Source organism: Mesoplodon bidens, assembly GCF_964165515.1.
Source record: "Mesoplodon bidens genome assembly, chromosome: 1".
NCBI lineage: Eukaryota > Metazoa > Chordata > Mammalia > Artiodactyla > Ziphiidae > Mesoplodon > Mesoplodon bidens.
Genome location: NC_138176.1, coordinates 13,732,623 through 13,804,711, shown reverse-complemented (window position 1 = coordinate 13,804,711; position 72,089 = coordinate 13,732,623). Strand labels below are relative to the sequence as shown.

The following is a 72,089-nucleotide window of genomic DNA, read 5'->3' as shown; positions in this document are numbered from 1 at the left end:
AGGATGGGAGCTCTCCTGGGTGATTTGGACTGTCTCAGACTCAGAGAACATCAAGTCCAGCCTCAAGCCACAGTGGCCATGGGCAGTGGGCTGCAAGCTTTGTGATGGAGTGTGGCAAGGTCCGACACTCGGAGAGAGGGTCTGTTTAGAAAATGTGAGTGGTTCACCTCCCGTCCAAGAGTTCACTTACTCATTCACTCAGCAAATATTTACTGAGACCCTACTCTGTGCCAAGCGCTGCCCTGGTTGCTGGTATGCAACGGTGAGCAAGACCAACATAGTCCCTCATCTCAGGCAGTTTATAGTCTAGCAGGAAAGACAGAGAAAAAGCAAATAAGCAAAAGCCAGTAAGTAAAAAATTACTCTTTCTCTGGCCAAGAGCTAGGAAAGAAACAAAGAAGAAGTTGAAATAGAGAATAATCAAATTGGGGAATAACACACTTTAAGTAGGGGGTAGATAAAGCCCCCTCTCTGATGGTTCTTTAAGTTAAGAAGGATGAAAAGAAATAGGACTTGGAGAAGAGAAAGGGGGAAAGGATCTTCCTAGAATTGGAAAGGGAAGACACAAATCTGTGAAAAGGACAAGTGTCTGGCATGTTGGATACAATGAGTGAAGCCCAGTGGGGTGGAGGGCAGTGAGTGAGGGGCCAGAGTGGGCAGGTGGACGTGGGCCAGATCACATGGTCCTCCTTCCATGTTGCGTAAGGTCTGCTTACCCAGCACATGGGTCTAAGAGACAAGTCAGCTCCTTCCTCCTGTTCTTGCCAGGTGACTTGGGCCACCATCAGAGGACCAATGTCCTGTTTAGACTTAGAGGGGCTCAATGGCCAGTCCTTTCCAGGCTGTGCTGCAGGAGCCTCATGCCCGGGACATGCTGACTTGTAGGCTGATGGAGACAGCCTCCTGAGTGGTCCTGTCAGCCCATTCCCAGACCAAGGGCACCCCATAGCCTTCTAGAAATGTAGTCTGGGAGGTGCTATTTAGGAAAGGTGGGTAGGTAGGCTAAGCCCCATAGTCAGCAGTCCCCCCAGCTCCTAAGTGCTCATCGTCAATTTCTCCTTATGGGAACTGAGTCATCCTAAAGCATTCAATCATCTCAGGCCATTCAAATAGCCTTGCTCTTCATAAAACCCAAAGGAGGCCCAGCCCAACTGCCGATCCATCTGGCCAGCTGAGGATTAGATAATTCTGAGAATGCAGATCTGTGAACAGAGGGAAATCAAAGGGTCTTCTGGCTCACAGGGCAGATGGAGAAAGCAATGCTTTTCCAGTCACACTCAGCCCCTCCTGTTCCCTGGGCCTGTGGCTAAAATCCAACAGTCAAACGATGGTGGATGAAAGGCCCAAAAGCTAAAAGTTCTTGACGAGAACTTTATAAACGCTTAATGGCAGCTTTGACTTTTCTACTATGTTTTTTCATTATATATATAAATAAATATCTATATCTATATCTATATCTATATCTATATCTATATCTATATCTATATATATCTATCATGCCATGAAATAAAGTGTAGAAGTTTTTAAACCACCTGTAATTTCACTACTTCAACATAAATATTTTCTTCTTTATATAGTTACTTCTAGTCTTTGACCTTAAACTATTTTACATAGTTGTAGTCGTATAGGTACATACTTGTGTTTTTAAATTTTATATTGTACCATAAACACTTTTCCATATTCCTTCCACCCTTTGTAGCTTACATTTTAATAACTACATTATTATATCACCAAGTAAATGGACTATAATTTATCTAAGCAATACCTTTCTTTTGGAGATTTATGTGATTTTAGTATTTTGCAATCATGGATAACCATGCGGTTGATATTTTCATGCATATAACTTTTTTATTTCAAATTTTGTTGGAAATATATTATTAATTTAAAAAATACATTTGTTCATGTATATATTACCATATCTTCTTTTCAACTGTCCATTATTTTTCCTAAAGGTACTCCCAAATGAAAGCAATTTAGTGTGAAGCTGCCTTTTGGTGAAACATTGTCTCTCATAATGACTTGTGATACTAAAGATTCAGATGTTGCTTTGGTCAACTTCCCATTCAGACTCATCCAGGATGTCCTGTGCTTTGTCTTCGTGGAAGAGAATTCGGGGCAGAGGTCTTCTCTAGTCTCAGTTCTTGCAACAACTTTTCCCCGGTTAGATCTAGATATACAGCTTCAGATAATGAAGAAGTTCCCCTCCCTTGGGAGAGGGGAGAGGACAAAGGGGCCTGTCCTTAGATAACAGTGGCCCATCACCAGGAAAGGAGCTCTAAGCCAGAGAAAAGTGATGTTCCATGCAAGTCAGAAGTCCCTCCAGCAAGGATGGTGTAGCCTTCCCTGAGAACATATTACACTCATTCTTTCTTAATCTGCTGAGTTAGAGGCATTCTCCCTTTAGTGTGATTCTGACACTGCTGAGCAAACTTCCCAACTTTTAAATCTGTGTTTAACTAATCCTTAGCACTTGCAAACAAGGGCACCAAAAATAGAAGTATTCTCTTAATGGGGTTGCTTAGGGAAGAATTTTCTCTGAAGATTTTTTTTTTTTTCTTGTGAAGGAAAGTGTTAAAAAAGGAGGTGGGAAGGAGGTTAATGGGCAGAAAGTTTCCCTTTGACAATTCTGTTAAGATTACCTAATCCTATTTTTAGCTCTCCTAAACAGATGGGGCAAGAAGTTACAGCTGTGGCATCTTTGATATATCCAAAGAGGGACATTTCTGAGACTGATTTTTATCAATCTATCCATAATTATCAATGGAGAATTCATGTTACTATAAAATTAAAAATGCCAAAGAATTCACTTCTTTACTGTCAAATTGAGATTTGATGGAAGAAACAGCCAGGCAATTAATTATATTTAGGAACCATGCATCTTGGCTTTGAAGTTAAATGTATTTCCCTGTGGCTTTATATCAAGAGCAGCTTTTATTAAATTCAATTACTTTTCCCTCTGGTCCGCTCCATAAAGGTGCACTCGTAGAGAAGGATGGCTCTTAACGGAATTATTTCCACTGGAAAAGATGATGATCAAGTGGGGTTGGTCACTAAAAAAAGTTGGTCCTTTATAAGCAAGATAACAGATGATAGGCTGTGTTCCTAGTGGTCTTCAAGTTCAACTGCTTTCTCATTAGCCAACAAAACAAAGAAAGAAAAGAAGAAACGGGAGGGTCTCCTTATTTTCCATTTTGCTTCTTTCTTGCCCATATCACCACCTAACGCCTTACCCTTTCGCAGAAGAGATCAACTCAACTCATCTATGAACCCGTGGACCATAAGATTCCTCTCAAGACGCTCCCAGCATTAGAACATTGTTGGGCTTGGAATGAGCCAAGAACACACAGTCTGGAAAGATCAGTGGAATGCAAGTCATCAATTCTAGACCCACCTCTGTCTCTAGCCACATAAGACTTAATCATTTTTGTTCCAGGAACATTATTTTCTTCGTCTGACCAGTAGGCACAGTGACTCTTACCCTCCCCATTCCATATGATCATTAGGAGGATCAAGCGAGATGGGTGAGATAACAAGTGATAGTTGCAAAGCTTTAGCACCATTGTTAATAATAATTTATGAACTAGCAAATTTTTGTTTCAATGCCATTTAAAATAAACTGTGGCTTTGTTGAGTAATTTTCTTGTCCAAGTGTGCTCAGTTGTATCTTACTATATCTAAAGAATGATATTTCTCTCCCTAAGCCACACAAGCAAAAATGTTTTAAAAACCTGACATATTATCTGCTTAGAAAGTGACCGCAAAAGTTGACTGCATCATTGACGAGTCAGGTGGCAGCTCCCAAGGAAGGCATTTTCTAACCAAAAGAATAATGCATTTCTGTAATAAAATGACCAATTTTACAAGTCCCAGGCATTGCTTTAAAAATGGTTATATTAGGATCAAAAGCTTCAGGGCCACCTGGGACCAATAAGTGGTCTGTTTCCTTCAGAAACATCATCTACTTTAGCCCCAATCCTATGGTTCTGGCTCAGTGAAATTAAGAAGCATGAAAAACACAAGGTAAGCCCAAAGAGCTCCTAGAAGAATTATGTAGGTAAAATTCCATATTATGGGTAGGGAATTTTCCTCCAAGTTTGTCACAGAAAGGAGCCCAGGTTATAGCTACAATCAGCGTGCCTTCTACCAGCAACACACGTCTAAAGCTGGATTCAAACGCTCAACAGCAAAATCTACAGGTGGCGTGGCTAAATGCCACTGAACTTGGTTGTTCATTCATGCTGTCCTCCCTCATTTTTCATTGCTGATACTGTTGGGGACATGAGTTCCAAGCAGTGTCCGTTTCATCAGGTGTATCATTACCAGCACTTAGGGAAAACCTCCTTAACGACAAAAGATAATTAAACTGCCACATCAGGACATCATGTGGATGGAACACATCTCCTGGCACTTTCTTTGGGTACACTGGGCTTGGCTGTTCTGTTGGCTTTAAAAGAAATGAAAAACTTAGACGTCCAATGTGTTGACATCACAGCACCGTGATTAAATCTCTGAGAAGTTGTATGCGCCGTTTAGTCAATGGGATCAAGGTGGGGCATTGGAGATGGTTCTGAGCTTAATGTGCTTGGAACATAGTATGATCACCATGGAAGGGTAAGCAGTAACCCAGGTGGTGTATCCTCATTATCAAACTATTGTGTTGATTGTCTACCATAGGCAATGAGTTTATCTAGGGTCCTGGGGAAAGACACAAGAAAGCTGCTGGCTTGCAAGCTGCATTAGGCAAAGACCATGTCAGTCTCGTTAACTTATTTATCCATAGCGAGAAACATAGGGCCCCAAATATACTGTTTTCAATGAATGCTTTATAAACTGAAGAATGAACAAACGACTAGTATTTAAGGTATTAGGGGTAGGCCTCCAATAAGATGATGGAGTAAGTACAGATGTCTAACCACACTCTCCCAAATCCAATCATCAAAAAATACGAAAAGAAGTAAACTTACTTCTGGAAGCTAAGAAGGGTGCCATTTCCTTACCAAACATTTCGAGGTCCCTTTCACATAGATAATTTTGTCTTTGCAAGAAGCCTCTGTAAATGTGCTCATTCAGTATGTAACCTTTCGAGATTGGCTTTTTTCACTCAGTATAATTATCTGGATATTTCTTCAGGTTGTTGTGTATATCGATAATCCATTCCTTTTATTGCTGACCAGTGGTCCATTGTATGGATACACCAGCATTTTTTAACCATTCACCTGTTAAAGGACATCACGGTTGTTTTCAGTTTGGGAAATGACAAATAAAGCTGCTATAAACATTCATGTACAGGTTTTTATGCAAACATACACTTTTATTTCTCTTATTTTTTTATCCTAGAACCAAAGACTTGAGATTACCTTATGGAACCAGCTTGGGCACATGCCTTCTTTAGAACCAGTCACTGTGGGGAGAGTAGAAGGAGAAGGAAATAAGTGCTGATTGGCTTCACCTGCCTCAGGAGCTACACCTTGGGGTAGGAGGCTGGGGTCAGCTTCCCTAGAATCACAGGAAACTCCAAACAGCATATGGATGGTCAGGAAGACGGCAACATGGAGAACTGACCACAGTAACATCACTCAGTGTGGATTCTGTCCTGTGAGCAGCTCACTCTCCCGGTGTGAAGGTCTAACCTCAACTTCAGCCTTTGCTCCAAATTTCTGCACATGAAACTTGAGAGCACGTGGAGACCAGTCCCCTCTTGTTCTCCTTCTCCTCCTTCCCACGGCTACCTTCCTCATCACACACTAAGCTGTCCTTGATCCTCGGTTCCTGTCCCATAACCTGTGTTCAATGGTCCATCAGGGTGAGCCTGCTCCCACCCCGTCTCCTTCTGCTTCCCACCCCAGACACTATCCTTTCACCTCTGCATGACTGCATACTCCATCGTCTGCAGGGGCAGACTGTTCCAGAGGGCTGCCAGCCTCTGCCTGGTGGATCTCAAGGTAAATTTCCTTAGCGAGGAAGGAGCAAGAAGGAATGGGAAAAACCAGACCATGACCAACAGAAACTCTACTAAGAGCCCTGCCCCAGGCTTCTTGGGGACAACAGCCCATCCTCACCTTTTACTCTGACTCAGCCTCCATTCCTCCTGACTCCCATCAGCAGGGTCCCTTCCATACCAGCAGCTGACATTTACCAAGACTACTTCTCATGACTTTTTCTAGGTGTATCACGTATATTTGATTCTCACAACGACCAATTGCTCCACTTTAAAGATGAGGAAACTGAAGCTCTGAGAAACTCAGTGACTGCTCAAGGCCACACAGCTAGGAAGCATCAGAGTCAGGATTCAAATCCAGGCCGTCCAGCTCCAGAGCACATGTTCTTAACCACTATGCTGGCTTCTCCATCATTCGGAGTTACCATGGCTCATCAATTTCACTTAAATTTTGGGGAGCTGGGGGTTTCCCTGGTGGCGCAGTGGTTGAGAGTCCGCCTGCCGATTCAGGGAGCACGGGTTCATGCCCCGGTCTGGGAAGATCCCACATGCTGCGGAGCAGCCGGGCCCGTGAGCCATGGCCGCTGAGCCTGCGCATCCGGAGCCTGTGCTATGCAACGGGAGAGGCCACAGCAGTGAGAGGCCCGCGTACCACAAAAAAAAAAAAAAAAAAAAAAAATTTTGGGAGCTAACCAACTCAACAACTTCCCTCAGTAATGCAATTAATGATGAAAGAAGATAACAAAAGCCAGCAGTCATGGAGCACGTACTTTGTGCTATAGGCTCTTCACTAAGCACGTTGACTATAAGGCTGCTCGTGTCACACAGAAATACTGTGGGGAAATGAGGCTTAGAGAATGTAAGTAACAAGTTCAAGGTCATTCAACTAGTTAGTAGGGAAGCCTGGGCTTGAGCCCAGGTCTTTTGATGATGCCAGACCCCATAACCTTGGCCACTGGCCTGTGGAGGGGCTGCACTTCGGTCTCTTGGTCAGGCTTAGGTCCAGGGGCATCACAGTTTCTCTCTCAGGAGGACTTTCATTACCCACAACCCCAGGAGTTCATGACACCAAAGCAGGGCCCTGGTTGCTCAACCCTTCCCCAAACGGACACACCAAGTGACCGATTTATTTGAAGTCCAGTGTTTTAGATGGCACCACCAAACAGACTGGATTAATTCTGAGCTAAGCTCCTTAAGAGCAGGGCTCATGTTTATTTTATTCATTAGTTTATGCTCAATTATTAGCACAGTGCCTAGCATATAATAGCAGCTCAATAAATACTCAACAAATGAATAAATTACCATTATTTTAGCCAAAGGGTTAGCATCCTCTTTTTTAAAAAACAAAAAACTTCTTCCCAGGTTATGCAGTAGGTGTATACCTTGCTGAAAATACATGTCACAGACCAAAGCAGGAGAGTATGGAATCATAATCCATTTAGCTCAGTGATTAGACCTTAATGTGGCTAAACTCCACTGATGGGGACTTGGTGTTTAGCAACGCTAACGCTACCTTGATGCTTTTCCAAATGATGAAACCACTGAGAAAAATAAAATAGGAGGAAAGCCAAGGAGAAAGAGGTGCATACAGGAGAACCCATAGGAGCAGAAAATTCAGGTCAGAAGTTCAGGAGGAAAGAAAAGTAAAGACTAATACCAATAAAATAGAAAACACAGAGTAATCCCAGGCAAGGGGGTATCCGGAAGAAGCTCACAATGCTGGGGCCAAAGCAAAGATTACAGAGAAACTCTGGAAAAGCAAAAGGTCAGAAGAAAAGCAAAAGTCAAATAAATAATGAAACCTGCATGAATAAAACCTGCACTGGGGCCCTGATAAATGTAACTTGTCACATACAAAGGAAAGGTTAGCAAAGCAGGGTGCTAAGGAGATAGCAGAGGTAACTGGGGAAGAGTTTTGCTTTTAGGATTTGATTTGCTTACTCATTTTTAAAAGGAAGGTGAGCATAGATGTTCAAAGACATCAATTTCCCAGGAGTGGCTGGCTCCTGTTTGCATTCCCACAAATAAAAATAAAGGAAACTTGCTACATTCCTGGCCTATTTTACTGTGGTTTTTAAGACAGAGCAAAAGATGGGCTTTCACTGAGTATTGATGGCTTAGAAGGTCCCATCAAACACTTTGATATTTGCCTTTGAAATATTCTTACCTGTTCTCTGATGGATGTGTGGCTGTCAGGGTTGTCTCTGTGGTCCAGAAATGAGTTCCGTGAAGCCCATACAGGGGCCTGGCTAATGTGCATTGATATCAAGTTATCTCTAAGCAGGAATTTGCCCAAGGTCACGTGGAGGGTTCATTGCAAGATGTGGCCCATCTTGCCCCCCACCAAGCAGGCTGGCACAATCAAACCTCATGTCTTCACTGCCTTTGATGAGCCTTTGGGGTTACTTTGCTTCATTGATAAGCAACCAACAACACTGTATCGTAGCGCCATCTGAAAAAAGTGTCTGTCGTTTTAAGGGGTATTTTTCAAAGGAAGGCATTCCCTAGGAAGGTGTGGGGTTAAGTCAAAGCCCACTGTCCACTCAAACCACACCTTTCCCCTCTTCCCACTGGGATCACCCTGATAAGATCTGGCCATAAGAAGACCAAGAATGACTTTGAGTAACAAATGCAGTTACCAAGGGCAACCTGGGGAGAAAGGTGTGGGTGTGAGCTCCTTCTCTCCAAATGGCTGTCTCTATGAGTCTCCACCAATCGCCTTCACCCCAGCCGAAGCACTGAATGAAAAGATTCGTCAAACTCTTTTTCTGCCCTGAGCCTTCACACGTGCTGTTCCGTCTGCCCTTCCCCCATCACTGGGCTCAGTCTTCCGTGTTAGGACCCACAAACAGGTCACCACCCCAGGGAAGCCCTTTCAGATTCCTGGTCTTAAGCAGATTCCCTGACTTTACAGACTCACAGAGGTCCATTCTTTCCTTCCCAGACGTACTACTACTTGTAATCACGAGCTGGGTTATCTGATTGTGTGTTCAGTGCCAGCCCCAGCGTCCCCTGGACTGGAAGCTCCATGAGAACAAGGACTTTGCACTCATCTCTACCACTGGATCCTCAGAGCCCAGCAGCATGCCTGGAGCATGTAGTGGGCCCATCGCACGTAGTGGGTCTCCAGACATTTGCTCCACAAATGCTTGCACAATCCTAGAAATGACACTACTCACAGAAGTATCCGTGACTCTGTGAAGCATTCATAAAGCTGACAAAGCAAAGCAGCTTTCAATTAAGAAAATTGTAAGGTTAAAATATAGAAAACTACACATTCACGCTAAAGAACAAATTCATCAAGGATTTACTATCAAGGATCTATAAAAACATCTTACGCAACTATTTTGTACTTGTTTATAAAGTACTTGTAATAATACCCAGCTCACACAGCCACCAAGGGGCAGAACTGGTTTTGAACCCAGTAGTGTGGCTCGAAGACCCACTAATCTAAGATAGAGTAATCCTAATTAAAACATTCAATCTGGATTTAACCTAGAATTGTGGTACACCTGTATTTTGAGGATGGGAGAGAGGGTGGGAGGAGAATGAAAGTAAGTATAAGATAAAATTGACCTCATCCTGCACAAGAGAAAAGTAAGCGAAAATGCCTAGAAATCATGATCTGATGGAGTGCACTATACATTTAATAGAAATGGAGATACATGGCAGAAGAAAGAAATAGAGGGGCCTCTAGCTAAAGTAGGATTCGACAGTGGGCAAGGAGAGCATGGAACTATTATTTTTAACTTTTTCCCTTTTAGCAATTTTTGATATTTTAACATTTTGCATTTATTACTTTGACAAAAATGCATTTGAGGGAAGAAAAAAAAAAAAAACGTGCACCAGCAATAAAAGACATGTTGAGCGACCTGGTTCTTAGTTTGCTGAGAATAAAACAAAGAATAATTTTGTTATTATGTGCTGTGTTTGTTTACTTATTTGTTTGTTTATCTATTTATTTAAAGGAATTGGCTCAAGAGATTGTAGAGGCAGACAAGCCCTCCAGTCTGCTGTTGGCAAGCTGGAGACCCAGGAGTGCTGGAGGTGTAGCCCAAGTCCAAGTCTGAAGACCTGGGAACAAGGGGAGCTGATGGTGTAAATTCTAATCTGTGGGCAGGACCAATGTCCCGGCTCAGATAGTCAGGCAGGTGAAGTTCCCTCTTACTCAGCACTTTTGCTCTATTCAGGCCTTCAGTGAAGTGGCTGATGTCCACCCACCTTAGGGAAGGGGCACTCTGCTTTACTAAGTCTACCCCTACAAATGTTTATCTCATCCAGAAACGCCCTCACCAACAGACACAGAATAATGTTTGAACAAATATCTGGGTCTCCCATGGCCCAGTGAAACTGACACATAAAATTAACCATCACACATGCCGTTAAGAGGTTACATCTACTTTATACACAGATTGCTGTAGTTGAACTACTATACAGATTTCCAATATTCCCAATTTCATCTGCACTTTCACTAAAACTGCTCAGTAACATATTTATTTTTAAAAATCTTTTAAAAAGTCATAAAAATAAAAGAACATTAGAGATTGTTACAGTTCCGTTGCTCCCCTCCCCTGCCCCACTCTCCCTGGTCCCTTTCAAAAGGCTGTGGCCTCATAGATTCATGAAAAAATATGTTGCATTGTTTTGCATATTCTTTTTAATAATCATGAATATTCTTTTCAATAGTCATAAACAGTACCATACTACACAGGCCATTCTGCAGCAGGCATTTTGCACTTAACGTGATTTTTTTTGAGCTCTATCCAATTGACTATTGCTCTAGGGAAAATATAAAAGTATGCTGCCAGGGAATTCTCCTAAATTTTCATATTTCATTCACATTCCCCCTCTCAACAGAGATTATTTCATACCTCCTTTTTTCTTTTTTTTAAAATCTCCCTCCCCCTCTCTATTTCTGTACTTCCCTTGGGTCATCTCATCCAGTCCCAGAACTTTAAATACCACATTTCTTTTGCTGGTGTCCATTGGTCATCCTCCAACTTTGACCTCTCACCTCTCCCTAGAACTCCCCATTCACACAGCCACTGTTTATTTAACTGCAACATCTGGATTTCCTAAGGGCATCTGAAACATCTCCTGATGAAAAGGGGTGGGGGGAGCTCTTGAATTTCCCCTCAAGCCTGATCCTAACTGTGTCTCCTTCATTTCAGGGAAAGGCCCACACCCGCCCAACATGCTTTAACCAGTTTTAGGAGTTATCCCTGTTCCTCCCTTTCCTTCACTTGGTCTGGTTGAACCAAACCTCTGAGAGGATATGGCAGGAAAAAGGACATGGAAGGCAGCTGACATCTATGTCAGGCAGCACCGACTCAAGGCCCAGGTAGGAAACAAAACAGGAGAAGCGTCTGGTTTAGCACATAATGCAAAGGTGATTGGGAGCTGACCCTCATCCTCTGTCAGGGGTGGGGTGGGGTGAGGGCTGTGATGACTGGGAGACTACAAGCTTATTTTAGATGGTGCAGTTTTGCCGGGCACAGCTGGGGATTGAGACCCTCAGCCCAAGCTGGCTGGATCTTTTAAGAGTAGTTGAAAAGCTGGATTTTGTCTTAGTAACTAATTCAAACCATTTTTATGTATTGCATAGGCCCTAATTGGGCCCATACGTCACCACCGGGCAATCCTGTGTGTGTGTGTGTGTGTGTGTGTGTGTGTGTGTGTGTGAGAGAGAGAGAGAGAGAGAGTTGGCGGAGGGGCGGTACTTGAAATGCACAGGTATGAGCTCATCATCCTAGGTTCATAGTACACCACTACACCATACGCTAGTTATTGTTCCATGCATGACCCCCTTTTTCATATTTTTCAATTACACTGTTTATTTATTCTTTATTCCCTACTCCTACTGCCCACCCCTACCATATGGAATCACTCCAATTGACTCGAAACTTTTGTTTGTATGTGTTCTTGTAAAATGAATACTGTTTTGCATGTATTTTTAATGTACATAAGTAGTGCTGTTATATAGATCTTACTCTGTTTCTTGATTTTGTCAGGACTAGGTTTCCAAGTTGACCCATGTTGCATTGTAGATATCTATTCTGTTACTTCCAGTTGCTGCATGGCATCTGTGCTTTGCCTCTCCTCCTCTCCACCCCCCACCTCCCACCATGCCCACTCTTCCCAGCTGCTTCCAAGTCCCACTATGAGAAACAATGCTGCAGTGAACGTCCTCATACCAGTCCTGTAGAAACCTGTATGAGCATCTGCTTGGGACATACCTTGAAAGGCAGAATTGCTGAGTCATAAGGCACTCATGCTTACTGTGCACGGCACTGCCTTCTGGTCTCACAGGTGGGGTAGGAAGATGCAGAGATTCCTACATCCTCACCAACACTTGGCATCGTCCAACTTTCTTCTTCCCAGCCTAATGGAAAGTGATACTTCATGGCTCTGAGTCCAATGAGTACTTCCAGAATTAACACAATCATTTTTCTTGGGGACCTCAACAGACTTTAAAAACTCTTTGTGTTCATCCTCAGACCTGAAAGGTAGATGATTCTCCCCATTTGATAGTTGACTCACTTCACACCAAAAGGCAAAGCCAAAATCTTATTATACCTCTTAAATTGTGAATTCCACCTACTGGCAAGGTGGGATGGGTGAGAACTGCCTTTCTAGCCATTGTATTCCTCCATCTATTCAGCTCAGTATTCCAATCACTAGAATGTACTTTCTACTATGATGTTTTGTCAAATTCAAAGAAAAATGAGTTACATAAGTATTGAGTTGGACAAAAAGTGCCTCCGGTTTTTAAGTAAAAATAAAAAGAGATGTTTTTCATTTTTACCAAGAACTTTATTTAACAACGTATTCACACTTTTGTTCCACTACCTTCTGCCATTTTCAGGCAACTTCATAATTCCATCTTCCCAAAACTTTTTATCTTTTTGAGCAAAGAACTGTTCCAGGTGCCTTCTACAGTCTTCCAGGGAATTGAATTTTTTTCCATTAAGAGAATGTTGTAAAGACCGAAATAAATGGAAATCCGAAGGTGCAATGTCTGGTGAATACGGCAGATGAATTAGAACTTCCCAGCCAAGCTGTAACAGTTTTTGCCTGGTCATCAAAGAAACATGTGGTCTTGCGTTATCCTGATGGAAGATTATGTGTTTTCTGTTGACTAATTCTGGAGGCTTTTCATTGAGTGCCACTTTCAGTTGGTCTAATTGGGAGCAGTACTTGTTGGAATTAATCGTTTCGTTTTCTGGAAGGAGCTCATAATCGATGACTCCCTTCCAGTCCCACCATGTACACAACATCACCTTCTTTGGATGAAGACTGGCCTTTGGTGTGGTTGCTGGTGGTTCATTTCACTTGCCCCATGATCTCTTCCATTCCACATTACTGCACAGTATCCACTTTTCATTGCCTGTCACAATTTGTTTTAAAAACGGAATGTTTTCATTACGTTTCAGTAGAGAATCACATGCGGAAATACGGTCAAGAAGGTTTTTTTCACTTAACTTATGTGGAACCCAAACACCAAAGTGATTAACATAACCAAGCTGGTGCAAATGATTTTCAGCGCTTGATTTGGATATTTTAAGTATGTTGGCTATCTCACGTGTGGTATAACGTTGATTGTTCTCAATTATTGTTTTGATTTGGTCGCTATCGACTTCAACTGCTCTACCTGACCATGGAGCATTGTCCAGCGAGAAAACTCCAGCACGAAACTTCGCAAACCAGTTTTGACACGTTTGACCAGTCACAGCACCTTCTCCATACACTTCACAAATCTTTTTTTGCGTTTCAGTTGCAAAACGCAGTTGCAACATTTTCAGTTCCGTTTTTACCTTTCTTGAAATAATAAAGCATAATATGCCAAAAATGTTGATTTTTTCTTCCATCTTCAATTTTAAAAAATGGCTACACAAAACTTCACCAATTTTGATGTCTTTTTTTTAATGCACGCTGATATGACAGCTGTCACATACAATCTAACAAAATTGTTTCGAATGAAGTTAAAGACAACTAAGTGCTACTCTAGAGCCATCTTACGGAAAAAACCGAACAAACCTTTTGGCCAACCCAATAGAAATCCAAAGCATAGTCTGTAAAGTGAACTTTTTCAAGTGACTTAAAAAAAAAAGTCACAGTCCCAATTTGAGGTGAAATACACCCTGGACACAGAGAGGTTACTCTAATAAGAGCATATTATGATTATCTGGTCCAGAGTCTTTACTGATGTTGCCTTGTCATTACAGAAGTTGTTTTTTTCCTTTTTTTCAGTATGGCATAATATAATCCCCCAATACCTAGAACTTAAAAAATGTTTTCCCTAAAGCAGCAGGGGTGATTATCATGAATGATCAGTAAATTTGTCAGCATTAACACACCAAAGTAACTTGCATCAATCTACATGAGACTTGTCAGAAGGCTGGAAGGGCTTTGCTGACACACAGGCTGTCAGCTCTGGAGCAGGGCTGCTTGGGTGTGTGCTGTGTTTTGTTTTTCATTCTGCCATTGCAAGAATATTATGGGTAATTTAATATTTTCTAAAATATTGAAAATCCTTTTAATTGAATAAATTTGCTGAAAAGCTTTATAGATTTAAATGGTCTTATGAGTCATTTACTAGGAAAGATTGATTTCTTTAAGAGGATCCAGCTGTAACTCGCCTGGAGCATTGTACAAATTCTTTAGGGGAACTGACGACTTTTTTCTTGTCAGTCTAGTTGAAAATGATGCTCAATAGTTCTATTTATCAGTGGGGAAAACTTGTTTAAACACATTCAGAATGCTGCTCCTGTTTTTACTGAAGCTAATCCTTCTGTTTCCCTTATTAAGAACATTTAAATATAAACACAATCAAATTTGTTCTCTGTGAGCTGTTAAAACCCAAGTGTAATAAAAAGAGGACCAAAATAGCTCTGCCGTAATTCACATTAGAAACGCAACACCGTTTACTTATTTATAGGACACAATGATAACACCCAAAGAGATTAAAAAAAAAAAAGAGTGAGGAAGAACCCCATCCACAATAAACCTAATGAAATTGCATTTCATAATCCTAGACTGCAGATTTCTCAGGACAAAGACCAAGTGTTAGCCTTCTTTATAGACTCAGCTCCTGGAAATGAACCTGGCTCCTTGTAGGTACCTATTGAAATTGCAGCGACCACAATAAATAACCCCCGCTTCTTCCCTGCCTGAGATACACAGAGGAGTCAGACAACTGGAGACAAAAAAAATCAGCTTTATTCAAGATAAAGCGAAATTAGAGGGCACGGCGGCATTGTGAATACAGAGTGGGCTTCCGAATCCTTCACCCTGAATTAGATGGAGTTGGCCCCCCAGTCATAGGCAGCTCTGGCCAACTGGAAGTCCCCCTACAGATGTGAGTCCGTGAGCTCACTGCGTGACCGAACGCCCCAGAAGGCAGGCAGCCTGCGGCCAAGCTACCTCAGAGCCAAGGACGCGCACCTCCCTTCCCAAACCTGTCAATCAGGTAAGCCACGCCCCCTCTTGGCAGGGGGACAGGGTCGGAGAGAAGCTGGAAGCTTCCAAAGGCTTTTTCCTTTTGGAAGCAGAGTGGGAATTGTTGCCTTTCTATAGAGACATACACCCGTGGAGGTGAATGCTTAGTAAAATAGAGGGAATGTGGTGTTAAAATGATACCGGCTTCACTAGGGCTAGAATTCTCAGCTCTATTCTTATTGTGGTAACCAGAATATGTGTTAGCAAATACCCCTCCAAATTTAAAATTCACCTCATTCCTTAGATCCATGTTTTAAATCTGCCTTCTATTTAAATTATGTAATTGTCAAAGGAATTACTTGGTCATACTTTTCTTTCTACCTTTTCATTTTACTTCTGCTCTGTTTCATGACTTAGTATACCCTTTCTGTAACCTGTTGCTGGGGAAACTCAGTAATTCTAAGCATAGGCAGCTATTTGAATCAGGACAGGGCTCCTTAATGACCTTAACAGACTAGAAAGAAAACTCCTTGTTATAGTGCTTTCTGTTTTGGGTTTTAGAATTTCCGGATGTGTGACAATTTTAAACAAACGATCACTCTGATTTGGGATTTCGGGCTCAGATCAAAGTCACCGTCGTCAAACACTTAGGGAGAGGTGATGAAACCAGGCAGGGCTCTGTGGTGTAGAATGCAGACACGCAGGCATGGGCGTCCAAGGGTGTTTGCAGAGTCGCTCCCCTGAGCTTCCCATCAATAAGGAAGACACCTGGGTGTCGATGCTCTGCAGGTGTCTCCCACACACTGGGGTCTTTGATTTTCACAGGGTTCCTTTTGTATCATCTTAGCCCTGGGTTCAGATCAGGGTTGACTGCTCAAAACTGAGCTTCTCAAATTACAAAAAACAGTAAGACCTCCTCTCGATGTTTAAAAGTCACTTTGTAAAAAACAGAGGGGAAGAATGTAAAACTCCAGACGTGGACTTTTAAGGCTGGGGGAGACTTTGGAGATCATCAAATCTACCAGCCCTCCAACCCACTTCCTCTTTTTATCAAATGGGGAAACAGAAGAAATCAAGTTTAGGAACTTGAACAAAATTGCAAAGCTCATCAGGTGGCCAGGTCAGGGCTAGAACTCAGTTTTTCGGATCCTCCATCCATCTTTTTTTTTTTTTTTTTTTTTGCTGTACGCGGGCCTCTCACTGCTGTGGCCTCTCCCGTTGCGGAGCACAGGCTCCGCGGCCATGGCTCGCGGGCCCTGCCGCTGCGCGGCATGTGGGATCTTCCGGGATAGGGGCACGAACCCGTGTCCCCTGCATCGGCAGGCGGACTCTCAACCACTGCGCCACCAGGGAAGCCCCTCATCCATCTTTATTCATCTCTGCTTCTCAACTGTTGGAAACTTTAAGGAAGAATATCCAAGAGTCAAGAGAAGAAGGCAGTGTGACTCCTACCTCGTTACCTGTAGCTGTGTTTACTGCTCATTTGCTGAAGTATTTCACCAAGGTCAGCAATAAGTTGTAGATTGCACGTTCTGGCCCAAAGCATGACTGTCTCTTGGTCCCCGTAATTTTCCAGCCTTCATTTCTCTTCACAATACACTTTATACTATAGTCACTGTACTAAGGGTCCAACCCCACCGGCCAGATCACAGCTCAAATCTGGGAAATCCAGGTAAGAACTGATCCATGAGTTGGCTTCCTTGCTTGAACGGACCCAGAACGTAAATCATTAAATTAGCCTTGAATGTTTAAGATTTATTTGTTTTGGGTGTTGTTTCAGGGAGGAAGAGGCAAAGGCACCCCTTCCAGACACACACACACACACACACACCCAGCGCGAGCAGTCAACCTAACGGGCACCCATGTTTGGAATCTGTGTCTGCAAAGGTGTGGAGGCTGTCCCAATCGGGTCTTCCTGGTTTCTGAAAAGGCCATCAGCAATTTCCATCACAGCTAAGAACCGGACACCTGGGGCAGCCACAGGACCAGCCTGGGGGGAAAGGAGGGCAGGAAAGGCCAAAGATGCTGACAAGAAATTCATGACAGCCCCAGAGGGGGAAAAAGGGAAAAGCCACCCAAAGAGGCCCAGGAAGGAAGACTTGGCCAGGTGGCACCACTTCAGTTTAATTAGACAAAGGCAGGAGGAAGGGGAGAGGCCTGAAAGATGAGACACCTGGGGAGCCAAGGGGGTCGGGGGCAAAGGTTGAGAAAAACAAGCCACCTGGGACCCTGATAGAAACACTCTCCACTGGGATGAGGTGTAAAGGAGGCAGGTCAAGGAGCCTGGCAGAAACCAGAGTGCAGAAATGGAGGCCCCGCGGAGAGGCGGGGCTGCCCATTAGGCAGAACAGGCCAAAGGAACTAGGAGTGGCAGGGACGTTACCAAGAGAATGTCCTCACCTGGTAATAATAAGGGATAAATGTCAAATCAGGAGGATGGCACAAAGAAGCCTAACCTAAAAAAGTATTTTTTCTTCTTCTTTTTTTGCTATAACTGTTTACGAACAGTATGATTTTTTTTTAATTGAAGTATAGTTGATTTACAGTGTTGTGTTAATTTCTACTGTATAGCAAAATGACCTAGTTTTATATATGTATATATATACACATTCTTTTTTATACTTTTTTCCATTCTGGTTTATCACAGGGTATACTGAATACAGTTCCCTGTGCTCTACAGTAGGACTTGCTGTTTACCCATTCTCTATATATACTAGTTTGCATCTGCTGACCCCAACCTCCCACTCCACCCCTCCCCTACCTGTCCTCCCCCTTGGCAACCACTAGTCTGTTCTCTGTGAGTCTGCTTCTCCAACAGTATGATTTTATGAGTCAAATTAGATTTTTTTCTCTCCATTTATTTCATTTAAACATTTCAAACTTTCTTAGAAGAGTTGAAAGAAAAATAGTTTACACCCATATATCCTTCATCTAGATTTACAAATTGTCAACATTTTGTTAACATTTGCTTTAGCTTTCTAGCTGCAACCTTTCCCCCGAGCCATTTGAAAATAAGTTGCAAACACCAAAATGCTTCATTTCTAAATATTTTAACATGCATTTCCTAATAATAAGGCCATAACCATCACATACCTGGGAAAATTAAAATTAATTTTATTTAATAATATATAGTTCATATTTAATTTTCTCAATTGTCCCCCAAATATCTTTTTTTGGCCTCTTGTTCCTAATCCAGAATCTAATATTCGGGCAATAATATTGTCCAATACATTTGGTTATATCTTAGGAGACTATTTTAATTTGTAGCAACCTTTTTTTTTGTTGTCTATTGTTTTTCATGACATTGAGGTTTTATAAGATAACTGACTAGAATAAACTAGGTTCTGGATTTGTCTGATTGCTTTCTCATGATTAGATTCAAATTATCTTTGGCAAGAATACTATGCAGGAGATATTGTCTCTCCTAGAAGGAAAACATACCTTAGAGGTTTCATCTTACCTACAGGACAGAAGAGGTTCTAGTCAGAGTAGCATTAAACCTGTTCTTTTCTTTACAATTTACACTGATGTCATGGTTTCTCCAAAAAAGTTTTCAATAAATACCTTGGTCATAAGCAGATCATTAAAATAGTCATCAAAAAGCCAGTTATGAATTGAACACTGATTTTGATGCTAAGATTCTAGGCAAAGAAATCAATGTGGTAAAGAAAGTCAATTCTAGAACTTCACTGTCCAACTCCTATAGAAAATTAAAAAAGAAATTCCTGGGCTGAATTCTACCAGAAACGTATCATAAGAAACATGATTGGGAGGGAGACGCAAAAGGGAGGGGATATGGAAACATATGTATATGTATAACTGATTAAATTTGTTATAAAGCAAAAAATTTAAAAATAAATAAATAAATAAATTAAAAAAAACAAAAAAAAAAAACAACAAAAAAAACAAAAACAAAAACAAAAGAAACATGATGGGCAGCACCTTCCACTGTGGTTCTCCAGCAGAAGCAGCATCAACCTTCATGGAGAGCCTGGGTCATGGGGATTCTGTTCTCTAACGGGAAGGGCCCCACGTGTTCTGGATGCCAGATGTGTGAGTGGGAAAGCTGGCGGTTTTGCAAATGGAGGAGCCTGGCTTGTCTTCTTGACCAGATGGTGAACCACTCACCTCAGCAGGGCAGTGGTTTACCTGAGGCTCTGATACAGACCCCCAAATCATATAAGGGTGGCTGAAGTCTAAAATCAGGCTAAAAGTCAAATATTCCTAAATTAATCAAAAGATGTATCTTATTTAATTCTGAAAATGGCCCAAGGATACGATGAAAGACTAAAACAAACCAAAAGGGATTTATGAAAAACTAATTTGTCTCCTCTGCAAACCCAGCAAGCATATCCTTCAGAAATAACCACCATCTCAATATTCTTCCAGCAATGTTCCTACAAATGCATACATACCCATACGTATTTTAAAATGCAAATTACTAGAGCACTCTATCTGTATTTTTCTGTTGCCTTTTTCTACCCCCTTAACAAAGTAATTGGGTATTTTGGCATACCAGCTTATGCATGGATCTTGTACTTTTTACTTGCTGCATACTATTCCATTAGACAACATAAAGTGTTTGACTAATGACCAATTTCTAGTTTTTTTTTTTTGTTGTTGTTGTTGTTGTACGCGGGTCTCTCACTGCTGTGGCCTCTCCCGTTGCGGAGCACAGGCTCCAGACGCACAGGCTCAGCGGCCCTGGCTCACAGGCCCAGCCGCTCCGCGGCATATGGGATCTTCCCGGACCGGGGGGGCACAAACCCGTGTCCCCTGCATCGGCAGGCAGACTCTCAACCACTGTGCCACCAGGGAAGCCCCAATTTCTAGTATTTTGTTACTATCAACAGCGTTGCAGTCAACATCCCGACAAATACATGTTTGTATACACTTTCCAGAATATTTGTGAGATACATTCCTGGAATAAAATTGCTGGATCAAAAGGGATGCACATTTAAGATATTCATAGATATTATAAAACTGCCCTCCAAAGAGCTTGCTTCAAGTTACACCCCAAATGACCTAGTATCCGTGTCCCCTTTTCCTGGCAAGCCTGTGCTTTAACACAGCTGAGCAACCTGATAGGTAAAACATGGCACCTTCTTTGTCTATTCTAAGTTGCAGATGCTCATAAGGCTATTTGGATTTTTCTTCTGTCTGCCTTCTGAGTGTTTTCCTAGTGGTCTTTTCCTTATGGGTATATGAGGGCTTTTATATTACAGAGAAATCAGACCTTGTCTGTCATTTGTGCTGCTCTCTATTCCCCCTTTGGCCATTTTGCCTTTTGATTTTGTTTATTGGATTTTTTGGTGGTGTTCAGATGTCTTAAAAGTTGTCTGTAGTCAAATGTATCTATCTTTTCCTTTATAGCTTTAGGTTTTGTTACTTGAATAGAGAGGTCTTCTCTGCTGTAAACCAAACAAAACAAAACCCCCACATTGTTTTGATACATCTCGTATTTTACGTTTAAAATTTTAATCCATATAGAATTAATTTCGGTATAAAGAGTGAGGTGTGGATTTGAACTTGTATATTTTTCCAAATGGAATTCAGTTGCCTTAAGTCTATTTATTGACTGACCCACCTCTTTCCCATTGCTTTGATGTTTGTTTTTTGTCTTTTGAAGGTAATTACTCTCAATTAAAAAGCTAAATCAGACTCATTAGATCCTGGGTATGAAAAGTTTTCAGTTAGTTTATTTGATTTAGAAGCTACTGGCAAAAAACATCCTTTTAAATACAATTCTAAATCCATTCAGCAGTTGGTACTTATTTTTCTCCAAACCAAAAACTCACGTGTCATAAGTGTTGATGAAGGTTTCTTAAATACAACTTACTTTCATTCATCTTTCATTTCTCAATGATACGGCTGCAACCCAAGTGGTGAATGAAAATGAGTTCTCTGCAATGCAGAAAAGGATAACACAGACAATCTGCATCATTACCTTTAATTATCCAAGAAGTATCCCTATACTTGAGATAATTCCGTGGTTTTTTTGTTTGTTCCAATCTTGCTTGAAACACCTCTCAGGTTTCAACTACATTAAAAAAAAAAAATTAAACTCATGGGTTAACAAAGAGAGTCATGGAAAAATTGCGTATGAACTCATCATTGGTTCTTCATGCTACCAGATACATCTACCATTACCTCATAGTCTAGGATCAGTATTTGTCAGATGACATGAAGCTCTACCCTCACAAGAAAGTAACGCTCGAGTGCAATCAGTTGGTGCTGCTATGATTAACTTGAGAGTACTTAACTGGTTACTTCAACTTGAATAGGCCTTAAAAGATTAAAAAATGCTCCTTAAAAAATGGGGGCGGGGCACGGACTTCATGAGCCCTTGGTAGATATCACTGATGGATCAGGGCCCTATTTCCATTTGTCCATCTTGCTCAACTCTATTATTAGCATTTAGAACAGTGCTTTGCACATAGCAGGTATTCAGTTTGTTGAGTTGAAGGATGGAAAGAAGGATGGATCAATGGGTGGCTGGGAGAGTCCAGATGAGGCTTCACCAACTTCCCTGACACGGCAGCTGTTGATTGAGCAATTAAGCACTCAAGATGGTATCTATTTACCGCGCTGCACTGAGGTGTTATTCTGGACTCATTTTTCCTGACTATTCAACGCAAGACATGTATATTAAAGAAAGCACTTCAGTTAGGAAAGCCTATCTTGCCTGGTGTTCTTATCGAAATGAGTTATTTATTTTTGTATCATGATATAATTAAGAGAACTGTTTTAATATCTAAAGTTTCCATAAGACTCCTAAACAAAAGTGGATCAATGTACTCCCTGTTTTCAATTAGGGACCACTCAAGGTTTCTTTCTTTCTCATTAATTACAAATATAAGCCAAATTAGAATGAGAACTCCTCCCTTCATCAAGGACAATGGAAAGTGTTTTTTATAATAGCCATGGTTGCAATATTTTAACGTACAGATAATTAAAATCTCAGCATGCTGCCAGCCAAATCACATACAACGAAAAAGTACAACCTTCTTACACCATATTTCAAAGCACCAGCCACTGAAGTCCTCTTTCCCCTCCCTCCTCTGACAGGCATTTACTGAGGACCTGGAATGTGACACGTGAACTCTAAATGGGAGGGCAGCAAAGGTGACCAGCTAGCTGGTTCTGTTGGGCTTGCATACAAATGAGCAGGGCGTGTAGACAAGTGAACAAACATGAAGAGTTGCAGGTGACCAGCCCCCACTAAAGTAAAGGAAGGAGTGAAGTTGAGTAAGCATGCTTCTTAAACTCTGGTAGACGGCCTATAATTTAAGATGAACGTTTATTTCTGCCTGTTCCCAGTTTATACTGGCAAGGTTTTGGTACCAATCATGTCTCCTCTAGATCCAACTTCCACTGCTTATTAAAAACCTTTATTTTTATTCATTTCAAAGGGGCTGGCTCCCTTAGAAGATAAAATCACTGTTGATAACAGATATTTGTAACAATAATATGGATCTTAATAAAAAATAATCTGATCACTCATTCAACAAATGTCATTGAGTACCAACTAAATACCAGGCACTGTGCTACGCATCAGTGTTGGGGATACAATGACCAGAGGCTCAAAGTCTTTGCCAGGAATTCTTTGCACATAGTTTTTAAATAACTAGTAGACTCAAAAACAAGGACAAATAAATTTACAAGACGGAGGTTTGCTGGAGGTCAGCAAAGATCAGATGGGGCACTTTGCATGCACTGGAATGAGCAGGATTGGAAGAAACACCAAATAAAAAAAATTATTCATACGATGCCCCATCCCACAGAAGAGCTGAGGTGATTTACAAACATACATGCAATTCAAAACGATGAAATAAATGAGTCAGGACAAAGAGAAATATGGGTATAAAAATAATAAAGGTAGGAGTAAGTTTCCCATGCGTACTAAAAGTCATTCAGCTACTAGAGCGCGCCAAATACTACTGATTGCCAAATGGAAGAGAAACTGAGATGAAGCTTGTTCAACTGGTTGATTCCCTCCACAAATAGGAAGAACTCAGCACAAAGACAACTGAAAGGCATTTATAAAATGATTGGCCAGTCTGTGGAAATCAACAGAAGGAACAGTCCCCAAATTATTTTAGGTGGATAATAATAAATACCTAGGGTGTCTCTGATAAAAAGAGTAAGGATCAGACTAAAGGTTGAAATAATATGCTAATATCCCCAAATAGTGAGTTCTATACAATAGTCAATCAGAAATTAAGATGTGGTACATAGCTGTGGTCTTATGAAGGCTTTTGACAGATGTGCCTTTGGGGTTTGAGGTCCACCCAGTGAGTGAGGTTACTCCTGCTATTGTGAGATCCAAAGGTAGTAATCACTAAACAAAGAGAAGGTCTGATTCCGAGGACATCTGGTTCAGGCATCAGAACGCAAGAGTTGAAAGCAGTTAGAGAAGGCACCGCTAAAGGGTGAGTACCAGGCTTAAGACTTACCGTTGGCCAGACATTCCCGTGGCCTGGTGGGAACTAAACTTTGTCCCACGTATATACCATTCCGGCCCATTCTTAGAGGCAGGCGGCATCATGACAGGTGTCTAGGCTACAAGCTCATCAGGTGGTGTGACCCTTAAGTGACAACAAGCCTCCTGGGAGTGAGCGAGGCTCCTTGGAATCACTCCAAACTAACAGGTGGGTGGACTAAGGATCCAGATGTCTACATGCAGCTGAGTGACTTCGGAAACCTTTCAATCTTTCACAATAAGGTCCCTTGCTCTGGGGAGACCCACCCAGGGCGCCAACCTGCCCCCATCCTCCACCAGTTCGAATGAAGGAAATAAATAGCTTTAACCTCCCAAAAGGATTAAAGTACCATCCAAGGCCTAGGATTTCGCTGCACCCAGCTCAGTGTTTCCAAGACTTGTACCAAATTCAACCTGATGCTCCCCCCAAATCCGTCCTCCAGGGATGACCCCAGGACACCCAGGTTGTCCTAGTCCCAGCCTCCCGCTTGGGCCCGCTTCACAAAACAGCCTGCTTACCCTGGTTCCCATGCAGCTGCCGCCGTTACTCTGCAGTAACTTCTCACACTTAATGAGGAACGCTCAGAAGGACAATTCTAAGTAGTACTGACGCCAACATTTTTATTTAAGATCTATTCACTTAAAGTCAAAGTGACATCTTAAGGCCACTCAGCAGAGCAATTTGCCCAGAATAAGAAAAGAGCTTCAGTTTTGGAAAGACTTCCTGCTAGATTTCAGACATTTTTTTTTTAATTAAAATGCAAGGATTGTCTTCACAAACTCTTCCTGAATTATTTCACGTGTTTTCTGCTTTATTTGCTGTACATATCTTCACAGTGTGCATATTATTCAAGTATTCCTAACAGATGGTCTCAAGTGCTACATATCATATAGCATTAAGTGAATAGCTTGGTAAAAAAAAAATGAGTCAAGGATTAAAATATTTTATAGCTTATAAATCATGAAAGATGTTCAGTAACAGTATATTAACAAAATATCTTTAAATGTAAACATAAAAACACTAAATACTGCTATTGGATCAGTCAACTGTTTATGACAAATGACTTATTTCTTAAAAGTGCTTGTCCTATATGGTTTCAGATTATAACCTAAATTAATCTGAGGTTGACAACTAGTTTTCCTGTGAGCCTGGCCCACTGCCGCCTTCCCCACCCAATTCCCCAGGCTTTTCCTGCCATTTCCCCCTCATTAATGCCTCCTTCATTACTAGGAAAGGAAATGAAATTCATAAGCCAATGTTGTTACTCTTTGTCTAACTTTAGCAAAATTTTGCTGAAAGAGGTTGAAAGCACAGGTTCAAGTTGAGGATTCAGAATCAGCCGTGATTTTAATGACCTGTGCTCTCTAGTTCCCTTTCTGCCAGAGGCTAATCTAATGTTTGGCACTGAAGTTTCCACTGAGGGTTTGAGAGTGATGATTGAAACAAACAAGACCAAAAAACCCAACAACTTTTGCCAGTGTTCAGATGTCTCTGAATCCATGTTACACTGTTCATGTTCTAGCCATTTTTCCACCGAGGAATAAAAACCAATAAAATACTCTGCTATTATAGCATGTTCCTCTCTCATACCACCCTTATTTTAAATTATGTTATTTTTAACCTAATGCATAATGGTCTTTTCCTAATCATCCAGTGTTTCTAGTATCTGATGCAAGATCTAACAAGACTCTTACATTTCATTCTAGATTTCCCTAGAAACGAGAACTCGACTCAGTTTTGATTGTGAAAATAATGTAAGCTTTTTATGAACTATTTGACAAAATGATTGTAACTAGCAAAGTTACAAAGTGCCTGTTAAACAGAACCTCTCACTTCAAGTTACAAGTTGGCTTCACTTGTTATATTAAGGTTCTTTGCCCAATTTCACACATACATTCAAAAATTGTATTCTACCGCATTCCATATGTGGCTCCATTTTCTGTTTCCTTTCTACACTAATATCTTTTACCTCAGTTTTCAAGGCCTCTGTGAGGCTGAGAAAGATGCCCTCCTTAATCAAGCTTGGTTGCCACGTCAGAACAAAGGAAGACATTCTGGCAGTTTCGCATTAAGGCCCATGTGCATTTTTGCCTTCCCCATCACAACAGCAAATCTCACTGCACAAACAAAACAAGATATCAAAGAATTAACGGTATTAACTATGTTTCTACTCTGCATACGCATTGTGCATTATCTTGCAAGCATTCTATCTATATGAAGTTTCACCAGACTTAAGTTTCTTTAAAACACAAAATACTCATTTTATCAAAAAACTAAAAAAACAGGTTCATAAATAAATTCAGGACTGGCAAGGAAAATTACATTAAGTTAAAAAAAATTCTCTGAAGTACATTAAACTAAGAAAAAAGGGGGGTTCTCTATCTCAATGGTAGTCAGATTTGAATGTGCATCTGAAACACCTGCAGGGCTGGTTAATAGAGCTTTCTGGGTCCAACCCCCAGAGTTTCTAATGCAGTAGGTCTGGAGTCGGGCCTGAGAGTTTGCATTCATTCTCCCAAGTTCCCAGGTGATACTGCCAATGCTGCTCTGGGGACAACACTTTGACAACCAGTGATCTAACCATCCAGCTTTCCTGATCTGGCTGGCGTCCAAAAGTACAGTAGAATTTTAAATAGTGGATGTACAAAATCAAAGAAACTACGGAATCAATGACCATTATATTTCAATTGAAATATGTATTTTATACCCTAAAAAAACCACACACACACAACAACACATTGACTTTAGATGACTGGAAGTTGTCACATACCGTACGTGATGTGACCTGAACACAGGACAGTATTAAGTGCTAAACTGATCTTTGGGACACCAATAGTTTTTATACAGTTTTTTACCAAAAGGCAAGACCGTCATAAATAAGATACTGAAAAACCATAATTACCACAAAAGGGTATGTATCAGATACTAGATAACATTCTAAAAGGCTCTAAACACCAGAGCGGTGGCCCTTGGACTGTCACTCAGATTCACTGTGCTGTTCTCCCGCTGAAAAGCAACTGCACTGCCAGACTCAGGGGCAGGCGTACCTGAGAAAGGCTTTTTCTTTACTGCTGTAAGAACATTTCAGATGAGCTCTACCCCCTTAACAGATTTTTACATGCACAGTACAGTGTCATTAACTGTAGGCACCATGTTGCACAGCAGACCTCCAGAACATATTCATCTTACATAACTGAAACTCTATAGAGTCACTTGAATAGTTACTCCCTATTCTCTCCCCCCTCCCTCCCAGGAGTCTTGAGCTGTAATTCCGTCTTACACATCACACATGCCCCGCACGCCCCTTGGCCAAGTCAGGTTTTGATTGAATACAAGATCATCTGGGGGGGGGAGTAAACAACTACGCTCTGCACTGTTCTGATGATGATGATGACGATGATGATGGTGCATCAGAAACACTGACTAAGGAAGACTGTGCACTAGTGGCCTGCGGTTTTGTGGGTTTTTTGTTTGTTTGTTTTTTTAAAGAATCAGTTGCTAACATGTGGAAATCATATTTCACATAAACTCTATGTTTTCAGTCTCTGAGACAATCAGGTTTAGCAACCCTGGCCTCACTTTCATTTCCATCTGGCCTGAGAGAGGCACAGCATTAGAACAAACCTATGTGGAAAACAGCCACTTTAACAGAATAATAACTCTCTACCCTCAAATTACCTCAAATATCTTTGTCTCAGTAGACTAAGAAAAAATAAACGTGTGTGCTGCAGATAGGCAGAAAGGGGAACAATCCAGAGAAATACCAGGGGAAGTAAAAGGATACAATAAATGGGCCTCTAAAATTGAGGGCAATTAAGGACCAGGAAGGTGTTCTGGCCTGCAGAGAACTCCCTTCTTCCAAGAGTGTATGACTTACTTTCAGGACCACGACGTGTGGATCACGTCTCATAATCTAGAATAATACAACTGCTTAACACTCTGCCACACCCACACCCACACCATCACCCCAGGCCCTTAGATTCCTGCTTCCCTCAGACAACATCTGGGATGGACAGGCGTATACCTGGACTGCAGGCTGAGAGGGCTGGAAGTGGGCATGAATTAGTGGTCTCTGCCATGAGCTGGACACTAAAAAGTAGTGAGAAATGCCATGGCTTTGCCAACTCTACTCTTGAGTTCCACAAATAGCTGTTTTGTTAGCTGTCTTCAATTTCCTCTGAAAGCTTGTACAGTCCTTACTGTAGAGGGCTGCTGTGAAGAATAAATGAAATTAATGCATACAGAGAAAGCACTCAGCATAGGTCTTAGCCTCTGTATAAATACGCAGATGTAGTTTGCTACCAAACAGTAAGTTCTGTCCCTGGGAGGGGATATCTTATACACAAAGGGCTGCTAAACAGTGTCCACGCTAAACCTTACTTTTCAAAACTATTTTCGTAGTGAAGTGAGTTTGTAGGTCTTACAGAATACTTGCTGCCATACATCAAATAATAAGAGGCATCCTACTGTATTTTTAAAAGACAAGGAGGGCTCATGTACAAATGAATATTCATGCTGTTTTATCTGCAATAAGAAATTATGACCACCAAATTAAGATTAAACATTTTAATCAACTATAATAAACCAATAATCATATATAAAAATTCTGATTCATGCATCAGATTACATAAATTATACAACTGTCATGTTACATAATGCTTACATACTTCGGAGTTTGTACCTGCAAAAATGTATACAAGTTACTAGAGCATTTTACTAAGTGTAATACTCTTCAGTTATAAATAACGCTTGTATCTTTCAAATACCTGCTAAATACATACATTTCTAGATCTGCAGCATTTCTTTTGGTACCACAAAATCAAACCACCCCTAAGATCAAAGATTGACAGGCCCAAATGTATCATTTGTTACAGACTTCAATTCCATTTTAAGAGTGTATTTTTTGACATGGAAAATAAATGAAATAAAATGTCAATTCCAGTTTAATGCTTGCAGAGCTTCTACACTTCTTATTAAGTACACCAGAAAACCCTTCTTATGCAGATTAATTAGTTAAGATGCTACCTATTGCATATTAAATACCTCCAATGATTGCATCTGGATTATTAAACTTATAAATCTGTGAAAACGGGGGCTTTCAGTGTGTGCTGACAGACCCTTCCATGTACAATCATGAACCAGCAGCACTGCGATCCTTTTCCTTTTACTTCAAAGAGATCGAGGGAATGAGCATGCTTCATATTTCATTTACACACACACAAGTGACACCAACCATATCTATAAGACATATGAGCACACAGACATCAGAAAGTTTCACCTTGTTTTACAAATCCAAGGTAGGCTGCTTTTTCTAAAAACCTAAGAGGAAAAAAAAAGTTCTAGTGTAAAAATTTCTAGATATATTAAAGACAGCAATACTTCCCTTTTTTTTTTTTTTTTTTTTTTTTTTTTGAGATTCTCCTTGCTAAAGAATAAGCACCCTTATGGGGGTGGTAGCCAGTGGGGCGTGAGGGCGGAGGAGTTGGTGAAGGATGTGAGGAAAGCAAGTCTGTCACTAGCGAGCTGAGTTTTACTTAGGTTTCCATTCATGAAACGCTTTTAAATACAGGCAACATTTTCACAGCTGGAAAATTACAACGAAATCTTCACTTACTGCTAAAAGCAATAGATGTAGTTACGTATAATCTATGGATAATACTACATTCATGGGAGGATGGCAAAACTAGGCTCAATGCAGAATACAGCAGCAAAAAGCAATACTTAAAATATTTTTTGTGAATGGGTGACACATCATTTTATATACAATTCTAAGATTTATTCCCTGGTATTTAATAAATGAACCTGAAGCCTAAGTGGTAGGACAGTTATGTTCAATACTTTGAAGCTGAATTTTAGAACTGGGAGGGGAGCTGGTTGTAAAACTATACTGTTTAAAAGATCTTAGCAGAAATATTTTTAATTATGTAACAGAAGTATGTTAGCTTAAGACAGGTTTGAGACTATTATAAACTCTGCAATTTAAAAAAATCCTCTAATTGGTGGAAATATTTTTGAGCATGCCTTTTTTAAGCATAAAAGCAAAAGTAAACTCTGTCTATAAGTCTATTGTGCTGCACGTTATTTAATGAGTACATATGTTTTATTTCCTTGTCTAAGTTACTAACAAAATATACCATTAAAATACTTAAAAGTTATAGTTTGCAAAAATAAACTAATGTGATCTTTTGGCCTTTTTTCCTACAACGCTAAAAATTAAAACTACTCTATTTGCACTTCTGCCCACAAACACAGGAAACACTGTTATGTTTACTTAGGAACTCATTTTTACTTTTTGTTTTTAGTTCCTTATATTGACCGATTGATTATGAATATATATATATATATATATATAGTCAGTTTGATTCCAGGTCACGAGTGAAAGAAAGTTCATAAACATCGGAAGAGAACATTGCGGGCAGTGATAAATGCAGATTCAGTTTTCAATACAATTCTTGTCTCAGAATTAAAGATAAAAATATTGATGCAGTTATAACCCAGTCATTAACGTATGGCTAAGTCTAATCCTTAACAGTTTTTATACAGGCAAAGAATCCTCCTTAAAAATGAATTTCCTCATAAAAAGAATGGCAGTCCCTTAACCATACTTTTTCATGAGCTCTATTTACATAAAACATATCCCCAGTACAACACTGGCATCGTGGTTCATTCTATAAAGAGTAAATTTGGCCAAAGCATATTAAAATATCTGCAGATAATGTCATAATACTGCAAACACATGGATTTTTGTACTTTTAAAAGTGTAAGAAGAGCCTCAGTGATACTAACAGAAAAAACAAATACTAAGAATTGTGCAACGTTTAATAAATGTTAACTAAAAATGGCACCATGTTAAAAAGAACTACCAAGACCTCAAATGGGAAAATAAAATTCTATACCAGATTGTGAGGCTTATTTACAGAAATTTAGAAGTGGAGGAAAAAGTTGGTGAAAGCTATTTCTCCTTGTCTCCTATTAAAAATTATTTAATTTTTTGTATTTCAGAAAATTTTTCAGAATTTCAAAATTTATGCTCTCATAGAAAAACTGAAGAAACTCAGAAAAATACAAATAATAAGGGATTCTAACTTGTGAATATAAGCTTGGCCAAGTATTATCTGATTCAAAATATTAAACTGAGCAAAACTATTATATGTGCTTTGTATTTAACTCTCAATGAAGTCTTAGCAGAGATAAATATTAGACAGAAATGCATTTGGTAAAAGATTGGGGACTGTATGTCTCCATATACAGGTGAATTTTTCATCTTAGATTTCCTTTAGAAAACACAGATTCAGTATTTCATAGTATGGATTTCAGACTTTTAAAGTTAAAAAATCAGCAGATGATTAGTAATATTTTTATATCGTTTTCACTTTAAAGACTAATTCTGTACAAATATATAAAGAAAATTCGTGAGAGTAGTCAACATTTTTGGGGAGCAGACTTAAAAAACAAAGCTGACACAATTCTGTAATATTGATTTACTCTTACAGGGTGGCTGCAGAATAGTGTAAAATGTCGTGCCAGTAAAGATCTATTCTAGAAACTCGCCCCTCCTTTAGCAACTCTTATTTTGGTTCAGAAACCAAATGCAACCATCTGTTCCATTATTTATGTAACTTGAAACCAAGCCTAATTCTTCATTCCTAGAATTTGTTCATTGCTTTGGGTTATCAGGCATCAGAATGATCACCTACTTCCCCCCACCTCCAAATTATCTTCAGATATAACTTCCTAATATTTTCTTTGCTAGTACTGAATATTTTAAAGACATTCAGAATCTCAACAAATCACATTTGCTTATCTTCCGCTTATAGCTCAAACAAAACTCAAATATTAAGATAAAAAATTAATTCAAGAAATTCATGCTGTTGAAAGGTTAATCAAGTTTCCTAAAACACATCGTTCTTTAAAAAGGGGCTTTAGATCATTACTTTTGGAAAAAGAGAAAAGATTTGACGCTGGAATAATATATAGTAGCAGCTTATTTTGAAACCAAGGTTCACATAGTCAAGAGTGATTTGAAGCAGCTTCTGTGTAACAAACCATTATAGTAGCAATGATGATTTGTTTTGCATTGATAGAGCACACATACATTTTCAAATTAAGAAATCCTAATTGGTATCCTAATTTTAGAGGCAACCAGTTGTCTTTAAATGTTCTAAAAACACATGTATATATGAGGTATATGCATGTATTTTATATACAAAGATACATGAACAGACTATTCACGTACATATATGTATATAAAATATGAGCTGTTTTTTGAGTAGTGTTTATAATGAGCAGTATTCCTGCAGCTAAATCTGTACAAACTGACTTCTGAGAAACCAACCACAGTATCAGTTCTGTTGATGAGAAATCTGTTCCTGAGGAATAAGTCACGTACTTCTGAAGATACTTCTAGGCCTATGGCAGATTAGTGGGCCGGCACCAGCACCTAAGTGAATCCTAAGGAACTGCTTGTTCACGAGAATCTGGCCCATTTTCACTTTAAAGGTTTAAATTATTTAGCTCACTTCAAAGGTCACTCTTGCTAGTCCCTGCTAATATTTACAGGTGAAACAGTTCTTCACAATGCAGGAGAGTATGTAATGAAACCTGATAGCGCGGTCTCTCTCAGTAACAAGCTTTTCTTCCTTTTTTTCTCTTTCTTCCTTTCTTTTTTCCCCAATTATAAATGCAGTACCATTGGCTTATTAACTAGTGGAGAACTTGCCAGCTTTCCTGGACGGTTCGTACGGCACTCTGAGAATACTGGGCGTCTCCTCCATCACCCTTACAAGGAGGTTGTCGATGTAGTCCTCCAGCTCCCGGATGTGGGAGTCTTTCCTCCTAAGGAGCTCTTTGTGTTTTACCAGCTCCTGCAGTACCTCCTCATAGGTCAGACTACGATAGCCTGCAGTGGCATCAAAAGGGTTGCTGTCCTAGAGTAGGATAAAGACGGTCACTTTAATAGACAGCACATCAGGGGCAAATTATGAGTTATTTTGAAGTTCAACTGTTTCAAACCCTCGTCAAACTCTTCTCTGTCCTTGGCTAGAACCAATGTGACAGTCCACAGAATGGCTAGCCAGTTCTGAGGAAAGGTCTAAAGCAGATACACCGAAGCCTTGATTACAACTCTAACTTCTTAAATATAAGAAATTGACCATGTAATTTAAGATTAAGTTAAGAGATAAAATGCTCAATAATAAACATAATTAAAATAGACAAAATCAAAAGATCTGTAAGAATTAACTTTAGGAAATATAAGAAGCTACTGAAAACTATACATTTGGATATTAGTTTAGTCCTCGTGGAATTGCTTCCGCTGAACTGTAGTTTAATGTTACGTCTTTACCTTTTTATTGAAGATGGTTACAAGAAACAGCAATATCAACTCTGCTTCTCCAGTTTGCTATGAAATGTTGATGGCATTCAAAACTAAATCCATGAGCATCCTTTATAAGAAGCTCCATGGGAGTAACTACTGTTTTAACTTATAGGCAAATAGAACCTTTTCTCCTCTGAGTAACTAGTCTATTTTCTCCTCCTAGTACTAATACTTGTACAATTTATTTTATTTCCCTTTTTGCCTTGGTTGTCAGGAAACTCAAGAGTTCAACTACAGTCATGCTAACACTTAAGATTAGTATATCTGCATTCTCTCCCATTTCACTTACTTTATTTTGTTTAACCTCATTCTATTGGTGAAAATTCTCTTAACACAAAGGTACAAACATAAACCAAAAAAAAAAGGCATTGATTCAATTCATTTTTATTACAAAGCATCCTAATATTAAAAGAAAAATATTTCTCAGAAATTTAATCAAAAAGGCACTGTAACATCATCTATTTAAAGTGCACTGTAGCATCATCTATTTAATATTTAGATGTTTCATTATGTAAAATATAATGTCAAAATATAAAGTAGCAATCTTCATGCCTTCTTATACATAGTTCTATCACTACATTCAACAACCTAAAATGGTTTTCATCACTTTCTTTCCAAACATTTCCATTTGGCTTTAAAGAAAATAAACTGAAATACTGAGAAAATTGGCCTTGCTCTTAAGGACTAATAGTATCTAATCTATTCAGTGGGGGACGGAGAACAAGGACTGATAAACGTAGAAAGGTCTTTTTTTCCCCTTTTTTGTCATAAGAATTAAATTTGTCTGTATTCATTTTCAGGATCTATTTTAATTTGCTATGCATCCAGGAGTTTTCATCAGTAAAGCCAAAGTGTAACTTTTTATCCCCTCCTCCCCAGGCCCATGACTTTGTTGCACCAGAGAAACAAGCTAGAGCACAGATACCAATTTGATGCTTGTGTTACCCAAGCACTCCCTTCTCTAGAATAAAGGCAAAACAATATTCCTGGCTGAAAACTTCTCCAATCCATAGAATCTCTCAGGTTTTGCAGAGAAGATATAGCTTGCACTAGGCCTTCAAAGATTTTGCCAGGCAGAAATGCGTAACGGGCATCTCAAGCAGTGGCTCTGCTTGATCAAAGGAGGAAGCAAAGTTCAAGGCACAGTGGCCAATAAGGGTGATCTGTGGAGCACGGCTGGGAAATAAGGTTCAGGACCGGGCACAGAGAGAGAGGCTGGAACAGTGGGTTCCCAACAGACCATCAAGGATGTCTGATACTATCACACTTAGTGTTATGGGAAACAGAAAGCCCACTGAAGGTTTCTAAACAGAGGAAAGATGATTAAAGCTAAGTTTTAGGAAAATGGCAGCAGTGGGTAAGATCATTTAGAGGGACCGCGATTAGTTACAAAGCTATTTAAGTAGTAAAGACAAAAGTCAGGAGGAGCCTCTACTAGATTAACAGAAGAGAGAGGATGCTAAAAGGAAGTTTAAAAATGACTTATTTTACCATTAGAAACTGGATATAGATACAACTTTATGAATAGATTACCTTTGTCCCCCAAAACATTTCAGAATATTGCTTTACGACAACTAAAGGACAATTCCGGAGATATGTGTTGGTTTACTTTTTATTCTCTTCTCTTTCAGATCAATTAACTTTTTGTTAGAAGAAGTATACACACATATTTACTAGTTTAATTGGTCATAAGTAGTCTAGAGATACAAAACTTAGATTTTCCTAAACACACTCCTATTGACATTTATTATACGCAGCAGGTTTCTGTAGAAAAGATAAGACATCCCATAGAGCTAAGTATATTTTAAACATTAATTAAAAATAAGCTAGGGCTTCCCTGGTGGCGCAGTGGTTGAGAGTCCACCTGCCGATGCAGGGGACACGGGTTCGTGCCCCGGTCTGGGAAGATCCCACATGCCGCGGAGCGGCTGGGCCCGTGAGCCATGGCCGTTGAGCCTGCGCGTCCGGAGCCTGTGCTCCGCAATGGGGAGAGGCCACAACAGTGAGAGGCCCGCGTACCGCAAAAAAAAAAAAAATAATAATAATAAGCTAAAGTTTCTTACTTTAACCTAAGTAATTCTGCACAAATTTGAGACAGAAACCCACCTAAGTCTCACTTTCCTTCTCTGATAAATGAGATGTTCTCTAAGGTCCCTTTCAACTCTAACATCTCCTGGTCTGCAAAGAGGTTTTTCAGAACTGCATTCTAAAAAAGTGATTATGTCCAACTAATGTGATTTCATTTTTCTAATACAATATTTACTGAAAAATAGCAGTTCTTGTGAGAACTGCAGGGATTAATGAAATTAAACTAAATGGGATTCACTACCAATTGATTGTTTTACTTTTTTTCTTAATTTAACATAATAATAGCAATCAGACTGGGCCTCTCTTAATCAAATTATACATATACGAACTGATTTCTCCAAACTAATTAAGTGATAATATGCAGTTAGAAAATCATTTATATTGTTACATTTAACACTATACCAGTGCTACCAGAGAATGTAGTTAAAGTAATTTTTTAACATTTCTCTACAGACAATGAGGATGAAAGACATGTCAAAAAATTCTTATTTTGACATAAGGAGTTTAAATTAATGCCATGATACAAATCAATCTAAAATTTAATCTCTCAAAATAATTATTATCCCACAATATTGTTCAACACTTAAGATATAAGCCATGATCTAGAATATACAAATCCATTATTTGGCTTATTTTTCCCCCTCACAACCATCTAATACTTATGGATAAACAGATTTCTTGGAAATACAGTTCTGACCTTTTCAATAAATTTTCCATTTGTCCTTTTATGTGAAAAATTTACCCCAAATTTCTGCATCAAGTTTTTATGCAAAAAAAAACATCTTAGAAACACATGTACTATAAACTATATTCTGGAAAAGAATATAAAGTAATTAAAAACAGTCTTATGCTTAGTTCCACATTTTATCCCATATTTGAACATCATGTAAACCGTCTAATTTTAGGCATAAGATTCTTAAATTGACTAATATACTCAATAAATACATCTATCCTTCTGTTTGTTGATATAATTCCAAATAAAATAAAGATTAATATTAACTAATAGAGTAGGAAATTAAAATATTTTCTGGTTACAAAAATTATTTTGCTTAAAGAGGAAAACTCTCAGGCAAATATAAAAATGAATTATTTTTTCAAAAGATACTTTTAATACTATTCTTAGAAAAACTAAAGTTGAGAAATTTCCAAACTGGTAAAGACTTCAAATAACCTAACATGGGACTCCCAAGTACTCAACAGTTTTTCCTCTAGCACTCCATATAGATGGCACATATGTTTTTAAGATGTCTTCTTATATTGAAATTTAATGTAAATTTTTCTTCTCTCTTCCCCTTTCATAACCAATCCTTTTTCATTCCTACCCAAGCTCTGTTCAAAATTTCCATATGCAGATATAAGAAAATAAGAGTTGGGTGAGTGAACAGAATTATTACATTAAGTTGTCTAAGTGGAATTTTAAATAACAGTTGTGCAAAATACTTTGAGAATTACTAGTGATCTATTTTTACTTTACTCACAATCTAGCCTTTTAAACTAGGAAATGTATATTTTTTTACGATATTTAAATTTCAACAAAAGCAAATTATCAAGACTCAAAATAACCGAAGATTTAAAGAAAGGTTGTCCTGGTAACCAAATGTTGGTGGGGTACTAACTGACATCCAAGGCAACTAGAGGAGAGAGAGAGAGATAAGATGAAGGCTTGGCATCCTCTGATCATCTCATTATTGTTCTAATGAGGAACTCTGCTCTGGGAATATCATCTCAGCTACGTTCACATCTTCTGTGCTACTCCCTTCATCTCCCTTTCAGTTCTTAATTAGGCCTTAAAGAGCTCACACTGCCCTTTCAACTGGCTACTGCTCCTGTTTAAACACTGCTTTCACAGACAGGTGTTGGCACGAGCATATAAGACAGACAAACTTAATTACAAAATACTATGTCCAGAAGGGGAAAAAAGATATAACTCGGTGGACAGCTATTATTGAAGAACTTAAGGTACATTACTTCAAACATCTTAAAATCTTCAACAGAAAACTTGTTCAAATACTTTTTTCCAATAACGATCAGTATGAGGATGAGCTTTCTCCTCTTAATTGTATCTTGCAGTAAATTAACAACACCTAGTAATCCTTTAACTGTCATTTAGAATAGTTAGTATTCCAGAGAAAAACAATCACACATCAAGGATTCTTTTATCACCTTTAAATCCCTTAACTAAAACAATTTTCACATTTTATTTCTTTAAAGAATTCTAAGGATGCTTTTACAGCAATAAATTACAAGCTTTGGAAAAGTACATTTACAAGCACATAGAAATTGTAATTAAGGTTACTTAATAAACAATAGCTGCACATTAAATCGATTTTTTGATGTCGCATTTTGTTTGAGATTAAGTAACCGCCTGATAGAATTCATTTTACTATCTGATCAAAGGCTGACTTCATATATTCTGACGTTTCTCGCCAGTCTGCCATAATATAAAGACTTTTGAGTATTTATGAAACATCAAAACGTACACATCATGTACATTAAAACGGCAAAAACACAGTACAGAGTCCTCTGCCTCTATAATGTTTTCTACCATTTTAAAGACAAATGACTGCATTTAGAATGGTTTACACAACACCATGGTTTCTTCTCAGCCTATCACACCACAGAAGATTGTGATAGGTTATTGCTTCGAAAAATTCTTATTATACATCTGGATCACACACATTAAGGACAGATGGTTGAAACAGCAACCACCAGCCCCTTGGAATAAAGGCTCTATTTCTGCTATTCAGTGAGAATTTAGTTTCCTACCAAGACATGTGCTCATATTTTTGTAAAGCAACTTATTCTCTCCGGGCTTAGTATAGTATTTAGAATAGACTGAAGATGTACTGGAACTCGGAACAGAGGTTGAAAACTAGACTTCAAATAACAATGAAATGAAGTTAAGATATCTGAATAATCCTTGCAAGATCTGTGAGTTAATTTAGCTGGTCGCTACGAAGCCTGTTAATATATTTGGTTTTGTTCTGACTTGGAAGGTAAGTGTCCTAAAGGATCTTTCACACACACTCCTGGTTAAATGGGTCTCTGGCCAGGAAGCTCTTCCTACTGTTAAATGTTCACAAGCAGGTTTATTCTCCCCTCAACCTGATTTACAACAGTAACAAAATGCCACTTTCTCCACATGCTCTTATTTCACAACTATAATGTTGACGTGACATACAGCTTTCATATCGATTTTTAAACAGTCTGCAAACAAAACCTGTATATTCTAAATTGGCTTCAATTATAACTATGTTTGCGTACACTTCCATAGATCATACATAAGTCACACCCTATGGTATATTAAAGATAAAGTTTGGATTTTGCTTTTTTTCTTTCTCCCTAAATCATCACACTAAGCTATAATCTGTGGGTAACTGAGGGATTCAAGGAGACGGAGGCCTTTTTAGAAATGTGCCCCAGACAGAAAGACAGCTTGTCGCTTGGTTTTGGGTAATTCTCTAACCCCCTCTGCAACTTACCAGGATTTTCCTGAGGTCTTCATTACTTGTCGGATTCATATGAAAACTGAGCAATAAAAGACAAACATAAATGTTAAAAGCGTATCATAGTACACATGGGAGGAAACATAAAAACAGAACATTTTAACCAACATTGCAATAACAATTTCTTAACTCCTATATTACCTGAGTGAGTGAAATTTAATCCAGGATGTAAAAGAAAAACAATATTTACTGAACATTCTGAAGCAGCTACAATTTTAAACTTTGAAGGAAAACCCTTCAGTATTATTAGAACTGAAGAACTGTACCTCTAACATGTAGTTTCTAAACATCTTTCAATATAAGCGATTTTACCTAGTGAGATACTTTATAAAATTAAATTCTATAATGTTATTATTCATTTTATATACACACACTCACTTACCTTAGGCCTTCTGATATAAAACTATACAGACTTAAATAAATTTAGGTTGGGAAGACTGTAGACTAAAAGAGTTGAAGCAATCTTTTAAAACAATTATTTCTATAGGAATTAGAAAAATTAACCTTTAAATGTTATCCTATCAAGGAGAATGAATTCGGAGCTGTGTGAACCATTTCTGTCATTAATGAATTTCTAAGTAGCTGGTCTTCAAAATTTAAATACCCAAATGGACCAAAACAAAATGGATTTCTTGCATGCACAGAGGACGGACGAAAACATCACAGCTGAATGCTATAATCGTTTTCTTCTTTGAAACATGTCCATTAGGAAGGGGACTGGAACCAAAAAGCAGCTAAACTTCAAAGCCATCTGGTGAGTAAATATTTCATCGTTGCTATTCAAGTTTAATTTTTACCCGGCACTTAAGAGTATTAGCCATTAGAACCTCTACAAAGCATTACTGTCCTAGGAGCCTTTTTATTCCAAAAAAAGACAACTGTAAAATATATTTTTTCATTAGCTGTGCTTTATCAGCCAAATAACTGGAATCCTTTGAAGAAATTCACTTTTAAAACTTTTGACTGTATGCACAAAAAGTCTGGACACTGCAAAGTTATCTATTATTACAAGTACACATCCCCAGCTGTAAATCTACAGGGCATGCAGGCATGTACAACCACCTCAAGAGAATTTCTCACATATCCAAGGTTTTGTTTGTTATGACTAAGATTTGTAGTACTAGCTTCCAGAACCGGTTGCTGACTTTTTCTACCTAGAAGTCCTGTGGATTAATTTGGTATTTCAGTAGAGTTGGGTGACGTGGTAGGGAAGATTGAAACATGTTTTAAATACCTATGATGCACCATTTACAGGCCGACTCGGCTGACACATTTTCTCATTCCCTGTACCTCACCGTCTTTATGGTGTTCTGTATGGTCCCAGACTAGAGTCACTGTACTGGCAAGGTCTCAAAAGCCTGACAGAAAAGTGGCTTAAAAGAAAACAAATACAAACCCCCAATACATTATCATGTGGTAGCCCTAGGCCTAGAGTGCCGGGGGAGCAGCTGATAACACGCAGGGTTCTCAGCCTCCCTGATTTTCGGCCCAAGGAGGTCAACACCAGGGACCAGTGGGACTAACGTCTCCCTGCCCCGTGATCTCACAGCATGTTGCTCTCTAATAGGTCAAGAAACGCATTCTGCTGCATCTCTCTCCATCCGACTGTGACATTCTCGAGGACAAACTGATTTACATTCGGTGTAACGGCACTCCGTACTGGTTACGGGCAGAGAAGTGCTCGAGGGCCCTGGAACCAGGTGGTGTGAACTCAAATCCTGGTTCTGCCCTCTACTTACTTGCCTTTGAGTGTGTCTGGGTTCCTTCCTCTGTAAAATGGGGATGGTAACAGGATCTACCATGTAAGACTACTGGGAAGATTAAATGAGTTGACCGCATGTAAAACACTCAGCACACTCAGTAAGTTATTTTATTTAATAAACATCTGCATAGCACTTAAAAAGTGCCAGATACTGTGCTAAGCACTTTACCCAAATTAACTCATTTAATCCTCATAACCCTTAAGGTAGGTATGATCTTCATTTTCAAAAGAAGGAAATGAATCACAGAGGGGTTAGGTAGCTTGTGTGAGGTTGTCCAGTGGATGAGTGTTGGAGGTGACACAGTCCTAGCCCTGTTTTCTGCTCACAGATCTGCCCAGTGAGCACAGGCCACACTGCGGAAGCCCTGAACACACAGGACGTGTGGATTAATCTGATGTTTTGAGTAAGCACACAGGCGAGGTGCCCTTGTAGGGGGAGAGCACCCCTGCGAGTTAAATTCTTAGACCACCCAGAGGAAGGAAACGTTCCATCACAGCATTAGTCAAGGAAGGTCTACTAAGTCAAAGAAACAGTAGAACTTAAAATTACATGACGGTTAGGTTCAGCAGGCCAGAGAAAAAGGACTCTGAAGACACATGCTGTCTGGGGCTGCCGGACGGCGGTGCCACTGCAGGACGCGGAGCAGACTGGCACACAGGCAGCGGGATGGGAAGGAGCCCTTGAAGGGTTGTCATGCAGAAGATGAGGCTCTTAGAGCTGATCCACAGAGCAACAGGCCATTTTTGACAAATTTAATCTCTCATAAATGTTATTTAGATGTTTCAGATCTATCCTGTCACATCCGAGAAGAATAAACAGTATTATGATTGTACAAAGTTCAGTATAGGTCTCAGGAAGAAATTATTGAACTGAGAAATCGAAATGCTGGTATTATATTTATCGTAATAAGAGTTTTGAAGGAACAGACATTTAGGACAAAAATTTTATCAAAATCACGAACCTAACCATATGTACTACCCAACGGCTTTAGCCTATGGGGCTAAAGTGAAACTCAGTGACAACCTGCCAAGTGCCTGAGAATTCTCAAGAATGGTCACAACTGTAAGGGAAAGAGGTACAGAGCACAGCGAGCCCCAGCTCTCTGCCACCGCACCTGAGTGTAACCTAAGCTCGCCCACACTCCCCAGCAGCCCAGTGCAGCGATCTGAGGCCAGGGCTCTGGTACTGGCCATTGTCTGGAATCTAAAGGCAGAACCCCGCCCCTGTGTTCGGCTTTATATTCACAAACTGACGTGTCAAATACATGACCAACTCAGTCATTTACAGCTGCTTTTTTTTTGATCTGTCCTTAAGTGGGGAAAAAAAGTTAACTGAACTGGATGAATTTGCTTGGGGAAAAATGTCTCTGTCGAAGTGTGGCACCAATCTGTGCTGTCTTTCTTTCTGGACTGCTTCCGCAGGTCAGACAAGATACTGAATGATGTAGTCTGCTCAGCTGAGTTGTTGACAGGTTAAGGAAAATGGTGTTTTTAATCAGGTATCAAAATAAACTTAGACACGCTCACACTGAAAAAGTCTACACAAATTTAAACTTCAGAATTCAAAAAATTTAATTTTTGAAATCAGAACTGAAAGAGTTTGGTGGCAGCAGAGGGTTCTAAAGTAACTTTGAGACTGAGAAAAATATTTTTAAATTCATATTTTTAAAAACAGTTTAAACTAATAAAATGCTTCACCTTAACATTCTGAAGTCTTTAGGTTTAATAAAACCTGATTTTTTACCTTGTGATATTTCCAAATTTTAAAGAATTTTTCCTGGTAAATTCTAAGTTTTAAAATTAACAGTACTCAAATGTATTTCAAGGAATCATTAGTATCTCTTCAATAACGTCACATTAATTTACGTTGAAGTTAGGATAAATACTAAGTAAATTGGTGAAACTTGAGAAACTGTCCTTCAATTTCTGCTATGGACTAGTCTTCCACAGATAAGCCAGAAAAGCAAACCTACATTTATAAAGTGATAAAACTGACCACTACAGAAATCACTAAAGCATTTGTCAGTGATCAGAGTTTTCTTCTACGTCCTTCCTTTTCTCTTTTTAAAACTCTTTTTGCTCTCTTTTGGAGCAAGAATACCTAAGAAAGGGAAGCGACTATTAACAGTGGAAAAGTCCCTCATGACAAAAAAAAGCCCACAGAAGAACAAAGATCTACTAAAACTGATTAACTAGCTGCCTTGTCAGTATAACACAATGCAAACTGTGTACATTCCTGGCTCTAGGATTTTAAATCTTTCAAGGAGAAGTCACGTAACAACACCTGAAGTTCTTTCCAAGGCATTTAAAAGCAACTGTTATTACATCTTCCATGATACCTCTTTCCAAGCCCTGTTACTGCTGGAATTATAAAGCTAAGTCCACTTTGGCCTACAACTTGACTCATTTTGTATTTAATAAGTCAATTCAAGTTATTTGCAAAATTCAGGAGGTGTCCTGCTTGTCTGGGAGGTGGGGCAAAGAGAGGAAAGCAGAGTGGAGGAGTAACGTTCTTAAACACCATTGAATTTCTTATGGTGTATAGGAAATAAGTATAACTTTATCACAGAAGAACTTCGGACATTAATTCTTTTCAAAGGAGAGTATCCTACTGATCTTCTTGTTTAGCTGGCAGAGTGGGCTCTGGAGACCTGGAGCTTCACTCTGGTGACAAATGTAGTTGAGGGGGAGGGGTGTAAACTGAGAACTATAACATAATACAAAACTGTTAATGAGTCTGAAAAGAAGAAAAGAAAAATACACCATTTACAGCGAAGCAAGGGCAGAGAGTAATGACACCGGCCTAGCAACGACTGGTATTACTGGACTTGAACCATGGTACCAAGCACCTTTGTGAGGACTTTGCATGTTAACCCACTTAATCCTTGAACAATCTTACAATGTGAATTACAGAAGAGGAAACAGACACAGCAAAGTCAAGAAGCTTGCTCAAGGTAACACAGTTACTAAGGGGCAGAGTCAGGATTCAAAGAAAAGCAGCCAAAGACCACCATCCAAGCTCTTTAGCCATCAACTGCACCTCTCCCACACGGGGGTTCCAACCTCCTCAGTCCTACTGGGAGCTCAGAGACAGCTGGTTTCAAGGAGGCCAACACAATTCCCTGAGGATTCTTCCAGTCAGAATGACTAAGAAACGTGCAAGACTTAGACAATCTTAAAGAGACAGAACGAAGGCTGAAAAGCAACAGGTATTGAATTTTTTCCTCTTTGCCTCTCCTGCTCCGTTCTGCCCCTCCCTGCACCCCAGAAGGCTGACCTCTGGAAAGGGCAGCGCCTGGGTCCCCTTGCCCACTGGCTTCCAGTTGTGCTCTGCCGCTGGGAGGCACCTGCAAGAGACTGGAGGACAGAAAGAAGGGGAGACAGGGTATGTATTCCAGCCCCATCCTACCAACCTCTTCAGTCCCCCTGCTGCACTGCAGCTTTGCCAGTAGCTTCTGTACAGACAGCCACGGCTGTTCCTTCGCACCTAAGCATGGCAGTCCCTTCCGGATACTGCTGGTCCCTAGTACTCTACTATCCCTTCCTTGGTGTCCTAACCCTAGCCACCCCTCTATAAATTATATCTTCACTAAACCTTCTTCAATTACTCGTTTTGAGTGTGTCACTTGTTTCCTGCTAGGACTTGAACTGATACAAGAGTATATAATAAATGCCAAAAACTATTCACTTAATAATTAAAAATAGGAGAGAAAGAAAGGAAGCCAAAGAGAAACTGCAGTTTTGAAATGGTATAACTGAAGTGACTGGGATTTGAATAGTACCGCTGCACGTTTATACACCGCCTTACAATTTATAACGCATTTTCACAAACAGAGTTTCTCTCAACTGAGGAACAGTAATCAATAAGGTGGGATGCGATCACTCACAGTAAGATCTCATCCAACTGGAATTCCATCTGATCCATCTCACCTTCCGATTCTCCCACTCCCTCACCCCATCAGACCTGCTCTGTGGACCCCCACTGTCACCCCAATTGTTTCCTAACCTGTTTGTATGTCCTCACCTGTCTCACCAGAGCATACTCATAGTCCATTACCCCTCAGATGTTCCACCACTTTTATTTGCCATCTCTAATCCCTCCCAGGTCCCTCCCAAGTTAACTCCTGCTGTCTTCGTTACTTCACTGCTTCACCTTCTATAACCTGAAACACATCCCCCCGCCACCGACACTCACGGCCAACAAACGATTTTTACTTAAGGTAACAGCCTCATCCTCTTTAACCTCTCAGCTCCCTTTGATGACTGTTCTTTCTGAGACTCTCCCCCTCTGTGATATGTGGTGGCCTAAATTTTCTCCCATGTTTCTGATTACCTGTCTTCTTCCCCGTTTCACCCTAGGTGGGAAACACTAGCTATTTCTTAATGTTCTGTTTTCAAACCTCTTTTTCCACTCTACCTTGGAAATCACTACTTCAACTGCCACCACTATATGGACGGATGACTGCTAAATCTTTGATCTTCAACCACAATCACTTTATCCTTTGCAATACCCCCTTTACAAATGTCTGTTTAAAGTCTCAGACTGGATATCTTACCTGCACTTAACTTACCTCAAAGTTCTCCCAAACCAATCATCATCTTGACTTTTCTATCAATTCTGTCTGCTTCTTCCTTCTGGTACAACCAGTCTCCTGGTCACCAAAGGTGAAGCCTCAGAGGCACCCCTGACTCCAGCCTCCAGCTTGTACACCTCATCAATAAGCTGCCAGATTCTCCCCATTCAGCTTCTGGACATGGATCTCTCATTGTTTCCTCACTACTCATCTTCACAGCTACCTTTCTGCTCACAAGACCACATGACCACCTAGACTATAACAGCCCGGACTGCTGTAATAGCCTCCTCTCAGTCTCTGTCACTCCTCCTTTGTCCCATCCGGCCTATGCAACATGGCTGGGTAGGACATTCTAAAGCTAAAGTCTAACCTCACTATTCTTCTGTCAAAAAACTTCTGGGGCTTCGCTGGTGGCGCAGTGGTTGAGAGTGCGCCTGCCGATGCAGGGGATGCGGGTTCGTACCCTGGTCCGGGAAGATCCCACATGCCGCGGAGCAGCTGGGCCCGTGAGCCATGGCCACTGAGCCTGCTCGTCCGGAGCCTGTGCTCCGCAACAAGAGAGGCCACAACAGTGAGAGGCCCGCGTACCGCAAAACAAACAAACAAACAAACAAACAAACAAAAAACTTCTGGCCTCCACCTTCCTCTGGAACAATAACAAAATTTCTTAGCCCGGCTTTCAAAGCCTATTGGGCTTGACTATATTTATCTTTCCAAACCTCCTGCCCACCACCCAGTACCCAGGTACAACCTATTAAACTGCTCTAAATTTCATATTTTATTTTTAATCAAGAAATAGAAATTTCACCACCTATTTCAAAGAATTAGGATTAAAAGAGAGTTAAAATGGAATGTTTTGTATGACGAAATGCTATTCCAGTGTCAGATATATGAACCTAAATACAGACCTTACATAAAAATCAACTCAAAATTGATCACAGACCCCAATGTAAACCACAAAACTATAAAACTCCTAGAAGATAACACAGAGAAAATTGTAGATGATCTTGGGTATGGTAATACTTTTTTAGATACAACACCAAAGGCAGGATCCACGAAACAAAGAATTTATAAGCTGGACTTCATTAAAATTAAAAATTTCTGCTGCGCGAAGAACACTGTTAAATAGAATGAAAAGACAAGCCACAGACTGGGAGAAGATATATGAAAAAGACATATCTGATAAAGGACTGTTACCCAAAATATACAAAGAACTCTTAAAAGTAAACAATAAGAAAAAAAGTCCAATTTAAAAATGGGCCAAAGATCCCAACAGATACAGAGATATACAGATGGCAATAGGCATAAAAAGGTGTTCCACATCATATGATATCAAGGAAAAGCAAATTAAAACGAGATACCACCACACACCTACTGCCATGGCCAAAATCCGCAACACTGACACCACCTAATGCTGACAAAATATGGAGCAACAGGAACTTGTACCATAGGATCCAGCCATTGCACTCCATGGTATTTACCCAAAGGAGCTGAAATTTATGTCCACACAAAAACCTACACACAAATGTTTATAGAAGCTTTATTCATAACTGCCAAAACTTGCAAGCACCCAAGATGTCCTTCAGTAGGTAAATGGATACACTAGTACATCCAGACAATGGAATATTATCCAGTGCTTAAAAAAAGAATGAACTCTCAAACCATGAAAAGACATGGAGGAACCTTAAATGCGTATTACTTAGTGAAAGAAGCCAATCTGAAAAGGCTACAGACTGTATGATTCCAACTATATGACATTCTGGAAAAGGCAAAAACTATGGAGACAGTAAAAACATCAGCAGTTTCCAAGGGTTTGGGGGGAGGGACCAGTCAATAGGCAGAGCACAAAAGATTTTTAGGGCAGCAGAAATACTCTGTATGATACTATAAAGATGAACGCACACCATTATATTAATACATTTGTCAAAAGCCACAGAATATACCACACCAAGAGTGCACCCTAATGTAAACTATGGACTACGTATAACTATGACGTGTCAACGTAGGTCCATCAATTTTAGCAAATGTACCACTCTCGTGGGGAATGCTGCTAATGGGAGAGGCTACGTGTGTGCAGGTAGGATGTATATGGGAAATCTCATACCTTCCGCTCAATTCTGCTGTGATTTCAAACTGCTCTAAAAATGAATTTTTTTTAAAGTTTCCATTTTGGGTATCTATCCTAATCCCCGGCCTCCCCACCTCTTTCTACTACAAACTGCTTAAAGGAAGGAATGATATCTCAATCTTTTCAGTCCTAGCATCTGACACAGTACCTAGGGTATGGCAGATGCTTAACAAATGTATGCTGAATAAATTAACAGCCAGTGCTTAATAAAAATTGGGCTAATAGTTGACTGAGTAAATCAACAGTAGGTCAATACAGGTTTCGACAACAAGGTATCAAGTCCCCAAAGAGCAGAGGATATCGTTTTTCTGAATAACAAAGATCACTTTTATCCAGACCTGACAGCGTATTAATGGAATATTTTCCCATTCTTTGTAAGACAGAAAGAATTACTCTGATACTTAAAACTGCCAATATGAATTGAAATAAGGTTCAAATTGGTGACTTCTAATATAATCCATTCAACGAGCCAGTTTATCCAGTTTACCAACCAGGTCTACCAGTTTAGGTATGTGACCACAATACAGATTCAATTGAAAATTTTCTGGTAAATCTTGAAAACATTTATTCCATAGAGGTTCAATGTTAAAGGAGTTTAAAGAAATGTTCTTAATGATTCCTTTTATAAAAGCCCTAAAAAATGAAGTGTCCAAAGAGAGATTCCACTAGTAAACTCAACCTTTAGCACATTTCAATTATGTCTATTACACATGTAAATAGGGCTTAAGAGCCACAGTGCAACTCAGTACTGCTTTTTTCCTTTCTGTTTTTTTTTGGGGGGGGGAGTGAGTACCAAATCAAATGAATGCTATTAGAGACTGAAATACTCCATTATCTCTCCTGGGACTGGGCACGCACACTAATACTGTGATGGCAAAACAGAACCTAATTCATAAATGTCTATGGGGATTAACAGTAATTTACTTATTATTATTCTCACAGGATATCTTTTATGAGATCTCGCAGGCAAGACAATTAGGAAATTGTGGTCAGTGACACCAATGATCATGGACGGCAAATTCAGACCTAGCTGCTTTTCCACCATGAAATGGTAATGACGATAACTGTTGAAGAAGTCCTAAAACTTGAAGACTGAAAGATATCCATGAAATTAAGGCATGTTTCATCAAGAATATCACATTCAATCAAGTTTAACTTACTATTTTCTCCTGGTGAAGAAAAGAAATGATTATTTAAAAGACAATCAAACAATTCACAAATTTCCAAACATAATCTCTATGAATCCCAAAAATTCTCCATTTCTTTACAACTAAGCTTCTCAAACTTTGTTCTTTTTAGTACCCCTGATCCATGAGAATAAATCTGACAACAAGCATAAAATTGCCTTGACATCTCAAATTTAACTTAAAAATTCAGGTAGATTTTTACGTTTTACTCCCTATCGTAATTGTGCTTCTCTTAATAGAAAAAGAATCTTTTCTCCTTAAATCTTTAGGAACCTTGTCACTCTGGGAAATTGTGTTGTGATTATCCTGTTGCTCTGAGTAGACCCTGGTCCACTGTCTGCCATATATCCACTAGAGTCTATTTGAGGGTACAGGGGAGTGGAAAGCAAGTTCTGTTTACTGTGGAAGCCAAACAGTGAAACTGGACAGAAGCGATGAGAACACGGCATCAGGGACATTGACAGGGCCTGATGGAGCACAGGTTCTGTCTGCGATCAAGGCCAACCCAGCATCCTTGATCAGCCTTTTCCTATGAGGAGAGGTTGAGGACAACCTGGGCAGAGGTAACTCTTCCAGGAAGGTGTGGGGGGGGGGCGAAGCAAGTTGGCCCACAACACCCTTGGCCAAAAGTACCACAAGCTGGCTCTGTACCCAGGACGAAGCCAAGCTCTGAAAAAGAAGCCTTGGTGCCCTCTGGTCACCAGGAAGGCCTCCAATGTTCAAGGACACCCTGCAATGCGGCCCCTGGCCAGAAAGCAACTGCTTCCTTAACCTGTCATCTCTGCAGACCCTTCAAGGAGAGGCACTCAAGGCAACCAGACTTCCTGGGGCCCCTCCATTGGGTGACACAAACCCCAAACTCCTGTGTATCCTCCTTGGAAGCAGAGCTGCTGGGGTGACTGGGGGATTTCTGGCCGTGCTACACCCTAGGCTGAAAAGCCCAGCCTTAAAACATTCTTGGCAAGTAAGAGCTGGTTTCGCAGGGCTACGAAATTGATAAAATTTTGCTAGAAAAGAATTTACTGTTTTGTGTAAAGATACACTCTCCAGCCCCCTCCCCAAAATAGGTAAGTATAATGATTTTACTGGAAATTATACATTATACTATCTCTCAGAACGTTGAGCTCGGAGACTACTCGAGTAGAATCTTATACTCTTGGTTAAAAAACAAAGACCGGGGCTTCCCTGGTGGCGCAGTGGTTGAGAGTCCGCCTGCCGATGCAGGGGACACGGGTTCGTGCCCCGGTCCGGGAAGATCCCACGTGCCGCGGAGCAGCTGGGCCCATGAGCCATGGCCGCTGAGCCTGCGCGTCCGGAGCCTGTGCTCCGCAGCGGGAGAGGCCACAGCAGTGAGAGGCCCGCGTACTGCAAAAACAACAACAACAAAAAGAACAAAGACAAAAGAGTGTACTTTCACTGACAAAGAAATGAAAGAGCCAACTTCTAAACCTTGGTTAGAAGGGATATACTACTACCTGTGTGAATTTCCTAAGGCAGGGACCCTCTTCCCAAAGGGGGCCCTGAGGAGCTTTTGGTAAGCGGCATTTATCCTTCTTACTATGATAGTTCTGAACAATTTAATTTGAACTCAGTCCTGTGAGTTTATGAAAACCTCATCATCCTTTAAGGTAAAGCCACAGCTTAGATATTTACCCTGCACTGTCCTTATTAGTGCTATGTGATAATTTCTGGACACAGTATTTTATAGCAATACATCAATTAGAATACCTTTGCCTTGAAAGTCATAAAATAAATTTTCTACTTAATACAGGGAATACTTTTACTTAATTTCAATGTAGTTTAGTTTATTTCATCAAAGATTATTACTGAACATACATCTTGAAAAAAACTTTTACCCAGTTTATTGTTTTCTACCAAATGCAGGTCCTTTATCAGTCAGTGAAAAACATGAGCTCCTAAGTTCTTTTATTTACGGTTTTTAAAGTTGAGAATGTATTGTTACTTGTAAATAATTTCATTTAACTTATTTAAACCAATTGTTACAGATTCTGTAGATGCTTTGTAATGAGATCATAGCAAGAGCTACCATTTCCAGGTTTACCATGTGGCAAACCTACCTTCGGCACTTTATGTGCCTTACATCATTTAATCTCTTCCACAACACCAAGGTTGTTATTCCATTTTACAATGAGGCTTAGAAAGGCTAAGTAAGGTCATATAGCTATTCCAAAGACTCAAATCCAGACCTGAGTCCTAAACCTGAATTCTTAAACCTATCCTATTTGCTTTAGGATATTCTACTATTACTGTATTTAGATATTCTATTATTATATTTATACTTTCATGTAACACTGAAAAATCCTCAGGTAGAAGTAGTTAATCAAATATACCTTCTGAATCAAATACTAAATTATGTTTGGTATGATTTCCATTTTAAATTTATTTGGGGCATTTAATTTCTTTTAAAGTGAAAAAAATCTACATGAAACAATATATTGTACACCTCAAGTAAACAAAATATGTGATTAACCTGAATACCCCCATTCCCACACCAGGCTCCATAACAAAGAGGTTGTTATACTTAATGCAGAGCTGCTGCAGGGCACTCACTAATTGGCTCCTGGTAGCCTAAAGTAGCAAACATACTTCCTCAGGAACTACCAGGCAGGGAATGACAAAGACTATAGCTCCAACTAGAAAAGCAATGGTAAAATTACTGAATAGTTAGCAGACAACTAATGATATAATAGTACACAGTCACAATTTATAAAACAGTCCTTCAAAACGCATCTCACAACTTTTAAAATAAGCTTTCTTGCTATTTACTAAAACAATTGTCTATCTGCTCATTCCCCAACGCAAAAAATCATGTTCAATGGTCAGGAACAAAAGTTCAAAGGCCTCTTCCTTGAAGAAGCATCTCCCAATTTCTAGCAAGCTGTTCCTCTCCCTTCCCGCAGCAAATGCTGTGTTCAACACAGTTCACTCTGCCTGGATCACAGGTCACTGCTTACACATCCCTCTCCCTAGTTTATGAGGCTACTAGTAACCTATGAATCTTATCTTCAACCCATCCACTCCTAGCCCTAGTAGAGTTTTACAAACATGCTTGTGAAAATAATTTTAAAAATTGGCAATTTGAATTAAGTTTTATCCTGGACAAGTTGATCCATGTAATTGCTATTTAAGTGGTATTAGCACTTTTGTCAGAAAGATATCTAAGCTTAAAATAAATATACAAAATACATAAAACATTTTTACTTGATGTATAATATATTCAAAGTAGTTACATAATACTGTCATTTAATATTTATATTAATTCTTACACATTTACATTATAATTATTATCTGTCATATAATAATACTGAATTATATTTAACACATCAAATAATCAGGTAACACTACCACCATATATTAAATATATAGAAACAGCACCCGTATTTTAAAAATTAAAGCTTTATTGCTATGAAAAAAGGTAACCACAGGTGATATGGTCACAGTAGTCCAAAAGGAAATGTTCTAAACATAGAAGCAGGAGGTCTGGAAAAGCGGTATACAGAAGTAAGGGAAAAGTATAAAAGAAAGAAGTTATTCTCTTAGTGAGAAGCTAACAAAAGGGGGCAAGGTTTGGTAAAGCCAAAAACCACTGGAGAGAAATACATGGAGTAATTACAGTGTTAAGGTGAACACATTTTCAATGCATTAAGTCCACAAGCAGTTACAGAACACATTCTTGTGTTCAAAGAAGCCAAAGTATTTTCCAGCTTTCAAAAACAAATTCTCAAGAACTGTTATTATGTTGATACTAACTTGCTTGCCTCGAATAACTCAAAACACATAATTCCTATTCTCTAAAAACAAATTCTAAAATAAACAAGACAGCACCTCATTAAAAACACAAAAAAACGTAACCCTCTCCATCAAGACTGAAATGCCAAGTTTGATTCAAGACTACAGACCTGACATTGCTGTAATACAGTTTTTACAGTACTGTGATTCGTCAAATTGAAGACACCGATTGAAGACACATCATTGGAATAATCCTCCTTGTTTTTTCTCCTTTACTAGTCCCCCACCATCCCTCCCCTCCACACACACACACACACACACACACACACACACAAGCAGAATGGTTAAATCCCAGCTATATTAGCCCAGAAATGTATCTCAGAGGTTCCCTTCTTCTCCATCCTCACTGTCAAGTGACCTCCATCAACTCTCACCTCAACAATCACGGTAACTTCCCAACTTGTTCTCTTGCCCCAAAGCCTCCTCCCTGTTCCCACTCCTGGCCCCAGCAGATACCCCCTCCCGCATGCTACTGAGTTATCTAAGATATTACTCTGATCATATCACAACCCAACTGAAAAGTCTTTTCATAGTACCCCAATGCCTATACAATGTCCAGTCCTGAGCATGGAATTCAGACCTAATATTTACATGCCTGCTTTTATGAGCTGTAAGAGCAGGATTTATATCTTAATAACCTCTGCTGTCCTTGTCTATAGCAAGTATTGCTCTATCTTGTTAAAGTACTGCTGTTCATCCAAAAATAATGAAAATGAAAATATCATTTGATCATCAGATCTGAAATTCAGAAAAAGTCATACTGATGGCCTGGAGCAGCCACACATCGGAAGCAATGGAATGAATCAGACCTGCAGGGCTTTCTTCATATTCTTAATCTTCAGAGTATAACATGTTTATAATAAAGGTTTGCTGACTGGGAGTTTTCTGAACCAGAACTCGATTCATACCCCAACAATTTCAAATTTACACTGGAAATGATTAGACGAAGTATCTGAAATTGGGACTCTCAAGTCTCAGACTTAAAGGTACCATAAGAGCATGACTGGAGGGACCTTTGCATATTATGTAAAAACCAAACTGAGGAAGGACAGTCTTCTCTCTGCCCTAGATCCTGCCAGTCTTAAACTGGACAAGGAAAGTAGACTGCCAATTTGGAATAGACAATTTTAGCCAAGAGGCCACAGGGAAAAAGTAAACGGAATAAAACTCTAAATTTAGAATCACGTAATTTATGTCTCTCCAATGTATTGCTCTTAAAATATACATGTTCATTAATGTCAATTAACGAAGATTATTAATCTACATGTAACAAGCTTCTCTGCTTGATGATTTTGCAAAGAAATAATCCTCTCAAATTCTATCTTAAAGCAAAAAATTTATATATGATTTACAAAAATTAGTGCATTAAGGTCATTGGAATATAATCTTAATACTCTCCTATCAGAAACTTCACGAAGACTTACATACTACATCTTGTATTTGATCATATCATAACAACCTGTTCTCTTTAACTATTGGACTTGCTATGTGTTATCCCGTGTCCAGTGTGCCTAAGAGCTCGTTAATTACCTAAACTATATCTCCATAGGTCTTGTTAATTACCCGTCTCCTGTCTCAGAGGACCTTGTTAATAACTTGTACCGTCTCTCTAAAGAGGTCCTAACAACACATTAAAATTAAAGATGCTTTTCTTTTAGCACCTGTCAAGTGCTGTAAATTGAGAAATTTTCACATCAGTTTATTAGCCTACAGTAGTTTTTGTGGATTTTTTTGGCTTGTTTTCTTCTCTCACAGATTCTCTGTGTATCTCAATCTCTCAGCTCAAAATAATAATAATGATAACTTAGCAAAGTCCGTCTTTTTGTTAGAGCTTTTATTGTTTTCAATTTTGAAGTCTATAAATATCAATTTGCATTAGTAAGTTAGCAAAAGGATGGCATGGCTGGTGTCTGCAAATTAACCCATGGGGAGATGTACCAATTAATGAGAGCTATTATAATGAGTATTAGGATGACAAAGGGTAAAAAAGTTTCAAGTAGTATCTGGAGAGTTAAGCATAAAAGTTCTAGTTAGTGTTAAGGGAACTAATCACATCGCATATTTCATGCTCCTAGTCATTGTTTCATTAGATACATTCTGTAAATCCCTGGGCACTAATGGATTAATGGCTCCAAAAATCATGTCGAGTTTTTGTTTTCTGTCTCATAAATGAAGCTACAAGTTTTCAGCTGAGTAAAAGATTTATAGGTTGCTATGAATAACAGGGAGATTATCTTTAATATTAGACAAATAAGGATAAAAAATAAATATTGCTATTAAAGTAAACCTTATGCAGGATAAGGTTTATTAAGCCAAAGACTGAGCTTTAAACTTATACAGGAAAAATAAAAAATGTCCATAAGGAGCATTATAAAAATGAAGGTTTTAAATCTATGAATAGGTCTTTTCTTTAGGATCATCTGTTTACTATAACTTTTTAAAATAAAAATATACGTCTACAGTAAAGTCTCTTTTATGGACATATTATACAACTTCATAATAATGGTTACATGCTTAAAAGCCTATGGTGGGGCTTCCCTGGTGGCACAATGGTTGAGAGTCCGCCTGCTGATGCAGGGGACGCGGGTTCGTGCCCCGGTCCAGGAAGATCCCACATGCCACGGAGTGGCTGGGCCCGTGAGCCATGGTCGCTGAGCCTGCGCGTCCGGAGCCTGCGCTCCGCAACAGGAGAGGTCACAACAGTGAGAGGCCCGCGTACCGCAAAAAAAAGAAAAAAAAAAAAAGCCTATGGTGATGTTTGATTTGAGAAAATTAGAGACACATTTAAATATACATTCTAGATAACTAATTTTTTTGCAGCTTTTAAGAAAGGTATGGTACAATCATCACCGGAATTGATTAAAGAAAGCAGGGACGGAGGAAGGGAAAAGAGAAGTAGGTTAACCTGATCCGGAAAGGAAAAGGCATACTATCATGCAAAATTATAAAATATTAGTGATAAATATGAGATCGTCATCTCAGACACTATTTATGTACTGCCCTAAAAAATACCTCTTTGGCCTGAGTTCAGAGCAAAGAAGTAGACAGGTTCTTCCACAACAAATACTGCAAAAGGAAATATATGCATACATGCTCTAATAAAATCAGTGATACTAGGCATGTTATTATACAACATACCATTAAGTTCTCGTAGCGCAACTAAGAGTTTGCTACGTGGTATATTCACAACTACAACAAGGCAGAAAATAACGAAGGGAAGTGTGTTCTTTGTGCAGGTCATAAATAGAAGGATGTTCCCAAAACAAAATTCTCTGGTAAAAATATCTCCCGTAAGGTCTTGCTCTCCGATGAGCTACCTCTAACATCAAACAACATTCCTCATCCTACAGAGTATGCTTATGTTACTGACTATATTTTTTTAAATTTCAGAATAAGACATACACCACAAATTTTCTCCTTATATTAATGAACTCTCTTAATTAACCAGGAGGTATTCTTCAGTCCTAAACTGGAACCTCAGAAGAATATACCTCACAAATGTAGTCTCTTCAATTTATTATAGGTAGCATACAAACACAAGCATATTTTTAAAATGTTGTTCATCACTACTGATGCCTTGGTGTTACCTGAATCCTGAAAAACAATCCATCCACAGATGCCATAAATACTTAACAGTCAGACATTTCTGCCTGGTCTTCAATGCCTAAGTAAATTTAGATGTTTCTTAACCATTCAACCAAATCCATACTCTTCTCCACACCCCGTTTTAGTCAAGCCGATCTCCTCACTGATCCCTTTACTTAGTTAGGGCCCTGTAGACAAAGCTAATATGACTAAACTGTCCATTCAACTATGACTTTACCAGCATGACTCCTGATTCCTATTCATAAATAAGTACTTACTGAACTTTTATGAAATAGATGATATAATTTCGATCAACAATTTTTAAGCCTGAGAATCAGCAGAAGTTTTTTTTCTTTAAATGTTGACTTTTATTTCAGGGCCTACTCACTGAAGATTCTAATTCAGCCTGAGGTAGGACCCAACAAACCGTAGTTTAAAAAAAAAAAAAATCCCCAGGTGCCCTCAATGATCAGCACTGATGACATGCAGTGATCTAGGTGCTGCAGGCGCCCACAAAAGAAGATTCAGCACAACTGTTCAGCAGTTGATACAGGTTAGTTGGGACAAACTAAAACTGAGACACAGTGAATGAACATCATACAGCAATTATATTCTATATCAGCAGAATTCCACAGAAGGGAACACTATGTTATCAATCAAAATAGGATTAAAGAGTTTTCAACATCAAGGAGAACTAGGCTTAGGACACTCAGAGATGAGTGAAGAGTGCATTCCACAGCTGAGCCAAGGAACAGAGTTGGCCAGGCTTATAGGGAAAGCAGGGTAGAGAGGTGCAGTAAGGAAATGAACTCACCTGGCACAGAAAGGTGAGGAATTGTGAAAGAAAAGTTGGGTAGTTAAGAAAAGCCTAAAATGCAATAATCCTTGAAAATTAGGAACAAGAGTTTGGATTTGGTGCTGCACACCAGTGGTTCTGAAAGGTTTCTGAATTAGGCTTTCTTAAAAAGAACAAGAGGCACTATGGCCTCTGTGCCGTAAATGATAAATAATAATGATGCTAAGTGCTATAATAAATAAATGCAAAAATCACAGTAACTTAATATTCTGAAAATTTATCATTCAAGACAAGGTTCAACAGTTATTCTTGTTTATCAGGTGGCCTTCCACATGCATTCAGGGACCCAGGTTGTCCCTATCTTATGGCTCTGCCCTTCTTAAAGACCTCCATCCAGCTAGTACAGGGTTCAGCACACTATCTCTGTAAAAGGTCAAATGATAAATATTTTTGGCTTTGTAGGTCATACAGTCTCTGTCATAACTACTCAACTCTACCATTATAGCACAAAAGCAGCCATAAACAAATGGGCAAACTGCACTCCAAGAAAACCTTATTTGCGAAAACAGGCAGCAAGCCAGATTTGGCAACCTTCAGCCTAGGGTATGGAGGAAGACAGGCAATATGGAGGACTGTATAGGAGGTTTTCATGGGACTAGACCTGAAACTGGTATACAGTCATCCCTCGGTATCTGTGGGGTATTGGTTCTAGGACCCCAGGAGATTACTCAACTCTCTGGATGCTCAAGTCCCTTATATAAGATGCCATAGTATTTGCATGTAACCTACACACATCCTTCCCATATACTTTAAGTCACCTCTAGATTACTAACAACACCCAGTACAATGTAAGTGCTATGTGAATACTGTAAATGTAATGTAAATGCTGTGTAAGTAGCCGCCAGCATGCAGCAAATTCAAGTTTTACTTTCTGGAACTTTCTAGAATTTTCTCCCCAAAATATTTTCGACCCGAGATTGATTCCACGAATGCAGAACCTGGGGATATGGAGGGCCCACTGTACATCTCTTCCACTAAGTCTTCAATAAGCCAGAACTTGGTCACATGTCCCCACCTAAGTGAATGGTCTAGCTGTGTCTCTGTAAAAAAAAGGGAAATCTGGTTTGGTGAACATACCCACCTATTTCCATTTTCCAGAAGGAAAATAACCCAGTATTAAAGAAGAACTGGTTGTGAACAAATTATTGAAAATGGTATAACAAACATTCAGGAATATTTGTTTTTGGAAAGTTAATTACTGCTGATGCAAAAAATCATTATTTTACAAATTGTAGGGTTAACCACATAACAAATTAGTTGATACTGATTCTGCTAAACTACCCGTGATTTGTAATTAAAAAGCAAGAGGAACAGCAATTTTAAAACACAAACAACTCAATACCAATAGTAAATTAAGAAAAGATTTTCCTGAAAATTATAATGCCAGCTGCCCTTTCACATACATGTGTAGTAGGACTTTTACAGCATGCCAAGTGCTAGACAGTGTCCAGACTTCTTAGAAATGGCATCCAGGACACACACAATACGGTACACTCACCACACCCAATTCAGTGTTCTCTGGGTCCACAGCTAAACCACGTTTCTTAACTGGCTGCACTCAGGTTGGGACATGACTGAGCGCTGCCCAATGGGACACACGTGGAAGGAATGGGTACCACTGCCAGGCCTGGCACATAAAGACGTCCCACATGTGATCCTCCACTCTCTCTCCCTGCTGCACGGCCTTGGAGGATGGGTGTTAAAGGGTGGCATCACAAGAAGGAAGGAGCCTGGTTCCTCAGCAACTGTGTTGAGCTGAGCAATAGCATGGAACAAAGCAGCCACTTCTTCCAGCCCCGTCTCAGAGAATTCGACTGTGACAACAAGGAAAAATAAACTTTTACTGGAAGAAACCAGTGAGATCTGAGGTTGTTTACTGCAGCTCAGTATCCTATCTATCCTAATTAATACAGAGTTCTTAACAAACTCCAGAAATACGTTAATTAGGATATGAATATTAAACTTTGGTAGTCCCTTAAAACTCACTTAGATTTCTAATCATGTTTAGCTGTATATAAAAATGCACACACCTGCCTTTATGGATCTGTTGTTGGTGTTAGCAGGTGTCTCAGTGTTAGCCCACACTGAGCTGGAAGCAGGAGACTAAGGGAATGAGAGAATGAAAGTAGCATTTTAGGAAATCCATCTGCTACACCGTGTTCATTTATTCAAAAAATGCTTTCCAATACCAGCTACTTCCCATCATGCTGGAGATGAAGGGTTGAAAGATGAATGAAATGCAGGCTCTGCCCTCATGTTGTTCATGGAGGTGAGAGGGAGAAAAAGTGGCTGGTCACATTAGTGAACAATGAGAGATGCCCACAGAAAGGAAGATCTAGGTAAGAACATGCTGCAGCACAAAGAACAGCTACCTCTTCCTACAAGAGTAAGAGAGGCTTCAAAGAAGTGGGGGTAGGTAAGAGGAAAGAGACTGAGAATTAGTCCCTGCAGGGAAAGGTGTTTCAAAGAGCCCTGCTCTTTGTTGAAGTAACCCAACAAAAAGCCTAACTCATTTCCTCTCTCAGTTTTATGTAAGACTATGGGTCTATTCCAAGAACAGAACCAAAATGCAGTAATTTTTGTGATTACTAGGTGATTTCTTCAGGTGGACTTTACTTACAAAGAAATAAAAACTCTAACTTTCAAGAAAGCGTTCCTTAGTATTTAAAATTTTTTTGGCATAAGGAAAATTCTGCGGTTGTAATCATACACATTGTTCACCCAGAGGGTAATAATATGGTTCCTGTGTACCTGCAATCACAGCGGAGACAGTTCACTAAAGAACAAAATCCAGTTCCACAGCTACCCTTCACTTTGTTCAGCATCCTCAAAAACATCAGTCACAAGTGTCCAAGAGAGGACTTCCCTGGTGGCGCAAGTGGTTTAAGAATCCGCCTGCCAATGCAGGGGACACGAGTTCAAGCCCTGGTCCGGGAAGATCCCACATTCTGTGAAGCAACTAAGCCCGCGCGCCACAACTACTGAGCCTGCACTCTACAGCCGGTGAGCCACAACTACTGAGCCCACGTGCCACAACTACTGAAGCCCACGCGCCTAGAGCCCGTGCTCCACAACAAGAGTAGCCACTGCAATGAGAAGCCCACGCACCACAGCAAAGAATAGCCCCCGCTCGCCGCAACTAGAGAAAGCCCATGTGCAGCAACGAAGACCCAATACAGTCAAAAAAATAAATTAATGAAAATAAATTTTTAAAAAAAAGAGTCCAGGAGACTCTGTAAATGGATCTATTTAGCACTACAGAAAAAAATAATTCACAGCATGTGTCCTAGTGATGTGAGTCTATAGCTTCAAAAGTGCATTTGGTTTAGATGTTAAGGTGAGAAATCTAAAATGTCCCATGTAACTGAGGAATGATACTGGGAGGATAAATATGAATAGACCAAACTACCTCAGACTATATCCTTCCTAATTCCACTCGAGACGAAGTTGCTTTCCAAGAATTTGAACTGCACTCTCTTCCTAGATCTATTTATATTCAAACCTTATTTTTTCATACTATTAATTAGACCTCCCCCTTTATTGCAAATGTTTTACATTTATCACAAAGATGGTTTGCGACACAAAAAGGAAGAGTAACTTCGCAGGAATCTACAAATGTTTCTGTTCTTATAGCTGGCATCTCATGAATACGAAGAAGAGAAATTCTTAAAGTTAAAAAACCTACTGTTTTTCACATATTTGCAACCATTTTATACAAATATCATGAAACAGCTCTAATTTTGATACAGTATTAATATTGAAGTAACCCAAAACAAAGCCTGAATTTCACAAAATGCCACACTCACTTTTAAAACATTAATTTTTAAGTCCACATAAATAAGCCCAAGTATAAGGCAATTAAAAATTTGAGGATACCTATTTTTCCATATGCTGCCATAATTTAAAAATTATTTTCCTATCGTTTCCCATTTTTCTTGCTTTTCTTTGACTCTAACATTATGTAAATTATCCAATCTCTAAGTTATCTCAGTTCTTTATAGTCATCCTCTTCAAAAAAAGTTCAGTTAAAGAGGGGAAAAAAGCAAATACATTTCTATTTACCTCTGTAGTTTAAGACTTAACGCAATATGTGAAGTACACTATGTAAAATACCAAAATGAAATGCTTGAGAATAGCATACCAAAACCATGGACTCTTCAATAAAATATTAATACCATAGGATAAAAACATATTTCTTTGGAGTACGGTCTACAAAGAAAACTGAACAATACTTTCTAAAGCCACAGCAAATACCCATTTACTGATAAAAGAAACACAAACTTTCCCTGGAAAACTCCAAATGCATGTTTTAGAAGATCAGAAGCAGAAGACAGGCAGGAGATCACAAGCCTAAAAGGGCAATTGTTTAGTACAAGTTTCTGTTTATAGTAGGACAACACAAAGCACTGTTCTTGAACAAAGTATGACATGCCAATGTAAACAGCAACCACCGTTTATGGGTTCCCTATTTGGGGCCTGGCTTTGTACCATGTACTTTATCATTTATCATCTCCCAATCCTATCAAGTAGGTAACATTTTCCTTATTTCAAAGATGGAGATGCTGAAGTTGAGAGAGGTCACAGAGCTACTGAGCCAGGTTTCCCACTGGGGTCTGAACACCATACGTCCTTGCCTTGGGAAAGAACGTCTATGTTACATGGCAAACAGTCTACCGTGCTCTTCCATGATGATTGCTTAAGATTCCAATAAATTCATCTTACTCTTTGCTTGAGGTTTCCTTAATCAGCTATTCCACCATTCACTTCTGCAAAATCCATCATTTTATTTAAACCATACAGTTCCAACCTGTACTAAGGAATTAGAAAAGTACTATTACATAACTGAGAACAGATTTTGAAAATCAAAACCTTATCATGATGGATTATTTCTATAAGTCATCATTACAGATACTCCTTGATGTATTTATAGTACTCACAAGGTTCACTGAATTCCAATAAACATTCACAAATAAAAACTACTCTAAATAGTCATTTAATAAGGATAGTTAACACCTATTATGAAAACCATTAATACTTAAGCCAGCATTTCTTAAAGAACAGTCCATAGGCTGCTATTGGTCCATAACTAATCTCCGGAAAATAACATCTAGAAACACAACTTATCACCTAAATTTCTGGCTTGAATTAACACCCACTGGTGATTCACTCCCACTATGTCTCATCAAAAGCTATGTTGTTGTCTCTGTAAGTTTCGGTGAGCTTCTGGCTAACATAAGTAGAAATAAACTACAGCGGGGATTAAGAATCTTTTATCCTTCTAAGATAAAAAGTTCAATTCCAAAGATGTATGCAACACTGCCCGGCTCCAAAATTAATTATAAAAATAAGATAAGAATTTTTTTTCAAGTAAAATAAAAGGAATTTAAAAAGGATATTTGATACTTTCAAGTACAATATTTTCCCAAATAGCACAATCTCCCCCTGTTAAGCTTACCTTGAAGATGGCATTGTATCTGAAGCCCTGAATTTTGTTGTAAACGGATTAGTTGACTCATAATCAAAATAGTCCTGACGATTTTCACTAAACGCATTAGGTGATTTCAAGTCACAAGGGCCATCGGACCCCCCACTGTTAAGTCTCTCAGCTCTTCTGCTGTCTTTTTTCCCAGTCACTCTTTCAAACAGGCTAACTTTCTCCCTTTTTTCTCTTTTATTTTCTTTTCTGACTTCAGTTGATTTTGAAAATAAATTCATGCTGCTGTCCCATGATTCGCTGCTTTCTTCAAATGGATTTTTCTTCCTTGGCAGTGTGGCAAATTTGGGGGGTAATGAAGCAGTCACATTTGTAAATGGGTCATTTTGTCTTCCGAAAGACGATTCACCTTCACCCACACTGCTGTCAGGTTGGTTCATTTTAGAAGTATCAAAGCTCAATGTTCTTCTGTGTGGAGATCTGAGACTTCCTGCAAACAATTTTGTAGTTAGTACATAATCAGTGACACATTACATCACACTATTTGACACGTTCTGTGTGCATACTGCTGTTTTTAGAATGAGAGCAATTAGCTATTTAAAGATACTAACCTTTTAAAATAATCAAGGAAAACAACTTTAAAATGCTAAGGTACAGCGGTATGTAGGCTAATAACAATTAGTATCGTGCTAGACAATTAGTCATTTACTCAGCTCAGAAAGAAACAATCACATAAACAAGTTATAATGTCAAAACTAAAGGTTCTGCTTGGCATCATAGTACTATAAATTCTCAGACTTTTTTTCGTCATTAGCATTAAATTTACTTTCTTACTTCTGAACATGAAAGGTTTCTTTTCTAGGAACTTTCTGATGAAACGGAATATTCATTTATGCTTCAGGCTTTTGAGACAGGAGAAACGGCAGTTAAGAAAAAGAAGCCAGGCCATGAAAAGAAACCAAGACTCATTTTTATTCTCTAATAATATAAATACAGTACTGAATGCAGACAAGCTCTGCCTTTAATACACTTACCAATTTTCAGTACAGTAGGTACTCAATAAATATTTGATGACTAAATTTAGAAAATACTAGCAAGAAACTCCAATTTTTATTCTCTAACTTTGAAGTCAAACTTTAAAAATTAAGAGGGTAGTAGTTCAAACCACAGAGGATCAACAAGAAAGAATGCGTGAGTCACTTACCACTTTCCGGAACTGCTCCAAAGGAACCTATCTGGTGTCCGAGAAGATGCGTTTGAGCAACGGTGCCAGACTTCAGCTTCTCCGAGGATACATGGGCCCCAGTTAAATCAGACATTGAATGCGCTGAAGAGAGTCGCTGAGGACCCAAAAGGAAAGGCTTTTTTGGTTTAGATTTCATCTGTATTTCACTACTTGAAAATTCAGTATTGGCATCAGGCATGTGAGAACTTGGAATGATTGCAGAAGATGTATCAGAAAATGTCCCATCATTTTTTCTACCTTTCATCTTATCTTTTAATTTTGCAAAAGGAGATCTTGTTTTGTCCTTCATTGATAAGTCAAACATACTTGCTGTCATATTGTTCCTCATAAATTGAATATTGACCTTTATCTCACCCCTGTTTTTGGCTCTTTTTCCTTGTTTGGATTCTAAACTAAACCACCTTAAAGAGAAGGAAAAACTGGGTTGTAACATGTAATGAAGAGAGTATTATTGAGCTCTGTTGTATACAAATAGCTTTTTAGGTAAAGTTACTCTACATCAAGGCAATCTAAGCACTAAAGGAGAAATTGTCAGCCAGAGCGCTTCTGGTTTTATTCAATGCTTCATTTAAAAAACAGGTAAGTCTCTGTCATGTGGCATATACAGAAGGAATCAGTCTTTTTTGAAAAGCTATTTAGACAACTTTTTCTTTCATGATTTGAAAATCACTCATCATCGAAAATTCTTACCAACCATAGCCTATTATGTTTCCATCTGGGGTAAGTGTTGCTAATGGCTGAAGAACATTTTTTAGCATTAAAAGACACTAAGATAGAGACCCTGAAATAATTCATCAATACAAACTATTTTTGAGCACCATAAAATGATAATGACTGATTTTTTAATAAAAAAATAAATATTTAGCCTCTATCTCAAAGTAGTTCCTCTGCAAAAGCTATTAAAAGAATTTTGTTAATATGGGAGACTACTCCATATAGTTTGCTAATCATGAAAATTGCATATAATTTACATTCATATAAAGTGGGTCAAAGCCTCTTCCTGAATAAAATATGCAAATTAAATAAAATGCAAGAAGTGACAAATAGTAATAAATCTTGTAAAGCATTTTTGATGAAAAAACAAAGCTCACATGCTTCCTCTTAGAATCTATTTATTTGTTTCATTAACTATTGCTACTGTGACAATACCAAATAAAACTTATTTTAACTGGAGCCAAATCCTATGCTTTTAGTCACTTCAGTGAATTACACTGCCCATTTTTAAACGATGTGTAAGAAGCAAAGTTTATTTTGGTTTTGTTTACAGTATTTTTATCCATGAGAACCTCTCCAGCTGTTGGTGTCACAAGTGGTCAGTCTGCAGGGCAAACAGCCAAAAAAACTACAAACTCCAGCCTAGAAGAGAGTTTCCACAATGTTTTCACATTACTTAACAATGAAGTATATTATCCATCCCGTATATATCCGACATATCCCATATATATCTGTATATTATCCGAGACAGGTCATCATTTATATACAGCTCTGCAAGTGTTAAATTTTCTTAGCTACAAAAGGAACTCTGATCTAATTTTACAGGATATACCAGAAGAAGCTACATTTACTATCAGTTGGAAGACTGGTTCAAAGGCCTTTCCAGGCAAAAGAAAACTGGCACATAATACATATACCAGCTACATCTTAGCAAGTAACATGCAAGAGAAATATTTTCTATTTAATTTGAAGCAATTCAATCAATTAAGATCTAGTTGCATCAAAACAAGCAACTTTTTAAAAAGAGAGTATCTTATAATAGAAAGCATTAACCTGAGACCCTAAATAGAGAAAATCCCTTATCTGAGGCAAATGGTGAAATCTGAAAACTCAGGGACTAGAAATAAAAAATTACAGCAATAAATTCTGTGGAATAGAGAACCTTCAACAAAACAAAGTTGAGCACTCGAAAAGCCTGGAAATGAAGCAAGGTTATATACCCAATTATTAACTCACAGTTTGGGGAAACAGAGCATTTTCCATGGGGGACAAATCCTTCTGATGGACGGCCCATGAGAAATGCTCTATTAACAACTCAGGTTATATAGAAAATAGGTGAATCCACTTTCCAAGAAATGCACCCCCCAACCCCACAAATCCCCAAACAAAACGAACCAAACAAAAACTCTTAAGCATATAGGGTTTGCATGTGTATAACAAATCAAAGCAAATCTGAGGAAAAAATGAAGCAACAACCCAATAAATGTAAGGGAGTAAGGGTAATCGAAATTCATAGAATTTTAGAAATGAGACCAAATAAATCATCTAGTCTAACATCCTTATTTCACAGATGAGGAAACTGAGGCACAGAGAGTAAGTAATTTCTCAATGTCAGATTGGAGTCAACAAGGAAAATAGCCAAAATTGATGAATAACAGCTGCATGAAAATAATAGTTCTTTTGTATCTAATGAATCACATATGTTAATAAGGTTAAACGCATACCAGGTTGTACCTTACAGGACACTGTATTTAATCAGGAGACATGAGAGCCAGCAAAAAAGGCAATGTAGGTTTTGTCCTGCTAGAGTGTAAGCTCCTTGAAGGCAGTTTGCCTTGCACTAAATAAATGTTTACTGAATTTTCATCTCTAGAACTATATTCTTAAAACAGCCATGCTACAACTCTGTGTGTGTGTGTGTTGCACTGTTTTGTTCTTTGGTAAGGAAAGATAAAGACTTAGGTAAGCTTTAATGGATAAAGCAAGTCACTGTTTGAATATAAACTGTAAAAACAGTATTTTCCTTCCTCCTCGTCAAAAAAAAACCCTCCAAAAACCCAACTGCAAAGAACTTTAATATACCAACTGAAAATATAGGCATGACAAGTAACTCTAGCTGCTTTGTTTCGAAAGGGATATAATAGGGAAGTCTTAATGAGACCTTCAAGAATCATTCCAGAGACAGCACTTGTTTTCCCAGGCTTCAAAAAGATAAAATGAAGACATAGCATTTGAGGCTTAGTGGATTAATGCTGATTTTTTTTTTACCTCTGGAGTGCTGGATTTAAACTGTATATGGCCTCTGTTCAATTTTTAGTGGGCACAGGTCCATGTTCAAAAACCACCACACATGTGGGAACTATTCCCAAGCAATTGGTACTGTGTGGTCAGAAATGGGACAAGATTGGCAGTAAGGGTGCCAGAGGCCAGGATGCAGGTGCACTGCAGAGCTGCACACAGAAGTCCTAAAATCTGCATGTGTTTGAGTCATACCTAACTCTAGGGACTCTGATGGTTACTACTTTTCATGAGCATTAAAAAAAAAAAAAATCAACATCACCCACTTCTGCTGTTAAAAAAAAAATCAATCGGTATTACATAACAGCATGAACTATTTTACCATTCTATTATTAAATACTGTATTGTTTCCTTAAATCTCGTGCCAGAACCGACCCAGACACCCATTAAAGTGGGAGATACAGAAGTTCTCTTTCCATGCCCAACTCAAAGTGTTCTGGCTCAGGCCCCTCTTCCCCTCTCCTTGAAAGAAAAAAAAAGGCTTTTAATTTCAAGGTATAAAAATAAGTAAAATGATAGTTTTAGCCACCACACTTCTTGGCCTGTCATAACACAATTGGAAGACAAGCTGTAAATACTTGTCTTCAGTGTCAAGAGTAGAAAGTGTCACACCCAGCAGTTCCATGGGACTTCTAAATCAGCTGGTAGCCTTCATCACTCATACCGGTTTTCTAAAAAGCACTTGGGAATAGGCTGACAAGGCTCAGCAATCTGCAGAATATTAAATATCTTTCTTGCAACACACCGGTGACTCAAGTCTGTCTCTTACTGGGCCATATGCACAGCTGTGCTGGAAAAGGAAGCTATTAACTATATTAAAAAACTAGAAATATTACCAATAAAGAGATCTCATCAAATACGTGGTCCCCATTTATCCACAAAGAAAGAAAACGTTAGGGATTTAATAACATATGAAAATCACTTTGAATGCAATAACATCACAAGCGCTCTTGATAATATTTAAAAGCATTTTCCTCCCCTTAAGTTCTAATCCATTTCATATAGTAACCAATAGGAAATTTCTGTAGGGAGACTACGATATTGGAGTATCGCTTACAGCCAACTTTATTGTAATTGTGATGCTGCCAAAGATAAGGAGTAAAACAAGAAGAAACTTGAAAAGCTTATTTCATCCTCAGAATCTCTGGGTTCACACAGTTGGGCCTACTTTCACTCGGAAAACTTATATTTCAGAGAAGGCCTGTAGTGTATCATCCATGAACACTAAAAGTACGGTAAATGCAGTATGAAATCTGAAGATGCAATACACTTAAAAGTTTACATTCAAAACACTTCTAAATATTATTTAGTAAGGTCATCTAAAATTGGCAATTTGAAATAAATTATTTGGTGATTATCCATTTTTCAGTTTAAATTTGATGAAGAACTCCTCAGAAGTAACTGAATGCTACTTTGTAGGTATCAAACAGTGTTATTAAAATCATTGATATATATTCAACTTTACACTTTCTTTAAACCCTTTTCTCTCCTTTTAAAATATTTTCATCTCTTCAGTTAAATATTTACCATTTTCTTCCAGCATTCCTAGTATTACTTGTCTCTCTACCCTTTTACCCTACATATATTAAACCAAAGACCTGATTAAAAAATTTTTTTTTCAATTAAAAACTCCAATCAAAAGAAGCTTGCAGGAAGATATGTACAGAAAGAACATGAGATGGCTGTTTTAAAATATAAGAAAATAACATGAACTTCAAGAAAGTTATTATAAAAGTTCTTCTTAAAAGCATAAATAAATTTCAGTTATAACTGAAACAGCAAAGCTATTTTTGAAATCTGAAGTCCTCTTATAAATTCAACCTATATTTTTCTCTCACTAATTCCATCAACTTTAATGTTCTCTCGGACTAGAGAAATTATAAGTTTAAGCAAGGGGTGAGTATCTCTATCTCAGAAAACATACTATTTTCAATTTAAGACATATATCCTAGTTTTAACTTATATTATGTTTTTTTAAATTAGAATACATCTAACCTAAGTTTGGAAGTCCTATTAAAAAGCCCATGTTTTTATTGAAGATGTCATTAAATCATTTCATCACAAGAATTTAATCACTGTCTCCAATCTGACCAGCATTTAATATGGTCTAAACACAATGGCTTTACAGAACTAACTTTGAAGTAGTTGCATTCAAGGTTGAGGATATCTGTACATACTTTTAAAACTCTTTTCTTTTAATAGCTTTAGACTCCATCAAGATGTACTGACCCTTAAATGTGAGCTAAAATAAAAGCCAACTGTGTTTATAATGATGAAATAAAATACTGAGTTCTAAATTTGGTAATTTACCACTTGACAGCTTCAGAGTTCAATTAAAATATATATATATATATATATATATATATATATATATAAAAGACGTCATATTGGCAGACTTAATTTTCTGATGTTCCATTTTCTGAAAAACTGTTTATGTTTAAAGATTGTAACAATTTACATATACGTTGTTTTAATTGGTCAACACTATGGTCCAGACCTCTTATTAAGTAGTGAAACAATGTTTACTTAAAACCCTGCGCAAAATATTCAATTATTGAAGATGTTTACCTCAAACAAACGAGAGAGTAATGGATCATTAAAGACTCCACTTAAAAAATGTTTCTTCACAAGGGCTATTTTTACTTCAGATTCATGCAAATATGGTGTTTAAAACTGGGTCATATTTCAGCCCAAAAACCAATGCCCCAGATAGACAAATAATTTCCAAGAACAGGAAATCCATAAATGAGATAATAGTTAAACTCCCCCCAATTCAAAATAAATTACATAACTTACTCTGTTTTCCTTCTTTGTTTGTCCTCAAAGATGTCATTGAGATTGATGGCCACCTGCCCTAAAAACTTATCCAGACCCACCAGGGACCTGTGCATAACTATGAGGAAAAGGATGTATTTCTCTGGATTCCCCTGCATTAGCAAACCAGGCAGCTCAAAAGAGGCCTCTTCCTTCCAGACTGGCTCAAGGGTTTTCTCAGCTACAGAGGTGGAGTACTTTTCCTTGCCCAGCTGAATTATAGTGTATGTGTCATTGGTGCCACTTTTGCCTTTTGGCTTAAGATCTTTGGCTTGGAGCACTGTGACCTGCACGTGGGTCGGAAACCACTTTTGGGCTTGCTCGGAAAGCATCATTCTGTCCTTTTTCTCTGCACCGAGTTCACCAGCGCAGGCAGGGCCCCTCCCGCAGGGAGAGCCTGATTCCTTAATCACTGCATCCTAAGGACACTTAACGGAGACTGGCAAACTCACAGCTGCCCGACTTCCCTAGGGCTGATGTCCAAACGCCTTGCTGGGGCAGCCTGGGGGCAGAGCTGCTCTGGGGGTCCCCTTTCCTCTGGAGAAGCACAGGGGCCCACCATCACCTGGCCGCGCAGTCCAGGCCTCCGCGCGGAGGCCCGCGCCTCGCGTCCGCACCTCCACGCTCCGCCGGCCCCGGGGACTGGCCCTCGGCGGCGACTGGTGGCTTCCAGGCCTCCGGGCAGGTGAGGCCAGGCCGCCAAGGCCCGAACGGAGGGCGGCAGAGGTGGGAGGGCGCCCCCGCCCCAATTCGCAGCCCCGGGCTTCCCGCCCGCCTCCTCCGCGCCTCCCGCCCGCCCGGCGCTGGTCCGCGGGCCCGGCTGGGCTCCTCCTCCCGACCCCGGTAATACGAACCGCCGGCGGCTCGTGCGGCCTCGCTCCCTCTCGCAAACCTCTCCCTCCTCCTCCCCCTCGCCTCGGCTCCTCCTCTCGGGCGGGCCTGGGGGCGGGGGCGGGTCGCTGTGGGGTGGAGTGGGACCGGGGGCGGGGGACGATGCCGCTCCGGCGCGGGAGGACCGCGGAGTGGGCCGCTGGCGGAAGGACGGCGGGCGCGGGTCTCGGCCTAGCCGAGCCGGCGGCTCCTAGCACCAGGCGGGCGGCGGCACTTCCGGGTTGTCCTTCTCCATCTTGATCTCGGGAATGCGACGGGGCGGAGCAGGGCCGGGCGGGGCCCCGGGGTCAAGGGTCAGCACCACCCCGGTTGCCGTGGTGACCGGGGGCGTGTCGCGCGGGCGCTGAGGCTGCGAGCTAGGCGCCTAGTGTTGGATGTTCCTCGAGCAGGTTCGCTCCCGTTTTGGGCCTGGCACCGTGCTGGGCGCTGGGAACGTGGGGACCTGCACGGGCCGGCAGGGGGGCTCTGGGGACAGCGGGAGACTGCTCCGAGAGGAGGCAGTCAAGGCCCGGGGCACGCCCGGTCTTGGGAGAGACCCAGTTTCAATCTTTGGAAGCTGTCTGTTCTGTACCGTGGATGCCCAGTGCCTGGCACCGAGCGGGCGTTGGATGAGTGGTGGTGAAATAAATCAGTCCCTTTAACCGGCCGAAAACATACTTTTCCCCAACCCCTTATCCACTCTTCTCTTTTTGAAATGAGAGAAGGCTGCTAATTGACTGGAATGACATCCCCCACTCAGACGACAGGAGAAAGGGAAGCGGATAAAAGATTCCAAAGCTAACACAGGGGTTAATAAATTAGATTCCGGGAGGCACTGGGCTGGAGTCAGAAGACCTGGTTCTGATCCCACATCTGCCGCCATCGAATGTATGACCTTGGTCAAGTCATTTCCCCTCCCTGAGCCTCGTTTTCTTCACAGGTAAAACAGGTCTCCGTAAAGTCCGAGACGCCATCGCCACTCTGTGGGCTTACGCGTCCAAAGGACCCCCCTTGGGCACTCACACTCTGTTAGTCTATCTAACTTCAGAAGCCAAACGCAGATTCTAGTCGTATTCAGCCAAGTCAACTTAAGAAAAGCAAACAGCCTCCCTCACCAAGGGCAACTGACAAGTTCCTTACCTGCCCTGAGGGCAAGTCCTGAGGGACACCAGCACTGTTGGAATGGAAGGGATGGTGTTACGAGAAGAAAATGTGGATGTGTTAATACTGCATTTTTTCTGAAACCAACCTGATCTAATGGGAAAAGTTTGGGTAATGGCTGATGAGTCAGGAGCCTTGCTTGATGTCCTGACTGCCAGAAATAAAGTACAAAACTTGTGATGGGCACTTAGCTTCCTGAGACAAGGAACTTCGATTCTGGGAGCCTGGATTTCCTAGTCCATAAATTGTTGATAAAATTGCTACTATAGAGTTGGGAGGGGTATTAAGAGATTATACATATTCATTTCCTGGCATAGTATGGAACATAATTCTAAGTCTCCCTTCCTCCCTCTATTTATTACAAGAGGCATTCTATCTTTATTGTATTTATTTCTGTTCATGTCTTAGCTTCCCAAGGAAAGTCTAACCTCTTTGGATTGCCTTGTGTATCATGGATCATCCCTTCACAGTGTTTAGCAGGCAGTAGACACTCAATTATTGAATGTCCTTCTCTCTTCACAAGACTAATTTTGAGAGTAAAACAATATGATAGATGTGCATACACTTTTCCAACTTAAAATGACTATAAAAGTGTAAGGTATTGTGTTTATTATTTTCAGGCAATGTTTAAAACTTTTCAATTTGGGGAGAACATTGTGTTCTCCATGTTTTCTCGCTATCCTCATGGATACTAGCTGCAGCACTTAAAACTCTTAAGAAACAAGGGTCTTTTCATTACTTTTTGAATGGAGGTATGGGAGGGCCCAATGCATTTGTGTCAGAAGAGCAACCATATAGTTGGAAAACCTTAGGGGGAGAGG

At 39.5% G+C, this 72,089-nt stretch overlaps 1 protein-coding gene across 1 annotated transcript; it reads right to left on the bottom strand.

The window, feature by feature from the left end:
* Nucleotides 1-28,410: 28,410 nt before the first annotated feature.
* On the bottom strand, nt 28,411-70,126 carry RAB11FIP2 (RAB11 family interacting protein 2). The gene is made up of 5 exons (XM_081243743.1): nt 69,220-70,126; nt 63,370-63,812; nt 62,187-62,655; nt 38,806-38,851; nt 28,411-32,786 (listed from the first exon to the last, which is right to left on the bottom strand). Exons 1-5 carry the CDS (start codon nt 69,570-69,572, stop codon nt 32,559-32,561), a joined length of 1,539 nt encoding a protein of 512 aa, XP_081099869.1. The 5' UTR covers nt 69,573-70,126; the 3' UTR covers nt 28,411-32,558.
* Between the last annotated feature and the right edge of the window lie 1,963 nt (nt 70,127-72,089).

Bases quoted from the DNA above. Each gene is read 5' to 3' on its own strand.
- RAB11FIP2 (XM_081243743.1), bottom strand. From the start codon at position 69,572: ATGATGCTTTCCGAGCAAGCCCAAAAGTGGTTTCCGACCCACGTGCAG. The intron at 63,813-69,219 runs GTAAGTTATGTA...CTTCTCTTTAAG, and splicing joins AAACAAAGAAGGAAAACAGA to GTGGTTTAGTTTAGAATCCA. The intron at 62,656-63,369 runs GTAAGTGACTCA...AATTGTTTGCAG, and splicing joins TGGAGCAGTTCCGGAAAGTG to GAAGTCTCAGATCTCCACAC.